The sequence below is a fragment of the Bombina bombina genome, chromosome 5, assembly GCF_027579735.1.
Source record: "Bombina bombina isolate aBomBom1 chromosome 5, aBomBom1.pri, whole genome shotgun sequence".
Classification (NCBI taxonomy): Eukaryota; Metazoa; Chordata; class Amphibia; order Anura; family Bombinatoridae; genus Bombina; species Bombina bombina.
In genome coordinates this window covers 22,603,961-22,676,049 of record NC_069503.1, presented here as the reverse complement: position 1 = coordinate 22,676,049, position 72,089 = coordinate 22,603,961, and the positions used below count along the sequence as shown (strand labels likewise).

The window sequence follows — 72,089 nt, the reverse complement described above, 5'->3', positions numbered from 1 at the left end:
GACACCAGCAAAAGTAGAATTTTGTGACGTAAGCGTCGATCCGCCGGACTCAGTCCGACACAGATCGATTCTTACTTCACTCCAGATGTTCCGCACACAAGTTCGCATACAAGTTCGGCACAATCTGACTACTTTTGCTAGTTATAGAAAAACTAGCAGGTACGCTCGGCACTTTTCCGGCCCAGCGTACCTAGTTTTCAACCCGCCGCCTCCAGGGGAATCAATGGGAATCAATAGGAATCAATGGGAGTCTGACCATAGCGAAAGTTCATGTTCGCTGCTGCCCGACATCCCATTGATTCCTATGGGAGAAGTCTGCAACTAACACCCTAACATGTACCCCGAGTCTAAACACCCCTAATCTGTCCCCCCCTACACCGCCACAACTAAATAAATGTATTACCCCCTAAACCGCCACCCCCGGAGCCCACCGCCACGATAATAAACTGATTAACCCCTAAACCGCCAATCCTGGACCCCGCCGCCACTATAATCTTCAGCCAGCCGACCACCGATGGAACAGAAGAGGAGATCCGCAGCGGCAGAAGTCATCATCCAAGGGGCGCTGAAGAAGTCTTCCATCCGATTGAAGTCATCATTCAAGGAGCACTGAAGAAGTCTTCCATCCGATTGAAGTCTTCATCCAAGCGGCGTCTTCAATCTTCATCCATCCGGAGTGGAGCGGAGCCATCTTCAGACGAACCGACGCGGAGCTATCCTCTTCTTCCCGACGACTAACGACGAATGACGGTACCTTTAAGTGACGTCATCCAAGATGGCGTCCCTTCAATTCCAATTGGCTGATAGGATTCTATCAGCCAATCGGAATTAAGGTAGGAAAAATTTGATTAGCTGATTTAATCAGCCAATCAGATTGAAGTTCAATCCGATTGGCTGATCCAATCAGCCAATCAGATTGAGCTCGTATTCTATTGGCTGTTCCGATCAGCCAATACAACGCAAGCTCAATCTGATTGGCTGATTGGATCAGCCAATCGGATTGAACTTCAATCTGAATTGGCTGATTAAATCAGCAAATCAGATTTTTCCTACCTTAATTCCGATTGGCTGATAGAATCCTATCAGCCAATCGGAATTGAAGGGACGCCATCTTGGATGACATCACTTAAAGGTACCGTCATTCGTCGTTAGTCGTCGGGAAGAAGAGGATGGCTCCGCGTCGGCTCGTCTGAAGATGGCTCCGCTCCGGATGGATGAAGATTGAAGACGCCGCTTGGATGAAGACTTCAATCGGATGGAAGACCTCTTCAGCGCCCCTTGGATGATGACTTCAATCGGATGGAAGACTTCTTCAGCGCCCCTTGGATGATGACTTCTGCCGCTGCGGATCTCCTCTTCTGTTCCATCGGTGGTCGGCTGGCTGAAGACGACTCAAGGTAGGGAGATCTTCAGGGGGGTAGTGTTAGGTTTATTTTAAGGGGGGTTTGGGTTAGAGTAGGGGTGTGTGGGTGGTGGGTTTTAATGTTGGGGGGTTGTATTTTTTTTTTTACAGGCAAAAGAGCTGTTTTCTTTGGGGCATGCCCCGCAAAAGGCACTTTTAAGGCTGGTAAGGTAATAGAGCTGTTAACTTTTTAATGTAGAATAGGGTAGGGCATTTTTTTATTTTGGGGGGCTTTGTTATTTTATCAGGGGGCTTAGATTAGGTGTAAGTAGTTTAAAATTGTTGTAATATTTTTGAAATGTTTGTAACTTATTTTTTTTATTTTTTTGTAACTTAGCTTTTTTTATTTTTTGTACTTTAGTTAGTTTATTTAATTGAATTTAATTGTAGTTATTTGTAGGTAATTTATTTAATTAATTTAATGATAGTGTAGTGTTAGGTTTAATTGTAACTTAGGTTAGGATTTATTTTACAGGTAATTTTGTATTTCTTTTAGCTAGGTAGTTATTAAATAGTTAATAACTATTTAATAACTCTTCTACCTAGCTAAAATAAATACAAAGTTACCTGTAAAATAAATATAAATCCTAAAATAGCTACAATGTAATTATTAAATCTTAGGGTTTATTTTACAGGTAAGTATTTAGTTTTAAATAGGAATAATTTATTAAAGTATAGTGTAGTGTTAGGTGTAATTGTAACTTAGGTTAGTTTTTATTTTACAGGTAAATTTCTCTTTATTTTAACTAGGTAGCTATTAAATAGTTAATAACTATTTAATAGCTATTGTACCTAGTTAAAATAAATTGAAAGTTGCCTGTAAAATAAAAATAAATCCTAAGATAACTACAATATAATTATTATTTATATTGTAGCTATATTAGGGTTTATTTTAAAGGTAAGTATTTAGTTTTAAATAGGATTAATTTAGTTAATAAGAGAAATATTATTTAGATTTATTTAATTAATATTTAAGTTAGGGGGGTGTTAGGGTTAGGGTTAGACTTAGGTTTAGGAGTTAATAATTTTATTATAGTGGCGGCGGTGTAGGGGGCAGGATAGGAGTTAATAAATGTATTATAGGTTGCGGCGGTGTAGGGGGGGCAGGATAGGGGTTAATAAATTTATTATAGGTGGCGACGGTGTAGGGGGGGCAGATTAGGGGTTAATAAATTTAATATAGGTGGCGGCAGGGTCCGGGAGCGGCGGTTTAGGGGTTAAACATTTTATTTAGTTGCGGCGGGGTACGGGATCGGCAGGATAGGGGTTAATAAATTTATTATAGGTGGCGACGGTGTAGGGGGGCAGGATAGGGGTTAATAAGTTTAATATAGGTGGCGGCGGGGTCCGGGAGCGGCGGTTTAGGGGTTAAACATTTTATTTAGTTGCGGCAGGGTACGGGATCAGCAGGATAGGGGTTAATAAATTTATTATATGTGGCGGTGATATAGGGGGGGCAGGATAGGGGTTACTAGGTATAATGTAGGTGGCGGTGGGCTCCGGGAGTGGCGGTTTAGGGGTTAATACATTTATTATAGTTGCGGCGGTGTCCGGGAGCGGTGGTTTAGGGGTTACTAACTTTATTTAGTTGCGGGGGGCTCCGGGGGCGCCGGTATAGGGGGTAGAACAGTGTAGTTTAGTGTGGGTGCTTAGTGACAGGCTAGCAATAAAGCTGTAAAAAAGCCGAAGAGCAGCGATGGTAGGCGAGCTTAGGCGGGCGTATTGGGCCGGCAAAGGCAGGTAAAGTAGACACGTTGATAACTAGAGGCCAATGTCTCAAAGAGGACATAGGCCCAGAAAATCAAGGTGCCAAATTTCCATATAAATGGGCAGACCCAGAAAAACTGTACATGGGGGTATTGTTTTACTCATGGGACATTGATGAACACAAATATGGGTGTTTTATTGCAGGGACTATACCCATTATTCGCACCCACATAAAACCTACTCCCGGTTGGACCATATTTTTTGCCAAGCGGAGACCCTTGACTCGATATCCCATACTGACCATGGGTCATAGCCGACTTACGCCCTTCTGACAGCCCACCATTTAGAACTAATTGGTGCCTCCCAAGGCATATTTTGGCAGACATCCCTTTTCGGGATGACCTCAGACAGGACATAATTGAACTCATTCGGCAAAATGACAATCTATAGACCTCAGATGACATTTTTTGGGGAGTTATTAAAGCTGAGGTTAGAGGATTTATTATCCGAAAGCAGGCCCACTTGAGAAAGCTGGCTGGACTCACTTTGGCTCAGGCACATACTAAACTCATAACTCTAGAGTCCATCAATCTATCACTGCAGACACCACAGTGCAAATTTGCAAATTACTGCTATTAAGGACCATATAAATCAGCTAGAATACCCAACATAACCTTACAAAGCTTAAGCAATTATTTTATCACAAAGGCAACAGGGCCGACACTATGCTGGCTAACAAATTGCGACATAAACATAGTGCTTCCCGTATACACCAAATTCAGTATACTCATCAAACGCTCAGAACACCATCTCTGATAGGGGAAAGCTTTGTAGATTATTACTCCAAGCTATACAACATTGGGAACACAGAAAATACACATCCTGCTCCCACACATAGCACCAGACAGTTTCTAACCACTTTGAACCTCCCAACACTGACAACCTTCCAACAGGACTCATTAACAACCCCATTTACATTGATGGAACTCAAACAAACAATTTGGGTGTGGAAGTGCAGAGCGCCTCATAGAGGGCTTAGGTATTTGTAATAAATTTAAAATTGGATGATTAAAAATGGTTTTAATACAAAATATTCATTCATTTAAAATGCTGAATCATATAAAAACTCTTGTTAGATATACAGTTTAAAAAATTGTGGATCCACAATGTACAATTTGCCACTTGATGCAAATGATTGAACAGACCTCTAATGAATTGGGAAATGTCCCTCTCAAAATTGGGCAATAAAAAATGCCTCCAGGGGTCTAAGGGTGGTGTGATGCTGTTTGGGTATATTTTGTTATATACCCTTTGATGTGTGCCTATGTATACCCTTCTAAACAGAAGGTATTGTCTGGAAAAAAATTTAAGTGTCCTTTGATGTGTGCCTATGTATATCCTTCTAAACAGTAGGTATTGCCTGGAATTTTTTTTAAGTGTCCTTTGATGTGTGCCTATGTATACCCTTCTAAACAGAAGGTATTGTCTGGAAAAAATTTTAAGTGTCCTTTGATGTGTGCCTATGTATATCCTTCTAAACAGTAGGTATTGTCTGGAATTTTTTTAAGTGTCCTTTGATGTGTGCCTATGTATACCCTTCTAAACAGAAGGTATTGTCTGGAAAAAAATTTAAGTGTCCTTTGATGTGTGCCTATGTATACCCTTCTAAACAGTAGGTATTGTCTGGAATTTTTTTTAAGTGTCCTTTGATGTGTGCCTATGTATACCTTTCTAAACAGAAGGTATTGTCTGGAAAAAATTTTAAGTGTCCTTTGATGTGTGCCTATGTATACCCTTCTAAACAGTAGATATTGTCTGGAATTTTTTTTAAGTGTCCTTTGATGTGTGCCTATGTATACCCTTCTAAACAGTAGGTATTGCCTGGAGATGAGTAAAAATAGATAAAAATGAGAAATATATGAATAGAATTTGTATCTTCTAAAACTTAGAAAACCTTATTTTGGGTATGTGTCCCCTTTGTGAACTAGTGTAATATTAACGTAAATTGTGAATGTATCACTTACCCTGCTCAGTTCACATGATCAGGTGATAATGGTGTGCAATCAATCTGAGAAATATAAACACATATCCAAATGATAATAACAATCATGACAGAAATAAATGAACAATTGCGTGCACTAATGGAACTTGTGTACACAAGATAAAAAATAAAAAAAGGTAAGTGAAAAATAAGTAAAAAATGAGTGAAAAAAATATATTTTGGCAAAAATCTTTGGTGCTTTTTAAAAAATAAGAAAAATAATAATGTTCCAAAAAGCTGTGATGAAAAAAAGTGTGTAAAACATATATTGTAATCCAATAGTTGTATGTTGAAATATGCGGTTACAGATAAAACGTTAGTAAAATGTGACCTTGTTTCTTGATGGTGAGAATCTCTTTCAAATCCTGATGGTGAGAATCGTTATTTATATATCCAGGATCCCTTGCAATATATCTGATCTGTCTTTATAAAAGTGTATACCCTTTGCAAAGGGAATAGGAATTCTTCCTGAAGAGGAACCTCAAATCCTCAAATGCTGTCAGTGTCTATCTTTTTGTAATAAAGTCCTAAAAACAGTCTTGAAAAAGGCCTAACCAAGGCCGAAACGCGTTGACCCAAGCTGGTAAGAATATTTTCAGGTTTTATATTTGTTTTAAAACGTATCACACTATTGCCATTTTATGTTTTTAGGACTTTATTACATAAAGATAGAGACTCACAGCATTTGAGGATTTGAGGTTCCTCTTCAGGAAGAATTCCTATTCCCTTTGCAAAGGGTATACACTTTTATAAAGACAGATCAGATATATTGCGAGGGATCCTGTTCATTTATTTCTGTCAGGATTGTTATTATCATTTGGATATGTGTTTATATTTCTCAGATTGATTGCACACCATTATCACCTGATCACGTGAACCAAGCAGGTTAAAGGGACATTATACACTCATTTTTTCTTTGCATAAATGTTTTGTAGATAATCTATTTATATAGCCCATAAAGTTTTTTTTTTAAATTAATGTATAGTTTTTCTTATTTTTAAATAACATTGCTCTGATTTTCAGACTCCTAACCAAGCCCCAAAGTTTTATGTGAATACGCTCGACTACCTACTCCAGCTTGCTCCTGTTTGTGTAAAGGGTCTTTTCATATGCAAAAGAAGGGGGAGGGGCGGAGTGTCTTATTTGCCACTTGCAGTGGGCTTTCCAGCTACCTTTTCAACAGAGCCAAACTGACAGCTTCTAAGTAAGTTTTTAAACAGTTTTATACTGGATTTTTATATCAGTATCTGTGCATATTATTCTTTATAGTAGTGTCTATTACATGCAGTTATATGAAAATGAGTGTATACTGTCCCTTTAAGTGATAGATTCACAATTTACTTTAATATTACACTAATTCACGAAGGACACACACACCCAAAATAAGGTTTTCACTTATTTATTTATTCAAGAACCATTTAGGAAACTATTTGTATTTAGAAGATACAAATTCTATTAATTTATTTCTCATTTTTATCTATTTTTACTCATCTCCAGGCAATACCTACTGTTTAGAAGGGTATACATAGGCACACATCAAAGGGTATATAACAAAATATACCCAAACAGCATCACACCACCCTTAGACCCCTGGAGGCATTTTTTATTGCCCAATTTTGAGAGGGACATTTCCCAATTCATTAGAGGTCTGTTCAATCATTTGCATCAAGTGGCAAATTGTACATTGTGGATCTACAATTTTTTAAACTGTATATCTAACAAGAGTTTTTATATGATTCAGCATTTTAAATGAATGAATATTTTGTATTAAAACCATTTTTAATCATCCAATTTTAAATTTATTACAAATACCTAAGCCCTCATTGAGGCGCTCTGCACTTCCACACCCAAATTGTTTAAACCCTTAGGCTAGCTAGAGAGCCTCTAGTCAGAGCTAAAGGTATATCATTCCTTGGCACGATATCTAAACCTACCAGAACTCAAACAAACAGTCAAACACCTAAAACCTTTCAAGTACCCTGGGCCGGATGGATTCCCTGACCAATTTTATAAGACTTACAGTATATCCAGGAATGATCCCCCCTATTGCCAGTGGCGTAGCGTGGGGGGGGCCACAGGGGCGGTTGCCCCGGGCGCATAATTCTTAGGGGCGCAAAATTTGCGCTCTTACTGTCTCACATCATACCTCCTCCACTGCAGGCAGATGCAGCACTAAGGGAGGAAACTTTAAAAAATATTTTTTTTATATATATATAAATGTTTTTTATTGCAGTCCTCCCAACTTTCACTATTTGTGAATTTAAGGGTCTGTCCCGCACTGACATGGTCACCCTACAGTCCTGCATTGCCCCCGACCCCTGAGCCACTCTGCGCTGTATTAGAAATAAAAAAAAATTGCCTTTCTATTGGCTCCTACGTTGCCATGTGATGCACATTCTTCTCCAATAACATATACCTGCTGCTGCACGTGCCAAAGTAACTGAGACATCGTGTATCAGCGTGTATATGTTATTGGATCACAGCAGCCAATGCAGGCATGAGGCTCCTTGCTCTTTGAGTGCTGCTGCTATTACTGCCACCTACCCCGTAGAAGAACTTTAACTGGTAACACCAGCATGGTATGCTTATCCACTAACATGCTTAGATTACACACAGACAATGGTAAATAAACAGATTCACTGTTCAGCCCGGAGTGCTGAGGAGGAGTAAGGGAGGGAGGGAGCTGGACTGAGGACTCCAGACGATCATTTGTACACAAAGCTTCCAGGTCAAGCAAAGGTGAGGGAAATAAAGAGTGAGAATGAGAAGGACAATGCAGTGTGTGTAACGGTGAGAAACAGCCAGGTCACAGAGTGAGAGAAATACGGACATGTAGGGATCAAAGTGAAAGAGACAGAAGAAATAGAAGGTTTTATGTAGAGAGTACAAAGTAACTGAAAGATTTCTGCATTTGTCTCAATTATTCTCATGGTACATTACTTGTTGTTTGACAGGGTTATTAGGCCTGTGACTAACCTTTTTTTTGTTGCAATCTGTAGTTTACAAATATATAGAGAAACACACATTTTCCCTTTTTTTTCTGTGTATTTGTATATGTGTGTGTAGTGGTGTGCATTTGAGACTGTGTACATGTGTGAGTATGTTGTGTGTGTGTATATTTGTATACTCGGCAGCATATGTGTGTTGCTGAGTATTTGAGACTGTGCACATGTGTCTACTGTATAAGATCTGTAATTTATGTGTGTATGCTGTAGTGTGTGTTTCTGTATATGCATGCTTATGAAAAAGGAAACTGAAGGCTGATTAGCTGTCAGGGAAGCTACATAACACAGCACAGATCTCACCCTGCAGGTTGCTAGTAATACATGTGCTTTATATTCAGCAGTTGAAAGTCTCACTCCTGATACAGACATCTATTACAATTTTTGCAGGCTGTAGCTAGAGCCCTTAAACTTTGAGAAAAGGTTTGCTGGGTTTTTACACATAAATACATATGCATGTAATGTTCATTGTAAGCAGAGCAATGGTTTTCCCTCACTCAATAACTGTAACTACCTTGCTTACTGCCAGCCAGACATGACATGCCTAGCTTTGTTATGCATGGTCTGCACAGAGTAATGTGCTGAGCTAAGAAACCTGCATTTTGTATTTAAATCAGAACAGCTGCAGCAGCAAAGCTACAAGCTAAAATCCAGCAGCCCTGTCTTGGGTTAGGGGGCGCAATACTTGCCTTGCCCTGGGCGCTGACAACCCACGCTACGCCACTGCCTATTGCTCAGGTTTTTTGGTTTTATGGGTGGTGAGGGACACTTTAGAGAAGAGGTTTTGGAGGCCATCATCGTCAAGCTTTCAAAACCGGACAAGGACCCCTCCCTCTGTTCTAGTTACAGACCGATTTCCTTGATTAATGTAGATAGAAAATCTATTATAAATTGCTAGCTAACCGAATTTGTTGAATTTTGCCAAGTCTAATTAACCCAGATCAGGTGGGTTTTATCCATAATTGTGAGGGACCTGATAATACTAGGTGTCTTATTAACATTCGCCTAGATTTAGAGTTTGGCGTTAGCCATCAAAAGCAGCATTAAGGGGTCCTAACGCTGCTTTTTACTGCCCGCTGGTATTTAGAGTCAGCCAGGAAAGGGTCTACCGCTCACTTCCCTACCGCGATTCCAGGCTACCGCAGATCCCCTTACGCCAATTGCATATCCTATCTTTTCAATGGGATCTGCCTAACACTGTTATTTGGAGTCTTGGGAGAAGTGAGCGGTAGACCCTCTACCGACAAGACTCCTAACGCCAAAAAAAGTCAGTAATTAAGAGCTTTATGGGCTAACGCCGGAATATAAAGCTCTTAACTACTGTGCTCTAAAGTACAATAACACCCATAAACTACCTATGTACCCCTAAACCGAGGCCCCCCCACATCGCCGCCACTCTAATAAAAATTTTTAACCCCCTAATCTGCCGACCGGACACCGCCGCCACCTACATTATCCCTATGAACCCCTAATCTGCTGCCCCTAACATTGCCGACCCCTATATTATATTTATTAACCCCAATCTGCCCCCCCAACATTGCTGCTACCTTACCTACACTTATTAACCCCTAATCTGCCGACCGGACCTCGCCGCCACTATAATAAATGTATTAACCCCTAAACCGCCGCACTCCCGTCTCGCAAACACTAGAATAAATTTTATTAACCCCTAATCTGCCCTCCCTAACATCACCGCCACCTACCTACAATTATTAACCCCTAATCTCCTGCCCGCACCGTCGCCGCTACTATAATAAAGTTATTAACCCCTAAACCTAACTCTAACCCTAACCCTAACACCCCCCAACATAAATATAATTTAGATTAAACGAAATAATATTCCTAAAATTAACTAAATTATTCTTATTTAAAACTAAATACTTACCTATCAAATAAACCCTAATATAGCTACAATATAACTAATAATTACATTGTAGCTATTTTAGGATTTATATTTATTTTACAGGCAACTTTGTATTTATTTTAACTAGGTACAATAGCTATTAAATAGTTAATAACTATTTAATAGCTACCTAGTTAAAATAAATACAAAATTACCTGTAAAATAAATCCTAACCTAAGTTACAAATACACCTAACACTACACTATCATTAAATTAATTTAAAAAATTACCTACAATTACATAAAATAAAATACAATAAAATAAACTATTCTATAATACAAAAAAACCCACTAAATTACAAAAAATAAAAAAGAATTACAAGCAGTTTAAACTAATTACGCCTAATCTAAGCCTCCTAATAAAATAAAAAAGCCCCCAAAATAAAAAATTCCCTACCCTATTCTAAACTACCAAGTAATCAGCTCTTTTACCAGCCCTTAAAAGGGCTTTTTGCGGGGCATTACCCCAAAGTAATCAGCTCTTTTACCTGAAAATAAAAATACAATACCCCCCCAACATTACAACCCACCACCCACATACCCCTACTCTAACCCACCCAAACCCCCCTTAAATAAACCTATCGCTAACCCCCTGAAGATCATCCTACCTTGAGTCGTCTTCACTCAGCCGAGCCGAATTCTTCATCCAAGGTGCGCAGAGGAGGTCCTTCATCCGGTAGAAGTCTTTATCCAAGCGGGGCAAGAAGAGGTCCTCCATCCGGTAGAAGTGTTCATCCAGACGGAGTCTTCAATCTTCATCCATCCGGAGTGGAGCCATCTTCAAAGGAGCCGACGCGGAGCCATCCTCTTCTACCAACGGACTAACGACGAATGAAGGTTCCTTTAAGGGACATCATCCAAGATGGCGTCCCTTCAATTCCGATTGGCTGATAGAATTCTATCAGCCAATCGGAATTAAGGTAGAAAAAATCTGATTGGCTGATGCAATCAGCCAATCAGATTGAAGTTCAATCCGATTGGCTGATCCAATCAGCCAATCTTATTGAACTCACATTCTATTGGCTGTCCGATCAGTGGATGGATGAAGATTGAAGACACCGCCTGGATGAACACTTCTACCGGATGGAGTACCTCTTCTTGCCCCGCTTGGATGAAGACTTCTACCGAATGAAGGACCTCCTCTACGCACCTTGGATGAAGAATTCAGCTTGGCTGAGTGAAGACGACTCAAGGTAGGATGATCTTCAGGGGGTTAGTTGGGGGGGTATTGTATTTTTATTTTCAGGAAAAAGAGCTGATTACTTTGGGGCAATGCCCCGCAAAAAGCCCTTTTAATGGCTGGTAAAAGAGCTGATTACTTGGTAGTTTAGAATAGGGTAGGGAATTTTTTATTTTGGGGGGGGCTTTTTTATTTTATTAGGGGGCTTAGATTAGGTGTAATTAGTTTAAACTGCTTGTAATTCTTTTTTATTTTTTGTAATTTAGTGTGTTTTTTGTATTATAGAATAGTTTATTTTATTGTATTGTATTTTAGGTAATTGTAGGTAATTTTTTAAATTAATTTAATGATAGTGTAGTGTTAGGTGTATTTGTAACTTAGGTTAGGATTTATTTTACAGGTAATTTTGTATTTATTTTAACTAGGTAGCCATTAAATAGTTATTAGCTATTTAATAGCTATTGTACCTAGTTAAAATAAATACAAAGTTGCCTGTAAAATAAATATAAATCCTAAAATAGCTGCAATGTAATTATTAGTTATATTGTAGCTATATTAGGGTTTATTTGATAGGTATTTAGTTTTAAATAGGATTAATTTAGTTAATTTTAGGAATATTTTTTCGTTTAATTTAAATTATATTTATGTTAGGGGGTGTTAGGGTTAGGGTTAGAGTTAGGTTTAGGGGTTAATAACTTTATGATAGTAGCGGCGACGGTGCGGGCAGGAGATTAGGGGTTAATAATTGTAGGTAGGTGGCGGCGATGTTAGGGAGGGCAGATTAGGGGTTAATAAAATTTATTATAGTGTTTGCGAGGCGGGAGTGCGGCGGTTTAGGGGTTAATACATTTATTATAGTGGCGGCGAGGTCCGGTCGGCAGATTAGGGGTTAATAAGTGTAGGTAAGGTAGTGGCGATGTTGGGGGGGCAGATTAGGGGTTAATAAATATAATATAGGGGTCCGCGGTGTTAGGGGCAGCAGATTAGGGGTTCATAGGGATAATGTAGGTTGCGGCGGTGTACGGAGCGGCAGATTAGGGGGTTAATAATATAATGCTGTTTTCAGCGATAGCGGGGGCGGCAGATTAGGGGTTAATAAGTGTAAGGTTAGGAGTGTTTAGACTCAGGGTTCATGTTAGGGTGTTAGGTGTAGACTTAGAGAGTGTTTCCCCATAGGAAACAATGGGGCTGCGTTAGGAGCTGAACGCTGCTTTTTTTTCAGCCCAAAATGCCCCATTGTTTCCTATGGGGATATCGTGCACGAGCACGTTTTCCCAGCTTACCGCTATCATAAGCAACGCTGGTATTGAGGGTTGAAGTGGAGCTAAATTAGGCTCAACGCACCCTTTTTTGAGCCTAACGCAGCCCCTCAGACAACTCTAAATACCAGCGTTGTTGGAAGGGTGCGTTGGCAAAAAAAGCAGCGTTAGCTACGCGGGTTTTTACCGACAAAACTCTAAATCTAGGCCATTGTGTGTGAGTCCACAATAATGAATAATCCGTTCTCGGTCATCCCTATAGATGCCGTTAAGGCTTTTGATCGAGTTTGATGGGGCTACCTATGGGAAACTCTCAATGTTTTCAAATTCCCCCTACTACCTATCTGGCCATCCAGGCTCTTTACTCCACTCTGATGGCCAAGGGCTTGGGCTTCCAATCTCCTCCCTTCCGCATCTTGAATGGTACCAGACAGGGGTACCTGTTATCCTCACTGTTGTTTGCCCTAGCGGTAGAACCTCTGGCCGAGCAAATCCATTTAGACAAGGAAATGCAGGGGATTCTGTTATCGGGTACTAAACACAAAATTGCTTTATTCGTGGACAACATCACCATATTTACGGCGGACCCGGCTGACTCTTGGATATCCTAAAAGCATTTGGGGACCTCTCCTTTTATAAACTCAATGTTTATAAAACTGAGATATATTGGTGGGGATACCCACAGGATTACATCCTCATATTAAAGGATGAATTAAATTTCAAGTGGACAAGTGAGCAGATTACTCACCTAGGTGTGAGGATATCCAATAGTGTAGCACAAATGGTTAAGGACAATTTCCTCCCACTCCTGATAGTATTACGCACCCTAAAACATACGTGGGACCACAAGTCCATTTCCTGGATGGGGCAAATAGCTTCCCTCAAAGTGTCCTTTCTCCCGCAACTTACCTATCTCTTTCAATGTCTTCAGCTTAGAATCCCTATGCACCTTTTGCTGCAATTTCAGAGTAAGGTATTGTTACAAACTGCTATTTGTAACTGGCCCTTTAAATGGAAAATTGCCCTGCTTCCCTGGATTTTGGAGAAGCCTATTTGCCAGCCTCCTTCCACATGACTATGGCCCCTGGAAGATTGTGCCCCTGAGAACATATTAACTTTTATTGGGTGTGTATGGTCCTTTAAGAACCGTCTGGGGACATATTGTGACTTTGGTGAACAATGCCCCTTTAAGACTATGTCCCCAGACCTGTAAAATAACTTGTCCCTGGCTTTCTCCCACTTGGTTCAGTAAATAGGGCTTACTGAACCAAGTACCACACAGGCAGAGTGTTCCACAGAAAGGGAGCACTATTACAAAAGCATTAGTTTTCATTGTGTGCCATTAAGAGTTAATTTTGTTCAATTCTAAATACAAGTTTGCTGGGATCAGCTCTAATTAAGTTTAGTGATAAAACCTCCCCATTGTCTAATCAGACTGCTAGTGATAAGGTGGACTGCATTGTTTTCTTGTGTGTAAATTGTTATCTGCTGAAGAAATGTAATTCTACTATGGCCTGTAAAAGGGCGTTCTCTCTATCTAATATCAAATGTGTGATGGGGGATTTTATGCCTCCCCCTGAGAGTGTCCTGTTTGCATGTAACCTCAATAAAAAGCAGGCTGTGTGTTCCAGCACATCAGACCTATTCTGACCCTCTAACTTGCAGCTTTGACTCATGTTTGTAGGGGACAGCTGTAATCACTACAGGGATTGCTATGCTCTTCATACTCCCTTAGCTACTGAGCTTTTGTAAGAGCTCTTGTTCCTGATCCTGCTTCGCTCTACAGAAGGAAGAGGTTCACCTGCTGGAGCCTGGTCGTAGGTCCAGGGCGCAGAGCAGACGGCGAGATACCAGCCCAGCAGCGGTGGTTAATAGAGTCTGCATTACTTATGGTGGCTACGCAGCAGTTATAGTGTCTACGGTGCTGATGATCCTTTGGGGAGCGCTAGGAGCATCCTTTTCTAATGTCCAACTTCCAGCCAGCCTGGAGGCAACCGTAACATTTGGCGGCAGCGGTGGGATGGCGTCCTAGCGCAAGGAGCAGCACCCCAACAGCACTGGTATCGTAGGAGAGTTATTGAGGGCAACGCTAGCCACTGCGCAGCGTCCCTACCTACAGCAGCATGGAGCTGACAAGATACTGGTCAGAACCCTGTGAAGAGCACCTCAACCGGATCCGTCGCTATGAGGGCGCGGATTTCGTTCCAGAGGTAAAGAGGCGGCTAGTCCGATATGGTCCAGACCCTGCGCAGGAGGTAGTCAGTCGCATCATCCGGGAATTGGATACGGAGAACAAAGCGGCACGAGCCTTTGAGCGCCAACTGTGGAGTTTGAGGGTATGGACACCTGGCCTCTCTCCCCAGCTGCAGCATGTTCCACAGGGAGAGGAGAGCAGCGACCTCCCTCCCCAACGGCAGTATACTGTGCAGAGGGAAGAGACAACCAGTCTCCTTCACCAACCAGAGATACCAGAGGCAGCAGGCCTCATAGACTGGTCCTGGGAGGACCCCCAGCAGGCAGGTGGAGATGGGACCGCAGTCTCTCTACCGGCCCTACAGGGATGCTGGGCAGGCGGCCCAGATCCCCAGCGACAGACCCAGCTACAGGGAGGGGAGAGCATCGACCTCCCTCCCCAGCTGGAGTGTGCCTTCCAGGGAGAGGAGACAACCGGTCTCTCTCCCCAGCCGCAGCATGTTCCACAGGAAGCGGAGAGCATCGACCTCCCGTCCCAACGGCCGCCGGAGTATCAGGAGGAGGAGGTAAGCCAATCTCCCCCTCCCCAGCTAACTCCTAACTTGGGCCCAGGGTTAACAGTGGAGATGTTAACCCCAACTGACCCCCACGTTCCCTTTGCCACCGGGCAGGACTATGCCCCAATTCCCCCAGCAGAAGAGCTGGCATCAGGACAGAGTGCTGCTGGCCTCTGCCCTACAGACCCCCTTGTTACAGGACTGGCCTGCAAACCCCTCACCCCAGCAGACGCGCTGGCACCAGGGCAGAGTGCCGCTGGTCTCTGCCCCCCAAGTACCACCAGCTATTTGCCCAGCTGCGCCAGGAAGGCAGAGGATGCTACACTTTCATCCTACAACCTGGAACCTACAGGCCACTACTACTTATTGTGGGGGGGCTACTTTGCTGCTAATGTTTATTTGTGGGTGGGTTGCGAGACTAACTTAGGCACTGACCGACAGAAGGTCAGGTGCCTGGTTAGTCTCCCTCCAAAAGGGGAGATATGTTACAAACTGCTATTTGTAACTGGCCCTTTAAATGGAAAATTGCCCTGCTTCCCTGGATTTTGGAGAAGCCTATTTGCCAGCCTCCTTCCACATGACTATGGCCCCTGGAAGATTGTGCCCCTGAGAACATATTAACTTTTATTGGGTGTGTATGGTCCTTTAAGAACCGTCTGGGGACATATTGTGACTTTGGTGAACAATGCCCCTTTAAGACTATGTCCCCAGACCTGTAAAATAACTTGTCCCTGGCTTTCTCCCACTTGGTTCAGTAAATAGGGCTTACTGAACCAAGTACCACACAGGCAGAGTGTTCCACAGAAAGGGAGCACTATTACAAAAGCATTAGTTTTCATTGTGTGCCATTAAGAGTTAATTTTGTTCAATTCTAAATACAAGTTTGCTGGGATCAGCTCTAATTAAGTTTAGTGATAAACCTTCCCTTTGTCTAATCAGCCTGCTAGTGATAAGGTGGACTGCATTGTTTTATTGTGTGTAAATTGTTATCTGCTGAAGAAATGTAATTCTACTATGGCCTGTAAAAGGGCGTTGCCTCTCTATCTAAATGTATCAAATGTGTGATTGGGGATTTTATGCCTCCCCCTGAGAGTGTCTTTTTTGCATGTAACCTCAATAAAAAGCAGGCTGTGTGTTCCAGCACATCAGACCTATTCTGACCCTCTAACTTGCAGCTTTGACTCATGTTTGTAGGGGACAGCTGTAATCACTACAGGGATTGCTATGCTCTTCATACTCCCTTAGCTACTGAGCTTTTGTAAGAGCTCTTGTTCCTGATCCTGCTTTGCTCTACAGAAGGAAGAGGTTCACCTGCTGGAGCCTGGTCGTAGGTCCAGGGCGCAGAGCAGACGGCGAGATACCAGCCCAGCAGCGGTGGTTAATAGAGTCTGCATTACTTATGGTGGCTATACAGCAGTTATAGTGTCTACGGTGCTGATGATCCTTTGGGGAGCGCTAGGAGCATCCTTTTCTACGGTCCAACTTCCAGCCAGCCTGGAGGCAACCGTAACAGGTATCATAGTTTATCTGACACGGCAGGACTCCCAGAATTGACCCATAAAACCCTTCAGTTCCCCATTCACCTGGGAGGACTGGCTTCCCCCTCTATCGTGAAATACTATGAGGGAGCTATGCTCACGCACATTTCCCAGTGGGGAGTACTCCAATCGTGACAGGTGGAGAGAAATTGAGCAAGCCTCGCTGTTCTCCAACATTCTTCTTAAAGACTTGATTTGGACCCCACCGCATAGTCGCAGGTCTCTGGATATCCACAATCCAGTCATCATATAATCTCTTTTTGTTTTGGATAAGATTCAATATTGTCAATTGATTGCACCTCACCCTTTACAGGTCTGGTGGAGACTCACCCTAATACTTGGGCCTGTTTGGGCATCAGACAGGTCTCGGACTTTTGATCCCCAACAAAATGGCTTTATTGAATTATCCCATTTGGAGTTCCGTGCAAATATTTCCCCCTTCCTCCATTTTTCAGTCCTTAGGGTCAAAAGATTTTTGATAAGTTGGGGCTTTTTCCCCTCATCTTCCCGCCCTTTAACTCCATGGGAATCCATCAAGCCCCTGAGAATACACTATAATCTGTTGAAGGGATCCTTGCCGCTGGAGCCAGCTCCACATTTACTTAGGTGGGATACTCTCCTACACACTCAAATTTCAGTTAACACCTGGCAAAGGTCCATCTTACTGACCAAGAAAACATTACACTGCATAACGATGTTTGAGACATATAAAGTCATATCTCATTGGTATCTTGTCACCACGCGGCTATCCAAAATGTTCCCGGGAACTTCCCCCCTATGTTGGAGAGGTTGTGGTCTCACTGGAGACATGTTACACATTTGGTGGGAATGCCCTAAAATCAAACCCCTTTCGGATAGAGATTTTCACGCCCTAACTAACATTGGCAGTATGATATCTAGTCCTCCACTTGGACTTACACACCTTGACTAAAAATCATAGCTTAATGAGTGTACTCCTCTTGTCCCCTATTAAAACAAATATGGTGAGGGCATGGAAAAAAAGAAACACCCCCTAAATGGGGAGAAATTGTGGGTACAATGGCCTTTCTCTACACTATGGAAAAGGCCATATACCACCTGAATAAATCTGACCTGTTTGAAATTGTGTAGGCTGATTGGAAAGACAAGCATGAGACCCTTTGGCGCCCATATGCCATGACACAAGACGTCTCCCCCACTACCTGATATGTAGCCTGGGACTCCTGCCTTATGGACTATCTCATTTGCAGAGACAATCAGGATCTGTTTCCTGCCCCCCTCCCCCTATTCCCTTTCTATGCTCCCTCCTTTTTCCTGCATCACTAGTAAAAAATGCATGGTTATGGTATTGTATTGAGCATTCACTTGTTCTCTCATGTTTTAATGGTTTGACCCTCATACCTCATCTTTGTATATGAGGAGAACTACTAATATAGCAATGTACTGCTGTACTGTAAAAGACGGTTAGAGAAAGGCCGCTTTGTGACTTTGATCTTTCTGGCAAAATTGAAACTGCAAACTTCTCAAGGACCAAAGTTTTTCAACTCACCTAAACACTTGCAAATATATCTTGATAAAGAATAAGCAGAAAATAGAAGTACATCCTCAGAAACGACCAACGCAACCTGATCAGGAAGATGTAATATTGTCCAAAAAGCAAAAAATGGGACCTCGAAAACTCCTGTTTTACAGAGGAACTGTATACTTCCAGTTTACTCCAAGTATCCAAGAACTCCTTCTGCTCCTATGGAAAGGGACCTGTAGAGTATAATGAAACACCTATATGAATCCTCCATAAGAGGCTTCTTCGGTGAACACTGTTTTAATGTTTTATTTTGTATATTTAAACTTAATAATGTGGGTACCTTAGCATGGATTCCTGTAATACACAGGCCAAAGCATATCTCTAAATTCCTAATAACCACAGAAACACTCTCAGAATGGGATAAAACACTAGCAACAAACACTCACATCTCGTCCAGAATCTCCCCTCTCACGCCGATTATTGAAAACCCTGAGCTACCATACTGGAAGCTGGGACATCAAAACAAACATCCATGCAGTCTCAGAGTAGGGTCAATGCATTTCCTTAAAGAAAATAACTCACTTAAAACTCAAGTTCAAATAGCAGAGACCCACGCAGAGATTTTCACCTCATGGCTCAATTTTAACAGACTGCTTCACTACATATCACACCACAAATGCAGGAAAGATCTGGGGAGGGATCCCACAACCTTTGAGGGTCTTTGCATCCTTCCAAAACTACGAGACACCTCATATCCATTCTATATAAAATCTCTACCACTGATAATGAAGCACCACTTCCCACCTACACCTTAGCCTGGAATACAGAGTTGTCCCAAGATTTGGATGCAGATATCTGGTCGAAGGCCTTTGGGCTCACAAAGCGCTCATCGGTCTCCGCCAACATACAAGAGACACATTTTAAACTCCTGAGCCGATGGTACCTCACACCGGTTAGGCTTCACAGAATCTTCCCCTCATTGAGCAGCTCCTGTTGGAGAGGTTGTGGGGGAGAGGGCTCTCTATCGCATATATGGTGGTCATGCACCAAATTGAGAGGATACTGGGAAACCATCTTCTCCACCATATCAGGAGTACTAAACATACACATACCAAATGCTCTGGAAAGCATACTGTTCTGCTCCCTTCCAAATGTCAAGGATCTGGCCAACTTGGCTCTCTTGTTAATAATGATTACGGGCGCTAAGAAACTTATACCCAAAAGATGGAAATCCCAAACGATTCCCACAGTAGAAGAGTGGAGACGGGAGGTCTCAGATCTTATTTCCCTAGAAAGATATCACTACCTCAAGATAAATAAGCTGGACACACATGAGATGATCCAGGCAATATGGAATGGTACTATATAATCCGGGAATCCGGGAGGTTAAGGGTGTTTCTGGTACTTTCCCCTCCCCCCCCCCCTTTTTTTTTTTTTTCCTCTTCTCCTCCTTCCTCCCCCCTCTTCCTCCTCTTGTCCCTTCTCATCTTCCTCCTTCCCTTTCTATCCTTTCCAGCTCTTGCTGATCTAACTTATTATATTTAAAGCTCTATGTAAACAGCAGAAGAGCTTGTGGCAGTGGTAACGATACTAGTCCTACCAAACATGTTATATATATCATACACAGAAAAATCAGATGGTTTTCAAAGACTGATGTTTATTTTATTTGAAGCCAAGAACTTAAAGACAATGGTTTCAAATTATACAGACAAAGAGAAAGGCTTCTTATTGTATTAGCAGGATCGCATCACGATATGTTACCTTTGTGTGTAATGTAAATTTTGTTGTGAATTGTGTAAACCTGTAAAATACATAATAAAGCTTCTTTGAAAACTAAAAAAAAAACAAAAAAGCAAAAACAAATAACCCTTAATCCGCCATTAACCCACAACGCAAACTACCTATCAATGTATTAACCCCTAAACCGCCATAGCCCACAACACAATAAACCTATTCAAGTATTAACCCCTAAACCGCCATAGCCCACAATGCAAACTACCTTTTCAAGTATTAACCCCTAAACCGCCAAAGCCCACAACGCAATAAACCAATTAAAGTATTAATCTTTAAACCGCCATAGCCCACAACGCAATAAACCTAACCTAACCCCCCTAACCTAACACCCCCTAAATGAACCCAAATTACCTAATTAATCAAATACTAAAGTTACTATTAAATTTTAAAAAAAATAACACTACTTTAAAAATACAAATAAACTAAGTATAAATTAAAGGAACAGTCTAATCAAAATTCTGGAGTAAACTGTCCCTTTAAACTAGAATTACAGAAAATAAAAAAATCTAAGAATACAAAAAAATAATAAAGAAAATTACAAAATTTTAAAAAATGTATGTCTAATCCCTTTGAAAATAAAAAATCACACCCAAAATAAAAACAACCCCTAATTTAATAAACTACCAGTAGCCCTTAAAAGGGCTTTTTGCAGGGCATTTCCCCAAGATAATCAGCTCTTTTTCCAAAAAATACACAAAGCCCCCCTAAAAGTAAAACCCCCCACCCACCAAACCCCCCCCAAAAAATAACCTAACACTAAAAACCCTAAACTACCCATTGCCCTGAAAAAAGCATTTGTTGGGCATTGCCCTTAAAGGGGCATTCAGCTCTTTTTCTGCCCACCCTATCTAAATGAAATAAACCCCCTCCAAAAACCCCTTAAAAAACCCTAAGTCTAACCCCCAAGTTGTCCTCACCTGTCCTGAAGTCCGGCGGAGAAGGTCCTGCTCCAGGCGTTGAAGTCTTCTTTCTTCTTCCAGGAACCAGCTGGTGAGGAGCGGAGTTGAAGACCGATGACCGCAGAGCTGAAGACCGGCGACTCTGTAACTGAAGACTGGCGAGCCTGGAAGTGAAGACCGGCGACCTCCACGCCCTCCGCTCCACGCCGGCTGGTTCCTGGAAGAAGAAAGAAGAGATCGCCGCTTGGAAGAAGACTTCACCGCCTGGAACAGGACCTTCTCTGCCGGACTTCAGGACAGGTTAGGACCACTTGGGGGTTAGACTTTTTTAATGGGTTTTTGAGGGGGTTTATTTTATTTAGATAGGGTGGGCAGAAAAAGAGCTTAATGCCCTTTTAAGGGGAATGCCCAACAAATGCCCTTTTCAGGGCAATGGGTAGTTTAGGGTTTTTAGTGTTAGGTTATTTTTTTCGGGGGTTTGGTGGGTGGGGGGTTTTACTGTTAGGGGGGCTTTGTGTATTTTTTGGAAAAAGAGCTGATTATCTAGGGACAATGCCCTGCAAAAAGCCCTTTTTAGGGCTACTGGTAGTTTATTAGATTTGGGGGTGTTTTTATTTTGGGGGGGCATTTTTATTTTCATAGGGATTAGGTATAATTTTTTTTTAAATTTGGTAATTTTCTTTAAAATTTTCTGTAATCTTAGATTTTTTTATTTTCTGTAATACTATCTTAAAGGGACAGTCTACTCCAGAATTTTGATTAGACTGTCCCTTTAATTTATACTTAGTTTATTTGTATATTTAAAGTAGTGTTAGCTTTTTTTTAATTCAATAGTAACTTTAGTATTTGATTAATTAGGTAATTTGGGTTCATTTAGGGGGTGTTAGGTTAGGGGGTGTTAGGTTAGGGGTTAGGTTTATTGCGTTGTGGGCTATGGCGGTTTAGAGGTTAATACTTTAATAGGTTTATTGCGTTGTGGGTTAATGGCGGATTAAGGGTTAATAGTTTTATTAGGTATTATTGCGTTGTGGGGGGGTTGTCGGTTAAGTGGCTAATACATTTATTAGTTCCAAAGTGGGTTTGATGGCGGATATAGGGGTTAATAGACTTTATTAGTTATTGCGGTGGGGGTTTGCGGTTGACAGGTAGATAGACATTGCGCATGCGTTAGGTGTTAGTTTATTTTTTAAGGCATTTTCGGGAGTTACGGTGCTCCCATACTCAGAGCAAGGCCTGCTACGGCTGCCTTTTATCGCGAGGTAAAAATGGAGTAAGATTTATCCATTTTCGCCACGTAAGTCCTTGCGCTGGATATTGGATACCGATTTACGTTGCGGTCCCATGTTAGCTTATGGGAGTAAAAAAATGCGTGCGATGGGGAAATATACGTGCCGCATTTATATGCGGCGCTGTATATGTAATACCAAACTTGCGCAAAAAACAGTGTCGCCGGCTTTTGCGGGTGACGTTGCATATGTAATGGAGCCCATAGTGTGAAGGGAATATACTTAAATAATTTAAAATATTTGCTACTAAGTTACTATTCCTTGCTTTATACATATCTTATCAGGTATTATGTTCTTAACCCTAATTGATAACTCCTTCACAGGAAAAGTAACCTGTAACACTTAAAGGGATAATCAAGTCCAAACTTTTTTTTCATCAAATAGGGCATGTATTTTTAAACAACTTTCAAATTTACTTTTTCACCAATTTTGATTTGTTCTCTTGGTATTCTTAGTTGAAAGCTAAACCTAGGAGGTTCATATGCTAATTTCTTAGACCTTGAAGGCCACCTATAATCTAAATGCATTTTGACAGTTTTTCACCACTAGAGGACATTAATTCATGTGTTTCATATAGAAGATATTGAGCTCAGGCACATGAATTTACAGAGGAGTGAGCACTGATTAGCTAAAATGTAAGTCTGTCAAAAGTCCTGAAATAAGGGTGCAGTCTGCAGAGGCTTAGATACAATGTAATTACAGAGCTAAAATGTGTATTATATAACTGTGTTGGTTATGCAAAACAAAATAAATCTGGTATTGACTGTCCCTTTAACCCCTTCAATTTTTCACCATTGCTCAAGTCAGTGAATTATATTTACCACATATATTTACAGAGTTATCTCCAGAAATGAATTATATCCGCCTCTGTGTTAAATCCCAGAGGTAATCTGGTCTGTAACGTAAAGATCCATAAAGCTTCCCTTCTGGATAAAAGGGTATCGATATTATCCCCCTCTCTGGGGTTTTTATTTTGTCTATCTCTAACCATTTAAGTGAATTCACTAAACAGCCATGTTTATATATAAAATGGGCTGCCAAGGCTGAGCAAGGTGTAGAAATGGAAATGTCACTCAGATGCTCCCTGATCCATACCCCTACCTCCCTGGTGGTCATCCCTTCATATGGCATATTACATATCTTGCCCTTTGGGAACATTTATAATAACTATACAATGTTGTTGAGTGCTATCTAAGTACACACTTATTTTCTATGTACCTTTTCTTTTCCAAATTACATTTAGTGTACAGCACCATTGTCCAAATGTATTATTGTTACAGCTTACAAGTGACACTTTCGGCTAGATTTAGAGTTCTGCGGCCAAAGGGGTGCGTTAGCTACGCATGCTTTTTCCCCCCCCGCACCTTTTAAATACCGCTGGTATTTAGAGTTCACAGAATGGCTGCGTTAGGCTCCAAAAAGGGAGCGTAGAGCATATTTACCGCCACTGCAACTCTAAATACCAGCGTTGCTTACGGACGCGGCCAGCTTCAAAAACGTGCTTGTGCACAATTCCCCCATAGGAAACAATGGGGCTGTTTGAGCTGAAAAAAAAACTAACACCTGCAAAAAAAGCAGCGTTCAGCTCCTAACGCAGCTACATTGTTTCCTATGGGGAAACACTTCCTAAGTCTGCACCTAACACCCTAACATGTACCCCGAGTCTAAACACCCCTAACCTTACACTTATTAACCCCTAATCTGCCGCCCCCGCTATCGTTGACCCCTGCACTTTATTATTAACCCCTAATCTGCCGCTCCGTACACCACCGCAAGCTACATTATAGCTATGTACTCCTAATCTGCTGCCCCTAACACCGCCGACCCCTATATTATATTTATTAACCCCTAATATGCCGCCCCCAACGTCGCCGCTACCTACCTACACTTATTAACCCCTAATCTGCCGACCGGACCGCGCCGCTATAATAATAAAGTTATTAACCCCTTATCCGCCTCACTCCCGCCTCAATAACCCTATAATAAATAGTATTAACCCCTAATCTGCCCTCCCTAACATCGCCGACACCTAACTTCAAGTATTAACCCCTAATCTGCCGATCGTAGCTCACCGCTACTCTAATAAATTTTTTAACCCCTAAAGCTAATTCTATCCCTAACCCTAACACCCCCCTAAATTAAATATAATTTTATTCTAACAAAATAAATTATTATTAAATAAATTATTCCTATTTAAAGCTAAATACTTACCTGTAAAATAAACCCTAATATAGCTACAATATAAATTATAATTATATTGTACCACGAAGCTAGAACACAGAGAAACACAGAGATTCAATAAATTCTACCAATGCACTGTATTACACTTTAGAGAGAGCCGGGACCAGCCGCCCATCCGATCAATCGGCCGGGTGGTGACGGATGACTTTATTATACCTTCCTATGGGTAGACCTTGATTCTGTTGATCCTGTTAATATTTAACATTTACTTAAAAATTTCAGATCCTTTTACGAAATAAGATGTTACATATTGGTATAATAAGCTATACAGTGATCTCAAATCAACATGGGTAAGGGATTGACGCCATTAATATCCTGCTGAATGTTTACTTTATGTCTAATTAATCTGATTGTACATGCCGAAATTTGTTATGTATAACCTGTTATGAAAAACCTAATAAAACTTTTTTCAAAATAATTATATTGTAGCTATTTTAGGATTAATATTTATTTTACAGGCAACTTTGTATTTATTTTAACCAGGTACAATAGCTATTAAATAGTTAATAACTATTTTATAGTTACCTAGTTAAAATAATTACAAAATTACCTGTAAAATAAATCCTAACCTAAGTTACAATTAAACCTAACACTACACTATCAATAAATTAATTAAATAAAATACCTACAATTATCTACAATTAAACCTAACACTACACTATCAATAAATTACTTAAATAAAATACCTACAATTATCTACAATTAAACCTAACACTACACTATCAATAAATTAATTAAATACAATACCTACAAATAAATACAATTAAATAAACTAACAGATTGAGCTCGCATTCTATTGGCTGATCGGAACAGCCAATAAAATGCGAGCTCAATCTGATTGGCTGATCGGATCAGCCAATCGGATTGAACTTGAATCTGATTGACTGATTCCATCAGCCAATCAGAATTTTCCTACCTTAATTCCGATTGGCTGATAGAATCCTATCAGCCATTCGGAATTCGACGGACACCATCTTGGATGACGTCATTTAAAGGAACCGTCATTCGGCGAGTAGGCGTCGGTAGAAGAGGATGTTCCGCGTCGGCTGGAAGATGATGGCTCCGGAAGAAAGAAGATTGAAGATGCTGCTTCATAGAAGACTTCATCCCGATGATGGACTTCTTCAGTGCCCGCTTGGATCAAGACTTCAGCCTGATGATGGATTTCTTCAGCCGCCGCTTGGATCCAGACTTCAGCCCGAGGATGGACGTCACTCTTCAGCCCCCCGCTTGGGCTTGGATCAAGACATCGGAGGCTCTTCTGGACAGATCGGGACCCGGTGTGGTGAAGATAAGGTAGGGAGATCTTCAGGGGCTTAGTGTTAGGTTTATTTAAGGGGGGTTTGGGTTAGATTAGGGGTATGTGGGTGGTGGGTTGTAATGTTGGGGGGTGGGTATTGTATGTTTTTTTTTTACAGGCAAAAGAGCTGAATTCTTTGGGGCATGCCCCGCAAAGGGCCCTTTTCAGGGCTGGTAAGGTAAATGAGCTTTTCTATTTTAATTTTATAATAGGGTAGGGCATTTTTTTATTTTGGGGGGCTTTGTTATTTTATTAGGGGGCTTAAAGCAGGTGTAATTAGTTTAAAATTGTTGTAATATTTTTCTAATGTTTGTAAATATTTTTTTATTTTTTGTAACTTAGTTCTTTTTTATTTTTTGTACTTTAGTTAGTTTATTTAATTGTATTTATTTGTAGGTATTGTATTTAATAAATTTATTGATAGTGTAGTGTTAGGTTTAATTGTAAATAATTGTAGGTATTTTATTTAATTAATTTATTGATAGTGTAGTGTTAGGTTTAATTGTAACTTAGGTTAGGATTTATTTTACAGGTAATTTTGTAATTATTTTAACTAGGTAACTATTAAATAGTTATTAACTATTTAATAGCTATTGTACCTGGTTAAAAAAAATACAAAGTTGCCTGTAAAATAAATATTAATCCTAAAATTGCTACAATATAATTATAATTTGTATTGTAGCTATATTAGGGTTTATTTTACAGGTAAGTATTTAGCTTTAAATAGGAATAATTTATTTAATAAGAGTTAATTTATGTCGTTAGAATAAAATTATATTTAACTTAGGGGGGTGTTAGGGTTAGGGTTAGAATTAGCTTTAGGGGTTAAAAAATTTATTAGAGTAGCGGTGAGCTCCGATCGGCAGATTAGGGGTTAATACTTGAAGTTAGGTGTCGGCGATGTTAGGGAGGGCAGATTAGGGGTTAATACTATTTATTATAGGGTTATTGAGGCCGGAGTGAGGCGGATTAGGGGTTAATAACTTTATTATAATAGCGGCGCGGTCCGGTCGGCAGATTAGGGGTTAATAAGTGTAGGTAGGTAGCGGCGACGTTGGGGGCGGCATATTAGGGGTTAATAAATATAATATAGGGGTCGGCGGTGTTAGGGGCAGCAGATTAGGGGTTCATAGGAATAACGTAGCTGGCAGTGGTGTGCGGTCGGCAGATTAGGGGTTAAACATTTTTAATAGAGTGGCGGCGATGTGGGGGGACCTCGGTTTAGGGGTACATAGGTAGTTTATGGGTGTTAGTGTACTTTAGAGCACAGTAGTTAAGAGCTTTATAAACCGGCGTTAGCCCAGAAAGCTCTTAACTACTGACTTTTTTCTGCGGCTGGAGTTTTGTCGTTAGATTTCTAACGCTCACTTCAGCCACGACTCTAAATACCGGCGTTAGGAAGATCCCATTGAAAAGATAGGATACGAAAATGGTGTAGGGGGATCTGCGGTATGGAAAAGTCGCGGCTGCAAAGTGAGCGTTAGACCCTTTCCTGACTGACTCCAAATACCAGAGGGCGGTAAAAACCAGCGTTAGGAGCCTCTAACGCTGGTTTTGACGGCTACCGCCCAACTCTAAATCTAGCCGTTTGTGAATAATAATAATATATAAGGAAACAGTGCCATTGTTTTTTCTCTCTAAATATATATATATATATACTAAGCTTGCAGTAGCAATAACAAGCCAATTGTAAAAGCTAGTTATTTATCGTGCTCCCGCAAACGGGCAAATTTGAGATTAATTAGTGCTCCACTTGTAATTTGCAGTTAAACACCTTGTCATGTACCATAAATCTTTGAATCCTTATAACTTTGTTTTTATTATTTATATGAATATGTTTTATCAGGTATATTGTTAATGTATTTATGTTGTTGTGTTTAGTGCAACTTTTTTATTTCACTACTCCCTAATCCCTATGTGAGCTTGAAATTCGTACTAACTCAATGAGCGTAAATAAAGATTGTGCTCTTGCATTTGTATTTACTTTCAACTTGTAATACAAGTGCTTTCTCTGTCACAAGCAAAAAGCCAAAAAAATGCCAGATATATAACAAACGTTACTGTGCCACCTGTAATCTAACCCAATGTATTTTGTAAAATCAGTTAATATAAATATTATCATATTGCTTTATTAATCTTAATTAACTCCTGAATAACTCAGTGACACCTTTTGTTTCCTGAGATCCTTATTAGCAGAGACATCACAGAGCTAAAGACAAGCAGTTCTTACCTGAGTCGTTGCTGCTGATGTTTCAGCTACCAGAGGTTCTGACTTTATTGTTCCTCCTTCTGAAGCATCAGGACGATTACTCTCAATACAACAGGTAGATTCAGCAGGTTCCTCAGGTACTGGTTTCATTTCCTGAGGCAAAGTTTTTGGAGTAAACAGATATGTTATTAAAGTTAGCACATTACTTCTTCATTTAAGAGAGAAAACATCTGAATTTGCACCATTATAAGTTGTAATATAGATCTAAACACACATTGCACCTTATCATCTAAGACTGTTAAAAGTTTAACACAATGTATTTTGCAAAATAAGTTAATAGAAATATCACATTGCTCTATTAACCCTTTGGCTACTGGGCCATTTCACACCCTGTGCTAGAGGTGTTTTAAGTTGTTTGGCCTCAATGCATTTACTTTTCTTTCTACTGGTAGTGAAAGCCACAATTCTTTACTCTTTGGAATTACTTCACCTGTCCAGCAAGAGGAGGCTGTCAGGGTTTTTTCCCTGTTCTGTTTGCCATGTGCTGCTGGCAGCCATTTTACTCACCTCTCTTGCTGACTCTTGTGCACTGTGTGATGCTGCTCATTTCCTGCACTTCCTTTTATGACCAGACTGGTGTACATCATCAGTGTGAGACAGGATGCAGTCTCAGAATTGTGATGTCATCACTTATTATTAACAGGGCCTCTGTTCAGTATGCTTTGCCCTTTCATTGTTTCAGACCTGTTTGTGAGAGGTCCTGTGTTTTACCTGGCTGTCTGATGTCCCTCCTGGTTCATGATCCCTGGCTTGTTCCTGACTCTGATGTTCTCCTTGTTCCTGATTCCGGCTCGTCTGACTATTCACTTTGGCTTCTGACTCGGCTCATCTGACTACCATCTCTGGTTTTGATTCCTGGCTTGTTATTTGACTTGTGGACTTTTTATTATTTTTTGCTAGTAATAAAGGTGCGATTATTTTTGCACTTCTCGTCTCCTGGCACCCTGACATTACACAAGGGCCATGAATCCTGATGGTGCTAATAATCCACCTTTGATAATCAAAATAGATTTAGAAAACAGCACACTGATTCATGTGGGGCACGGAATATAGGACCTGCCAAGTCCAGAAATACAGTCCAAGCAACAAAAGGTATTCCAGCCTCCAAAAATTGAAAAAGAACATTTATTTTTTTACATGGGGTCCTCAGAAATAGAACATACAATGTATACATGATTAAGAGCCAATAGCAGGCTTGAAACATTGTATGTTCTATTTCTGAGGACCCCATGTAAGAAAATAAAGGTTCTTTTTAAATTTTTGGAGGCTGGAATACCTTTTGTTGCTTGGACAATAATCCACCTTTACCTGCCATAATTTCCAGGATGGATGAACAGGATCACCGCTTGAATCAATTTGCACTAGCCCTGCAAACCCTGCTGACTCGCACTGCACATTTGGACCAAAGTGTTCCGCAAGTTATGGCTGCTCCTGTTTCCCCTGCTGAACCTAGTCCTACCAGGAGCATATCCGGTTTTGCACCTCTACCTCAGCGATATGGAGGCGATCTTAATCAGTGCAGAAGGTTTTTGAACCAGGTGGGCATTTACTTTGCAATGTTACCTCAGGTGTTTCCCTCTGACAGAGCTAAGGTGGGATTTCTCATCTCATTACTCTCTGACACAGCTCTTGCCTGGGCTAATCCCTTGTGGGAGACTAATAAACCTGTGATTTTAAATTACCCTGAATTTGTGGTCTCCTTTCAAAGGGTATTTGATGTTCTGGCCCCGCTCCTCCTCTGCTGCGAAACGACTCATGTCCATTCAGCAAGGTACAAGATCTGTTGCTCAGTATGCCATTGAGTTCCGTACGCTTGCCGCAGCGGTAGGTTGGAAAAATGAAGCCCTTGTTGCAGCCTTCTTTCATGGCTCTCTGATGCGATTAAAGAAGAAGTTGCTGCCAGAGTTTTACCAGAAAATCTCGAGGCATTGATGTCTTTTTTGATCCTAATTGACATCAGACTAAGTGAGAGGCCCTCTTTCAAGGAGCGCTTGCGGAAGCCTCCTGTTCCGTTGTCTCCTATGTGTTCATTCCTTCCCATGCCTTCCTCTCCTCCCATGCCTCCTGGTCCTGAGTCACTAGGTACTGCTGAGCCGATGCAGTTGGGATTCACGTGTCTCTCCACGGCGGAGAGGGCCTTTAGGAGGAGGGAGGGGCTCTGCCTCTATTGTGGGTTACAGGGCCACCTTTTGAAGTCTTGTCCTACACGGCCAGGAAACGCTCACACCTAAGGTCCTGTCGGGAGCAGACCTTGGGTGGTTTATCCTCATTCCCAGAACCACTAAAGGAGAATCCTTTGGTCATGGTTGTCCTGTCCTGGGTGGACACCTCCATAGTCACCCAGGCTCTTGTTGACTCCGGTGCTGCGGGCTATTTCCTTGACAGTGCTTTTTGTATCAAAGCACTCAATTCCTGTTTTGCCTCGGTCCATGCCACTTGCTATTTAGCCATTGATGGTAGGCCCCTTCAGCCCGCACTCGTTACTCACGAAACTGCTCCAATATCCATGGCTGTTGGGGCTCTCCATTTTGAAACCCTCCAGTTCCAGGTGATAAACTCTCTGCATTTTCCAGTTGTTCTGGGTTATCCCTGGCTCCAAAAGCACAATCCCAGTCTCGACTAGGGCAGGTCCGACATTTTGTCGTGGTCTCCGCAATATATTTTCACTTGTCTTGTGCACTTCTTCGGTATCTCAATTGCCAGAGGAGTACCACGAGTTTCTAGACAAGGTGCGTGCCGGTACGTTGCCTCCTCACCGGTCTTACAATTGTTCCATAGACCTGCAACCCAGAGCCATTCCTCCTCGGGCCGGGTTTACCCTTTGTCTGTTGCGGAGAATTGTGCTGTGGAGGAGTATGTTGCTGATGCTCTGTCATGGCGGATCATCCGCAAATCCTGCTCTCCTGCAGGGGCTAGCTTCTTCTTTGTGAAGCAAAAAGGTGGCGAGTTAAGACCATGCATCGATTATAGGGGTCTTAATCGTCTTACCATTAAGAATGCTTACCCTATTCCGCTCATTACGGAACTCTTTGACCGCCTCAAGGGAGCTACGGTCTTAACTAAACTTGATTTCAGAGGAGCATACAATCTCGTTAGGATCAAGGAGGGCCACGAATGGAAAACAGCATATAACACCAGGAGCGGGCATTATGAGTATCTTGTAATGTCCTTTGGCCTATGTAATGCTCCTGCTGTTTTCCAGGAATTAATTAATTATGTCCTACGAGATATGTTGCAACAGTGTGTTGTGGTGTACTTAGACGACATCCTCATACACTCACCCACACTTGAGGCTCATCGTTCTGATGTTACATGGGTTCTTCAGAGACTATGTGAGAACGGCCTGTTTTGTAAACTCAAGAAATGTGAGTTCCATCAGACTCAAGTAACCTTCCTAGGTTGTGTTATCTCTGTTGCAGGGTTCTCCATGGATCCTGACAAGTTATCTGCAGTTCTGCAGTGGCCTTGTCCAGTTGGTCTTCGGTCTATTCAATGTTTTTGGGGTTCGCCAATTACTATAGAAAGTTTATTAAAAACGTTTCTTCCTTGGTCAAACCTATCACTGATATGACCGTTAAAGAGAATGATCCACTCCATTGGTCACCTACTGCCATTAAGGCCTTAGATAGTCTTAAGACTGCCTTTGCTGCTGCTCCAGTTCTGGCTCATCCTAACCCTGTCCTGCCTTTTGTTCTTGAGGTCGATGCATCTGAGACTGGAGTAGGTGCCCTCTTGTCTCAACGTCCTACGCCTGATGGTTCCTTGCATCCGTGTGGTGTCTTCTCTAAGAAATTGTCTCCAGAGGAGTGCAATTATGACATTGGCGACAGGGAATTACTGGCCATAATTTTGGCACTCAAGGAATGGAGGCATCTTCTCAAGGGTACTAGTGTGCCAGTGCTCATTCTTACTGACCACAAGAATTATCTATTTGAAGCAAAACGTTTGTCGCCCGACAGACAAGATGGGCGCTATTTTTGTCTCGGTTAAATGATGTTGTCTCCTACCAGCCTGGTAGTAAGAATGTTAGGGCTGATGCCCTCTCTCAACAATTTTTGCCTCTGTCCAAGGAGGAGTCTGTACCTACTCCAGTTTTACCTTCTGACCATATTTTGACTACCATACGTACTAATTTGACTTCTCCCTTGGGGCAGGAGATCCTGGCTGCACAAACCAATGCACCTCCTGAGAAACCTAGTGGTAAGTGTTTTGTTCCTGAGAATCTTTGAACTAAACTTTTGCACACATACCACTATCCTAAAGCCGCAGGTCACCCAGACAAGAACCAAATGATTTGGTCTGTCACTCAACAATTCTGGTGGCCAGGTCTTCGTTCTGATGTTGCTGCGTATGTTGCCTTCTGCTCAGTTTGTGCACAGAATAAGACTCCTCAACGTCTTCCTGTGGGTCTTCTTCAACCTATTGCTAATGGTGAGCGTCCTTGGACACATCTTTCCATAGACTTAATTGTCGAACATCCTGTTTCCAATGGCAATACTGTTATCCTTATGGTGGTTGACCGTTTTTTCTAAAATGTCACATTGCATTCCCTTGAAGAAGTTGCCTACCGCTCAGGAGCTTGCTTCAATTTTTGCCCAGGAGGTCTTCCATTTACATGGGTTACCCAAGGAGATAGTGTCAGACCTGGGTAGCCAGTTTGTCTCCAGATTTTGGCATTCCTTTTGTGCTCAAATGGGGATCCAGCTTTCCTTCTCCTCTGCATATCACCCTCAATCCAATGGGGCTGCGGGATGGTCAAATCAAGCTCTGGAACAGTTCCTCCATTGCTATGTCTCAGATCACCACAATAATTGGTCTGAACTGTTACCTTGGGCAGAGTTTGCTCGTAATAGTGCTATTAATGCTTCCTCCAACTTATCCCTGTTCATGGCGAATTATGGGTTTCAACTATCCTTGTTGCCCGATTCATTCATGTCTCAGGGTATTCCGGCTTTGGAGGAACATCTCTGGCAACTCTGTTCCACGTGGGTGCAGATTCAGGATTGCCTTCATCGTTCTATGCAGCGCCAAAAGTTCCAGGCTGATCGTAGGCGTCTGCCTGCGCCTTCCTACCAGGTTGGTGAGAGAGTTTGGCTGTCCTCCCGCAACTTAAACCTTTGTGTGCCTTCCAATAAACTGGCTCCCCGTTATGTTGGTCCTTTTCGAATACTCCGATGGGTCAATCCTGTGGCCTACACTCTTGACCTTCCTCCTGCAATGCGCATCTCCAATGTTTTTCATGTCTCCCTCTTGAAACCATTGGTTTGTAATCGGTTTACCACTGTGTTGCCTCGTCCCCATCCTATCTTTGTTGACAACCATGAGGAGTATGAGGTCAGCAGCATTATTGACTCTCATATGTCCAGGGGTCACGTACAGTATTTGGATCACTGGAGGGGCTACGGTCCGGAGGAACGTTCATGGGTTCCCTCCTCTTATGTTCATGCTCCCACCCTCCTCCGTGCCTTGCATGCCACGTTTCTCCAATAAGCCTTTTGTCCTCTTGCGGGGGAGGGGTCGTTGAGGGGAGGGTACTGTCAGGGTTTTTTCCCTGTTCTGTTTGCCATGTGCTGCTGGCAGCCATTTTACTCACCTCTCTTGCTGACTCTTGTGCATACTATGTGATGCTGCTCATTTCCTGCACTTCCTTTAATGACCAGACTGGTGTACATCATCAGTGTGAGACAGGATGCAGTCTCAGAATTATGATGTTATCACTTATTATTTAAAGGGCTTCTGTTCAGTATGCTTTGCCTTTGTGTTGTCTCAGACCTGTTTGTGAGAGCTCCTGTGTATTACCTGGCTGTCTGACGCCCCTCCTGGTTCCTGATCCCTGGCTTGTTCCTGACTCTGATGTTCTCCTTGTTCCTGATTCCGGCTAGTCTGACTATTCGCTTTGGCTCCTGACTCGGCTTGTCTGACTACCAGCTCTGGTTTTGTTTCCTGGCTTGTTATTTGACTTGTGGACTTTTTATTATTTTTTGCTAGTAATAAAGGTGTGATTATTGTTATGGTATAACCCTGATATCGAGGGTTAATACCAGATGAAAGATGCCCTTAATACGGGAATAGCAACCCACGAACCCAGTTAATACACTGAACAGGGAAAATACACTAAATCCTTCTCTCCTGGAACAGGCAAAAGAACAATTCAAAGCAGCAATTCCCCCCAAACATGAGACCAAGCTCCATCTTGAGGGTAAAAGAGGAATCTACTTTATTGAAGGCTATATGCCCAGTATTTATGCAGAACTCCCCTAGGAGACCAGATGGGGGGTTGGAAGAAGATAGTACATTAGATAGAGGGAAGACACCCTTTTACAGGATACAATAGATTTACATTACTTAACCAAATAAACAATTAAACACAAGAAAACAAGGGAGTCCTTCTTGAAACCTGGCATTCTGATTAAACAATGTGAACGCTTATCACTTAAACTTAATTACAGTAAACAATAGCTGATGTCAGGTAACCTGTTTTCAGAAAATAGTTTCTCAAAGCTGAACAAAGTTAACCCTTCCAGTACTGACAGAGGGGTCTGTCAGAATTATTTTTGCGCTTCTCGTCTCAGTCTGATTCCTGGCACCCTGTCAGAGGCAAAGACACCATACCAGAGTATAAATATCCCTCCTACTTCCCATTCCCTCACAGTATTTATTTACTTCGTCATGGAGAGGGCAAGGAGAGAGGTGTTTAGCATAAGAATATTTTTAATGTGTTTATTCTTGCTGTTTTGTACCCTCAGTGAATAGTTCCCTGAAGAGAGGGTATGGAATAGCCAGCTGGTGCTATATAAATCTTTTCAAGTAAAGCATTTTGTACTTCAGCAGCCAAGGGTTTTGCTGAGAAGTTCCCAAGCCTCCTCCTTTTATGACCATATAGATTTACTTCTCTGTTAGGATCCTACTGCTGTCATTTACAGTCTGGGATTTCAAGGTCCACTATTTATTTTGTGTTCCAGAAAGACTTTTGTGGACTGGGGGAAGCAATGCAGAAGACCATGCTTCAGTTTTCCTTACAGGTATTTAGTAAGTACTCTGGTAGTGCAAATCCTAGCCCCTATTTCTGCCTTTGTAAATTATTGGAGTTGGCAGTTTGTGCACAACAGGGGCTTTTGCATATGTTGGAAATGTCTTTATGTTTAAAGGGACAGTCTACACCAACATTTTTCTTATTTAAAAAGATAGATAATCCCTTTATTACCCATTCCCCATTTTTGCATAACCAACACAGTTATAAAAATATACTTTTTACCTCTGTGATTACCCTGTATCTAAGCCTTTGCAGACAGCCTCCTTATCTAAGTGCCCTTGACAGACATTCGGTGTAGTCAATCAGTGAAGACTCCTAAATAACTTCACGGGAGTGAGCACAATGTTATCTATATGACACACATGAACTAACACTGTCTTACTGTGAAAAACTTTCAAAATGCTCTGAGCTAGGAGGCGGTTTTAAACGGTTTAGAAATCAGTTTGAGCCTAGCTAGGTTTAGCTTTTCAAAAATACCACCAAGGGAACAAAGCAAATTTGATGATAAAAGTAAATTGGAAATTAAAATTGCATGCCCTATCTGAATCATGAAAGTTTAGTTTTGACTTTACTGTCCCTTTAAGGGCTGGGATGTTCACTTACTGACTGGAAGAGTGTTTCTACTCCTGTAGAATACTTGTTTTTACACGGACAAGTCCAGATTGGAGACTTGGTAATATTTGGGCTCTGTCTCTTTAAGTCTTACCGGCTCCGGTACCTCTGCATCATATGATATGATACAGAGGCCGGTGACCAGAGTAACATCGTTAGCTACACCTGGACTGGCTGTGGATGCCTCTGCGGGGCAGTGGTGGTTATTTCGTTTTTTCTCGCCACAACTGATCTATTTGCCTGCATTCACACCCCCTTCCTCTTTCTCTCTGTATATGGAGGAGGCTAACAGGCAGTGGCCATTACGGTCAGCACCGCACTTATTGGGAGGGGGCAAGGCACCTTACCAGATCACTAGGGGGACATATTCGCTCAATTCTGTGACTGTACAAAGCATATTATATTTTATTTGTGGATCATATTTTCGGCTTAGATTTTTTGGAAATATTGTTATTTGCTATTGCTCAAAATATACACATTTTTTTTCTACATAGGAATCTGTGAGATACATAAAGGAGCGTATTATAGGGTTTTCCCTAAATATCATTGCTGGCCCCATATACGTGGTTTACAGCTGTGGCCACAAACTTATTACAACTGTGGGAAGTTTTGAGAACTTTTTAAAGTTTAACATACATATCATATAGCAAACTGGGCATGCTGGAACTAGCACTTTATTATCTGAGGATACTTCATTGGATCCTATTTTACCAACCAACATGTTTTTGCTATGTAAAACTGTGTTTATTTGTCCACCAACTCAGCTTTGTGGTAACTGTCTAGGATCTGTTCTATAGATGCATTCTCAAGCCCCTAGTTCTACTGTAACACATGCTGTGGTATCAGTTAATCAGGGGGTATCTTGAGTTTGCACCTGTATTTAAGGATATTTTACTATCAGCAGTTTCTGAGGCTCTTTAGTCTTTACCGCTTCCAAGTTTGCGCAAGCATAAACTAAAGCACTTCTCTTCAGACTCTAACAGTACGATTCTAAGACAAGCTCAGATTTCTGATTTAGACAAACCATCTTCCTCCTCTGAGGGGGAAGTTTCTGCAAATGATTCTTCCTCAAAGTCTGAAATAGAAACTGAGGATGTCACCTTTCAATATAAGATGGAGCACCTACCTTACTTACTTAAAGAGGTTCTTAGACCCCTTACAAAATTGGATATAATTTTCAGGCCCAGATCCAGGGCACTTGAATTTTTTTTTCTTTATCCGACAGAGAAACCGGGGTTATCATTTATGCAATCTCAAACTTTTAAATAACTTTTCCCTGTAGCTGATTCACATTTGGATCATTGGGGAACAATTCTTAAGGTAGATGGAGCTATTTCTACTCTGGCAAACAGAACAACTATTGCTCTGGAGGATAGTATGTGCTTTAAGGACCCAGTGGACAGGAAATTTGATGGTTTTCTTAGCAAGTTCTTTTTGCAGGGAGGGTAACTCTTTCAATCTGCAGAAAGTATTGTGGCTGTTGCAGGAGCCGAAGTGTTTTGATGTGACTCCTTATATGATCTGGTGTCTAAGGAGTCTCCATTGGAGGAAATTCAGAATTGCATTCAGGCATTGAATACCGCAAATTCCTTAATTTGCAGTGTGATTATACAAATTGTGCGTATTAATGCCAAGAACACAGCTTTGGCTGTACTGGCCAGGAGGGCACTTTAGTATAAGTCATGTCCAATGGATATGGTATCCAAATCTTGGCTTTTGATGCTAGATTTTAAAGGGTAAGACTCTGTTCGGTCCTGGCTTGGACTCTATTATTTCCAAAGTTACAGATTGCAAGGGAGCTTATTCCCAGGATAAAAAGTCTAGACCAAAGGGTAAATCAGGAGTGCGTTTTGATCTCTTTCATCAGAACAAGAATCAAAGATTTTCTTCCTCTCAAAATAATGAGTCTTCCAAATCTACTAGGAGACTAAATCCCATCTGGTCCAAAACCAAGCAGACAAAAGGAGTCATTCTCTGATTCAAAAACCGCATGAGGTCTCCATTCAGGGGAATGTTCTCTGAATCATGATGTTTTCGGTCTCCTTCTGTCCAAGTGGGACTTTCCAGAGATAGATCTCATGATGTCCCAGCTATATCACAATTTTTTTAAGATATGGTTCGAGATTGCGAGATCCTCGGGCGGAAGTTATAAATGCCATGACTGCTTTGCCGCTGTATTCTCTGGTTAATCTGTTTCTTCGGATTGTCGTGCTCCCACGAGTAGTCATGTGGATGAAGCAGGAAAAAGTATCATAGAATTTCCCTAGCTCCATCATGGCCTCCAGAACCTGGTATGCTGACCTGGTAAGAATGTCCAGTGCTCCTCCCTGGTGGCTTCCTCGAGACCAGATCTTCTCAGTCAAGGCCCATTCTTTTATCAAATTCTCTCAGAGATTGAACAGTTAATCCTATCACAGAGACAGTTTCTCTGACTCAGGTTTTGACACTTTGATCCATTAGGAAAATTTACCATAAGGTATGGAATGTTAATTTTTCCTGGTGTTTAGAACTGAGTTTTTCTTGGCATTCGGTGATAATTACTCTGATTCTTCAAATCCTTCAGGAGGGTCTGAAAAAGGACTTATTGTCCACCTCCTTAAAGGGTCAGGTCTCTGCTCTATCGGTTCTGTTACACAGGAAGTTAGCTCGTTTGCCAGATATTTAATCTTTTGTACAGGCGTTGAGAAGGATCAAGCCAGTAGTCAAGTCTATTGCTCCTACTTGAAGCCTTTATTTGGTTCTTAGAGCTTTACAACATCCTCCTTATCAGCCAATGCATTCTTTGGACATCAAGATGCTGACATGGAAGATGTTTTTTTACTAGAAATCTCTTCTGTTAGTAGAGATTCAGAATTATAAGCTCTTTCCAGCGAACATCCTTATCTTGTATTCCTTTAGGATAAGGCTGTCTTATGGACTAGGTCAGGTTTTCTACCAAAGTTATTATCAGCAGAAAATATTAACCAGGACATTGTTGTTCCTTCTTTTTGTCCAAACCCCAGTAATTCTAAGGAAAGGCTGTTGCATAATTTAGATGTGGTTAGGGCACTAAAATTTTATCTCAAAGCGACTATGAATTATCTTCAGTCTTCCATTTTGTTTGTAGTTTTCTCTGGTAAACATAAGGGCCAGAAGGCTAAAGCAGTGTCTTTATCTTTTTTGGTTATGAAGCTTACTTGGTGGGGGTCAACAACCTCCTTCAAGAACTACTGCTCATTTTACTCGCTTAGTGTCCACTTGCTGGGTTTTAAAAAAAATGAGGCTTCTGTAGAACAAATCTGCAAAGCTGCAACTTGGTGTTCATTGCATACATTTACTAAATGTTATCATTTTGATGTCTTTGCCTCAGCAGAGGCTGTATTTTGGAAAAAAAGGTTCTTTATCTTCAGCTGGTGATTCCTAGTAAATCGGAACCTTCCTTACCGTTATCCCAGTTTTCGTGGGCTTTACAGCTTGGCTATTGTTTTACCAAGAGTAAAGAAATCATGGACTCTCATTACCATTAGAAAGAAAACATAATTTATTCTTACCTGATAAATTCCTTTCTTTCTTGGTAGTGAGAGTCCACAAACCCACCCAATTTTTTCTGGTGGCAGCAGTTTGTACTGCTTTACCCTACTATCTTTCTTACATTCTTTATTTATTGGCTATAAGCAATACTGGGAGGGAAGGGGAAGTAGGTGGGATATTTAGAACTCTTGTAGGGTGTGTTTGCCTCCTCCTGGTGGACAGGTGAAGTAATTCCCAAGAGTAAAGAATTGTGGACTCTCACTACCAAGAAAGAAATTAATTTATCGGGTAAAAATAAATAATTTATTTTCTTTTTCTTTTCCTATGAGGTACCCACTCAAATTATACCTAATTTTTATCAGCAGAAGAAGCATGTTTAGAAAATAAATTAAGTTTGCAGAAATATAATAATATAAGAAAATGCCAACATATTTTATGCAAAACAAAGAACATGTTGGTGTCATTTGATGGGGTGTACATAGTAAATAGCAGCATGGAAGTCAGTATTTCCTAAATATTTCAAACATACATTTAATTGTCCCACATTTAGTATCAGTTCACCTTCCCAAAACAGCAAAATTTATGGGGGGTTTTAATTTATGGTTTAATTTAGCTTAACAAATTAAAATCTATCGCCTAGATTACGAGTTTTGCAGTAAGGTGAAAAAGCAGCGTTAACAGGTTCTAACACTGCTTTTTTACGCCCGCTGGTATTACGAGTCTTGCAGGTATAGGTGTACCGCACACTTTTTTGGCCTTACCGCAAACCGACTTATGTAAAGTTCGTAAACCCTTTTATCTATGGGACTTCCATAGCGCTTGTATTACGAGTTTGTCCTGGGAGGCCAAAAAGTGAGCGGTACAGCCTTTACCGACAAGATTCCTAATGCATTTTAAAGTCAGTAGCTATGAGTTTTACACTACAACGCTGTAGCATAAAACTCATAACTAAAGTGCTAAAAAGTACACTAATACCCATAAACTACCTATTAATCCCTTAACCAAGAACCTCCCGCATCGCAAACACTATAATAAAATTTTTAACCCCTAATCTGCCACTACGGACATCTCCCCCACTAGAATAAACATATTAACCTCTAAACCGCCGCACTCCCGCATCACAAACACTAGTTAAATATTATTAACCCCTAATCTGCCGCCCCTAACATCGCCGCCACCTACATTATACTTATTAACCCCTAATCTTCCACTCCGGACATCACCGCAACCTACATTATATTTATTAACCCCTAATCTGCTGCCCCCAACATCACCACCACCTACCTACATTGATTAACCCCTAATCTGCCGTCCCCAACGTCACCACCACTATTCTAAATTTATTAACCCTTTAAACCTAAGTCTAACCCTAACACCCCCTAACTTAAATATAATTTAAATAAATCTAAATAAAACTTACTTTTAATAACTAAATAATTCCTATTTAAAACTAAATACTTACCTATAAAATAAACCCTAAGCTAGCTACAATATAACTAATAGTTACATTGTATCTATCTTAGGGTTTATTTGTATTTTACAGGCAAGTTTGTATTTATTTTAGCTAGGTAGAATAGTTATTAAATAGTTATTAACTATTTAATAACTACCTAGCTAAAATAAATACAAATTGACCTGTAAAATAAAACCTAACCTATGTTACAACATCTAACACTACACTACAATTAAATAAATTAAATTAAATCAGCTAAATCACAAAACCCCCCCACTAAATTATAGAAAATAAAAAACAAATTACAAGATCTTTAAACTAATTACACCTAATCTAATAGCCCTATCAAAATAAAAAAAGCCCCCCAAAATAAAAATAAACCCTAGCCTAAACTAAACTACCAATAGCCCTTAAAAGGGCCTTTTGCAGGGCATTGCCCCAAAGAAATCAGCTCTTTTACCTGTAAAAGAAAATACAAACAACCCCCCAAAAAGTAAAAACCCACCACCCACACAACCAACCCCCCAAATACAAGCCTAACTAAAAAAACTAAGCTCCCCATTTCCCTGAAAAGGGCATTTGGATGGACATTGCCCTTAAAAGGGAATTTAGCTCTATTGCTGCCCAAAGCTCTAACTTAAAAAATAAACCCACCCAATACACCCTTAAAAAATCCTAACACTAACCCCCGAAGATTCACTTACCCAAGCGAGATGTCCTCAACGAAGCCAGCAGAAGTGGTCCTCCAGATGGGCAGAAGTGGTCCTCCAGACGGGCAGAAGTCTTCATCCAGACGGCATCTTCTATCTTCATCCTTCTGATGCGGAGCGGCTCCATCTTCAAGACATCCGGCATGGAGCATCCTCTTCAATCAACGTCTTCTTCGGAATGAATATCTCTTTAAGTGACATCATCCAAGATGGCGCCTCTTAGATTCCGATTGGCTGATGGCATTCTATCATCCAATCGGAATTAAGGTAGAAAAATCCTATTGGTTGATGCAATCAGCCAATAGGATTGAACTTCAATCCTATTGGCTGATCCAATCAGCCAATAGGATTGAGCTTGCATTCTATTGGCTGATTGGAACAGCCAATAGAATGCCAGCTCAATCCTATTGGCTGATTGCATCAGCCAATAGGAGATTTTCTACCTTAATTCCGATTGGCTGATAGAATTCTATCAGCCAATCGGAATCTAAGGGACGCCATCTTGGATGACGTCACTTAAAGGTATAAAATATCTAACCTTCCATATATTACACAAATATAAAATCACACAAAATTATCAGTTAAAAAAGGGGTGATTTAACCTATTTTGAAAATGTATGCATGTTCCTATCCCTGTCCAAAATCACTCAGCATAGCAAAAATATTTATAAAGCTAAATAATAAAACATAAAGGGACAGTGGAGCACTAATTTCTCATTTGCCTGCAAACTTGCAAATTCACGATAAATAACCAGCCGTTACAAGTGGCTGGTTATTGCGACCGCAAGCTTGTGGTAGCAATTAATGTTCAGAAACTTAACTGGAGATCAAATCTCTGGTTATTTTTCTAAAAGTGCCCCAAATCCCACCAAAATAGAAGGTCTTATTTTTATGTGAAAAAAAGTATTATTTAAAAAATAAAAATAAAGCACTAGGTAGTTTTAAGGGGTTAAAAGTTGGTGGGTGTGGGGTGTTAAAAAAAGAACAAGGTTTCCATTAAAGCCTATGGAAGAGTGCTCTTTTTAGCAAAATGCTTCCATACAATGTAAACGTGAGGCTACATTTGTATTGCTCATAACTCGTAATACCAGTGCACATTAGCTTAAGTGATATTTTGCGCTCAACTTGTACGCTGGCCCCTGAAGATCGACTTACCGGGAGACGTCTTCATCCAAGCCGGGTGAAGTGGTCCTCCAGACCAATAGGATTGAGCTCACATTCTATTGGCTGATTGGATCAGCCAATAGGATTGAACTTCAATCCTATTGGCTGATTGCATCAGCCAATAGGATTTTTTCTACCTTAATTCCGATTGGCTGATAGAATTCTATCAGCCAATCAGAATCTAAGGGACGCCATCTTGGATGACGTCACTTAAAGGTACCTTCATTCTGTTTTAGTCGTTGAATGAAGAGGATGCTCTGCGTCGGATGTCTTGAAGATGGACCCGCTCCGCGCCGGATGGATGAAGATAGAAGATGCCATCTGGATGAAGACTTCTGCCCGTCTGGAGGACCACTTCTGCCCGTCTTGGATGAAGACTTCTGCCCGTCTAGAGGATCACTTCTGCACGGCTTGGATGAAGACTTCTGCCCGTCTGGAGGACCACTTCACCCGGCTTGGATGAAGACGTCTCACGGTAAGTCGATCTTCCGGGGGTTAGTGTTAGGTTTTATTAAGGGTATATTGGGTGGGTTTTATTTTTAGGTTAGGGACTTTGGGCGGCAAAAGAGCTAGCTATTGGTAGTTTAGTTTAGGCTAGGTTTTTTTTTTATTTTGGGGGGCTTTTTTTATTTTAATAGGGCTATTAGATTAGGTGCAATTAGTTTAAAGATCTGTAATTTGTTTATTATTTTCTGTAATTTAGTGTTTGTTTGTTTTTGTTCTTTAGCTAATTTAATTTAGCTAATTGTATGTAATTTATTTAATTGTATTTAATTTAGTTAATTTATTTAATTATAGTGTAGTGTTAGATGTTAGTGTAACTTAGGTTAGGTTTTATATTACAGGTACTTTTGTATTTATTTTAGCTAGGTAGTTACTAAATAGTTAATAACTATTTAATAACTATTCTACCTAGTTAAAATAATTACAAACTTGCCTGTAAAATACAAATAAACCCTAAGCTAGATACAATGTAACTATTAGTTATATTGTAGCTAGCTTAGGGTTTATTTTATAGTTAAGTATTTAGTTTTAAATAGGAATAATTTAGTTAATGATAGGAATTTTTAGATAGTTAGATTATTAATATTTAATAATATTTAACTAGTGTTTACGAGGCGGGAGTGCGGCGGTTTAGGGGTTAATATATTTATTATAGTGGCGGCGATGTCCGGTTAGGCAGATTAGGGGTTAAAAATTTTCTTTTAGTGTTTGCGATGTGGGAGGGCCTCGGTTTAGGGGTTAATAGGTAGTTTATGGGTGTTTGTGTACTTTTTAGCACTTTAGTTAAGAGTTTTATGCAACGACTTTGTAGTGTAAAACTCTTAACTACTGACTTTAAAATGCGGTACCAGTCTTGACAGGAGAGGGCCTACCGCTCACTTTTTGGCAGACTCGTAATACCGGCGCTATGCAAGTCCCATTGAAAAAAGAGGATACACAATTTACGTAAGTGGATTTGCGGTATTGCCAAGTCTGGCCAAAAAAGTGAGCGGTACACCTGTACCTGCAAGACTCGTAATACCAGCGGGCGTTAAAAAGCAGTGTTAGGACCGGCTAACGCTGCTTTTTAAGCTTACCGCAAAACTCGTAATCTAGGTGATTGTTCTGTGAGCCATAATATTAATAGTACAAATCAATAGGGCAAGTGGTTACTACTAGGTCATCAGTCTTACTATAACCATCAGTTCATAGCTATGAGGACATGAAGCCCCTTATTTGAATATTTAAACCTCATGACTACTAATGCGGGGTATTATAAAATGTTGTTATGGTGAGGGGGTAATAAAGACCTCTTTAAAAACACCTGAACCCCAAAAATATAACCAAAGATGAGAGGTATTTGTCATTGTTGTGAGAATCAGCTGGCAGTGTGTGGAAACCGGACCATGATTGCTACTTTCAAATACGGAGTGTCAGGTTTGTGTATGTATTGTTTGGGGGGCAACATTGGGAATACCCCACCCCCCTAATGTTGTTCCATATACTTATGGTACTGACAGGTGATCATTGTTAACACAGTGGACAGTGGGTAACCAACGGACATGTGACCTCCTCCTTAAAAAGAGCAACCTAACCTATTTAAAAAGAGGGGTCACTTGCCTTGTAGTTGTGCATAGTTTAGGGTGCAAGGGTCCCTTTCATAGCACAGATGACTGTAAAAGGCACCAAGTATACCAGTGCTTTCTATTTCTTGGCAATCACCTGCTATTTAAAGGGGTATGATACCACTCAATTTAATATAGGTAATCTCCTCTTTTATGTGAGTATGTGGGTTTTGGGTGTATGTGCATTGTATGCTGTCTTTAAGGGACAGGGGCACAACAATCACATTAAGTAGATGATTGCCATTTTATGCCACTCCCCTACTAATGACAGGGTATGAGACCCAGTACTGGAAAGAGGGGTTCCCTTTTTTTAAACTGGTGCCTCATACAACCTTGATTTTGTATAGGAGGGAATGGTGGCTCTAAAAGTGCCGAACCCCTCCTCAAACACCTTATGGCTGTCTACTTGGGCAGATGATGACCATTACTGTGGTGATCAACTGAAAATTAGAGGGGGTGTGACCCCTTATTTGAAAGAGAGGGATTCCCTCTTTCACTTCAGGGTTCTCATATCCATTTAGTTAAAACAGACAGGGAGATATGAGGTTCTTTAGTAGACCTCCTCCTCCACCTCTAGAATTCACTTTGTTTCTAGTGGGGCGGGTGACCACGATTTGTACTGGTGATCACATGCGTCCTGGGTCATTTGAAAGAAGGGGGTATATATTTAAAATGAGGGGTCTCTTGTCGATTTAGCACAAACAAAAGGGGAGATAGGACATCGGTTGGAGCCCCCTTGCCATCTGTTAAACAGCATTTTAAATGCTGCTGTATTTATTGACCATTTTTATAACGGTCACCTACAACCCTCATTTTAAAGGGCAGACTCATCTCTTTCAAATTATTACTTGTTCCGCTAGCTTATATGGGGTGTGGGTGGATAGGGTTCCGTTACAGCCCTCCTACCCCTCTAATTTTTAAATGCATTTCAATGCTATTTCAGGTAATTGCCATTTTTACGGTAATCACCTACAAGTTACAGGGACAAGTTACCCCTCAAGGGCAGACACCCCTCTTTCAAATAAGGGGTCACTTGTACCAATAGCCTAAATAGGGATGTAGAAAGGGGCTCTGTTAGAGCCCCCTACATTTTTAATAAATTTTCAATGCTTCCGCAGATAATTGTAACTAAACAGTTAACCTTAATTAATTAACTCCTGAATAACTCAGTGACACCTTTTGTTTCCTGAGATCCTTATTAGCAGAGACATCACAGAGCTAGACAAGCAGTTCTTACCTGAGTCGTCGCTGCTGATGTTTCAGCTACCAGAGGTTCTGACTTTATTGTTCCTCCTTCTGAAGCGTCAGGACGATTACTCTCAATACAACAGGTAGATTCAGCAGGTTCCTCAGGTACTGGTTTCATTTCCTGAGGCAACTTTTTTGGAGTAAACAGATATGTTATTAAAGTTAGCACATTACTTCTTCCTTTAAGAGAGAAAACATCTGAATTTGCACCATTATAAGTTGTAATATAGATCTAACCACACATTGCACTGTATCATCTAAGACTGTTAAATGTTTAACACAATGTATTTTGCAAAATAAGTTAATAGAAATATCACATTGCTCTATTAACCCTTTGGCTACTGGGCCATTTCACACCCTGTGATGGAGCTGTTTTTAGTTGTTTGGCCTCAATGCATTTACTTTTCTTTCTACTGGTAGTGACAGTCCCCAATTCTTTACTCTTGGGAATTACTTGGCCTGTCCACCAGGAGGAGGCAAAAACACCCTACCAGAGTATAAATATCCCTCTTACTTCCCCTTCCCTCACAGTATTTATTCACCTCGTCATGGAGAGGGCAAGGAGAGAGGTGTTTAGCATTAGAATATTTTTAATGTGTTTATTCTTGCTGTTTTGTACGCTCAGTGAATAGTTCCCTGAAGAGAGGGTATGGAATAGCCAGCTGGTGCTATATAAATCTTTTCAAGTAAAGCATTTTGTACTTCAGCAGCCAAGGGTTTTGCTGAGAAGTTCCCAAGCCTCCTCCTTTTATGACCATATAGATTTACTTCTCTGTTAGGATCCTACTGCTGTCATTTACAGTCTGGGATTTCAAGGTCCACTATTTATTTTGTGTTCCAGAAAGACTTTTGTGGACTGGGGGAAGCAATGCAGAAGACCATGCTTCAGTTTTCCTTACAGGTATTTAGTAAGTACTCTGGTAGTGCAAATCCTAGCCCCTATTTCTGCCATTGAAAATTATTGGAGTTGGCAGTTTGTGCACAACAGGGGTTTCTGCATATGTTGGAAATATCTTTATGTTTAAGGGCTGGGATGTTCACATACTGACTGGAAGAGTCTTTCTATTCCTGTAGAATACTTGTTTTTAGAGGGACAATTCCAGAACGGAGACTTGGTAATATTTGGGCTCTGTCTATTTAAGTCTTACCGGCTCTGGTACCTCTGCATCATATGATGCGATACATAGGCCGGTGACCAGAGTAACATCGTTAGCTATACCTGTACTGTCTATGGATACCTCTGCAGGGCAGTGGTCCCGGCACAACTGAGCTATTTGCGTGCATTCACACCCCCTTCATCTTTCTCTTGGTATACGGAGGAGGCTAACAGGCAGTGGCCATTACGGTCTGCACCGTACTCAGTAAGGCACCTTACCGGATCACAAGGGGGACAAATTTGCTCTATTGTGTGACTGTACAGAGCATATTATTTTATTTTGTCCTGTACGGTGTATATTTTCAGCTCTAAATTGTTGGAAAAATTGTTGTGCTATTGCTCAACATATTCACTTATTTTTTTCTACATAAGGATCTGTGAGATACATAAAGGTGCGTATTATACGGTTTTCCCTAAATATCATTGCTGGCCCTATATATGTGGTTTACAGCTGTAGCCACAAACTTATTACAACTGTGGGAAGTTTTGAGAACTTTTTAAAGTTTAACATACATATCATATAGCAAACTGGGCATGCTGGAACTAGCACTTTATTATCTGAGGATACTTCATTGGATCCTGCTTTACCAACCATCATGTGTTTGCTATGTAAAACTGTGTTTATTTGTCAACCAGCTCAGCTTTGTGGTAACTGTCTAGGACCTATAGATGCATTCTCAGGCCCCTAGTTCTACTGTAACACATGCTGTGGTATCAGTTAATCAGGGAGTGTCTTGAGTTTGCACCTGTATTGAAGGATATTTTACTATCAGCAGTTTCTGGGGCTCTTGAGGTTTTACTACCTCCAAGTAACCAAAGGCGTAAACTAAATAACTTCTCTTCAGACTCTAAAGGTAGTGTTGATGCTAGCACTATGCTTCTAAGAAAATCTGATGTTTCTCATTTAGACAAACTATATTCCACCTCTCAGGGGGAGGTTTCTGCAAATGATTCTTTCTCAAAATCTGAAATAGAAACTTAGGATAACACATTTCAATATAAGATAGAGCACCTACCTTACTTAAAGAGGTTCTTAGACCCTGTCCAAAATTGGATATAATTTTCAGGCTCAGATCCAGGGCACCTGAAAATTTGTCTTTAGTCTCTTTAGTCCCTAAGATCTTTTCACAAGAATGAGAGAAACCGGGGGTACCATTTACGCTATGTCAAACGTTTAACTTTTCCCTGTAGCTGATTCGCATTTGGATCTCTTGGGTACTATTCCTAAGGTAGATCAAGCTATTTTTACCCTGGCCAAGAAAATAACCATTCCTCTGGAGGATAGTATGTGTTTTAAGGATACTGTGGACAGGAAACTTGAAGGTTTTCTTTGGAAGGTGCAGGGTGGTTACTTTTTCAATGTGCAGAAATTATTGTGGCTGTCGCAGGAGCGAAAGCGTTTGGGTGTGACTCCTTATACGATCTGGTTTCTAAGGAGTCTACTTTGGAGGAAATTCAGAATTGCATTCAGGCGTTGAAGACAGCAAATTCCTTCATTTGCAATGCAATTATAGAAATTGTGCACTGACTGTATTGGCCAGGAGGGCACTTTGGCTTAAGTCATGTTCAACGTATATGGTATCCAAATCTGAGCTTTTGATGCTAGCTTTTAAAGGGTAAGACTCTTTTGTTGGTTTCCTCCAATTGTTCTGCTCCCGCGAGTAGTCATGTGGATTAAACAGGAAAAGTTATTATCGATTTTCCTAGCTCCGGCATGGCCTTGCAGAACCTGGTATGCTGACCTGTTAAGAATGTCCAGTACTAATCCCTAGCGGCTTCCTCAGAGACCAGCTCTTCTCAGCCAAGGCCCATTTTTATCAAAATCTGCAGTCTCTCAGAGAGGTTGAACGGTTAGTTGTATCACAGAGAAGGTTTCTCTGACTCAGTTATTAAAATTTTATTCCACTAGGAAAATTTAAAATAAGGTGTGGAATTTTAAGTTTTCCTGGTGTTCTTAATTGTGTTTCTCTTGGAATTCGGTGACAAGTACTAAGTTTCTTCAAATCCTACAGGAGGGTCTGAAAGAGAACTTATTGTCCACCTCCTTAAAGGGTCAGATCTCTGCTCTGTTGGTTCTGTTACACAGGAAGTTAGGTCTTTTGGCAAATATTCAATCTTTTGTACATGCATTGAGAAGGATCAAGCCAGCAGTCAAGCCCATTTCTCCTCCATGAAGCCTTTATTTGGTACGTAGAGTTTTACAAAATCCTCATTTTCAACCAATACATTCTTTGGACATGAAGATGCTGACAGGGAGGATGTTTTTTTTACTAGCAATTTATTCTGCTCATAGAGTTTAAGCATTATCAGCTCCTTCCTGCAAACATCCTTATTTGGTTTTACTTCAGGATTAAGGCGGTCCTATGGACTAGGTCATTTGCCTCCTCCTGTTTACCTGATAAATTAATTTCTTTCTTGATAGTGAGAGTACACAATTCTTTAATTTTGGGAATTACTTCACCTGTCCACCAGAAGGAGGCAAAGACACCCTAGCCAAAGGCTTAAATACTTCCCCCACTTTCCTTATCCCCCAGTCATTCTGCCGAGGGAACAAGGAACAGTAGGAGAAATATCAGGGTGAAAAAGGTGCCAAAAGAACAAATTAAAATTTAGGGCCACCCATCGGAGAACACAGGCAGGAGCCGTGGAATCCCCTTATACAGAAGGAAAGGAAATTATCTGGTAAGCGTAATTTATGTTTTCCTTCTTAATATAAGGGGAGTCCACGGCTTTATTCCTAATTTGTTGGAAATTGTACCCAAGCTCCAGAGGACACTGAATGATAACAGGAGTCCATCAAGACTATTCCTGGTATCCTGAAAAGGATTGACTGCTGAGAAAACCCACTACCCAGCTTCCCCCACCCAGAATGTGGATCACTGATAGCGAACAAATGTGAGCCTCCGCCCATTCTAGGAACTGAGATACTTCCCTTGCTCGGGAGCTTCTCATCCTCCCCAATGGTTGATGTAAGCCACTGAGGTAAAAAGTCTGTTTAGAAAACAGATAAATTGGGACAAACTCAGTAGGAGCCAAGCCTTCACATCATTGAAGAATGCCCAGAGTTCTAGAATGTCTATAAGTAGGGAACATATCTCCTAAGTCTGGCACCCCCAAACATCTCCCCATCTTGACTTGCGTCTCACCCAGGATGGTCTTAAGGAAGATGTCCCTCGGGACAGGGGATCCAGACAAAGCCACAAAAAGAACGATTCTCTTGACCGATCGTCCAGAGAAATCTGTTGAGACAGATCCGACTGATCGCTGTTCCACTTCCTAAGTATGTACAGATGCAACAGTCTGAGATGGAACCTGTCAAAGGGAATGATGTCCATGCTGGACACCATGAAACCAATCACCTCCATACCCTAAGCCACAGATGGCCTTAAAGGGACATTATACACTCATTTTTTTCTTTGCATAAATGTTTTGTAAATGATCTATTTATATAGCCCATAAAGTTTTTTTTTTTTTTAAATGTATAGTATTGCTTATTTTTAAAAGCATTGCTCTGATTGTCATACTTCTAACCAAGCCACAAAGTTTTATGAGAATACCGTCATATACCAACTCCAGCTTGCTCCTGTTTGTGTAAAGAGTTTTTTCATATGCAAAAGAAGGGGGAGAGGGGAGTGTCTTATTTGCCACTTGCAGTGGGCTTTCCAGCTACCTTTTCAACAGAGCTAAACTGAGAGCTTCTAAGTAAGTTTTTTAAACAGTTTTATACTGGATTTTTATATCAGTATCTGTGCATCTTAATCTTTATAGTAGTGTCTATTACATGCAGATATATGAAAATGAGTGTATACTGTCCCTTTAAGGAGGTCTGGAGGGCACGACATGTTGAAGGTAGCTTGCAACATCTCTAGTCAGATAGATACTCAAGTCTATTTAAACTAACACAGTACCCAGGATTTTACCCTGTTGCTTGTTATAAGAGAACTCTGTTCTAGATTTAAGAAGACAGAAAGATCCTGAATGGTCTTCTGCTGGATGAAACAATGGTGCTTAAACTAGAACATTGTCCAAGTAGGGAGCAACTGCTATACCCCTGATTCTGGCTACAGCCAGAAGTGCCCCAGAACCTTCGGAAAAAGTCTTGGAGCAGTAGCTAGACCAAATGGAGATGCAATAAACTGGAAGTGCTGATCCATGAGCGCAACTATAGGAACCAGAAAAGTCCTATGAGGATTGGAACATGAAGGTAGGTATCCTTCAGATCTATAAAGGTCATGTACTGCCCTGAACCCAGGGTAGAATGGACCATATTATCTCCATGTTGAACGAGGACTAAAAAAAAGTTTGAATATTTTCACAAATCTTACTTTGCAATAGGTGTTGGGAAAATGACCCCTAAGGAGGACAGATCCCGCACACACCCAAGAAAGGCTTCCCTCCTTTCTGGTCTGGAAGACTGGTTTGACAGAAGGAATCTGTCTTGTAACTCAGATCTATGACCTCTAGGACCATGGATCCCGATTGTCCCAGAACCAAGCTACAGAAAAGAGCGACAAACTGCCCCCTACATAATGCAGGATAGGATCAGGGGTCACCCCATCATGCCGACTTGGAATCGTAGGGCTTCTTGCTCTGCTTGGACTATATTCCAGGACTAAGCCGGCTTCCAAGAACTATTTGATTACTCTGGCTTAGCGGAGGTTACTGATGCTGGCTTCATCAGCACTAAAGGAACAAAAATAAGACTTTTGTCCATCAGAAAAGTTCTCTAATGGTAAAACGACTGTAACCATGGGGATAGTGTAACCAAAGCAAATTGTTCCTGAAAGGGAAGGAAAGCATTAGACTCAAAAGTCATATCTGTACAGAAAAAAAATGAAGCCTTAGCTTTGGGTTACAATCTGCGTAATTGTCTCACAGATAAGGGAATTATAAAATTCAAGGCCATAATTCTTTTTCTAGAATTTTTAAGGGAACCATCACCTCAATCGAAACCTAGAAGGAGATGCTCCGATAGGTAGCCACTCCAGCAACTGCGTCAACAGAAGACGTCAGTAAAATAAATATCCCTTATTTCTAAACATCTAATTAAAAAGAGTTTCCATCCTTATATCCAGGAGCTCTAAAAACATGAACTATCTGCAAACGGGATAGTAAGACTTTTGGAAAACATACAAATAGTGTCAGCCAAGGAGGGATGGGAAAAAAAGAACCAATCCCCCTATAGAGCCTGGAACCTGGAATCTTAAAATGTAGACGGAGGGGAAGAGGATCTTTTATCGTCCTGCCCCACCCATCCTTAATCAAGTTTGCCATTTAATTTAGGACTCAGAGGACTGACTGGCAGCTCGGGCCTAGGAACCTCTAATATAGTTAAAACTTCCTTCAGTAGAAAGCGTAGACAATCTACTCTAAAATCTGTATCCTCCGCCGATGGAGGATTAGAGGCAGTAGACTCCGACGAGGAAAGTTCATGCCTTGAATCCTCCGAAAGAAACGCATCCTCTGAAAGCTGATTGGATACAACCAACCATCTACATGATGCCCACTGGGCCAGAATGCAAGATTTAACCTTTGGTTTGCGTTTAGCAGTGCGAGGTAAAGCACTAAAGGCCGAAGACACTACTGTATGAAACTTTGCAGTAACAGGTGAAAAAGGCCCCCTCCAGATGGAGGATCAGCAGTGCAAGGGGAAGCTGCATTTGTAAACAAAGATGAATGTAGGGTACGCACCTCACGGGGCGAGGACTCCTCAGTGGTAGATGGCTCAGTGGTATTAAACATGTCAACATTATTTGATATGAACACCTTATCATTGCATATGGAACATAATTGAGCGGTCGGATGTACCAAAGCCTCCTCACAATAAACACAGGTATCACTCTCTGTAACAGAGGAATTATCCTCTGAAATATCAGAATCCTCCATAACTAAAGTACAATAACTAGATGACTCAGAAAAGAAAACAATCATTATTTTTCAAGAAAAACCAGCACCTTAAACCCCCAATGGCTGGGGCACTCACCACCTCCTAGGACCCAGACAGTACAGAGAAACCGCACCTCTCCAGTAGACACTCGGTCATGAAGAATAAATGGAAGCCGTGACCACACCCGGTCACATACAGGACCACCCCTGCTCTAAGAAAAAGTATGCCAAGCTGTAAACTGCGCAGCTCTCAAAGTGAAAGTGAAACCTGTATGTTACATATCAGTCTATGAGCCCAATAACATCTCACACATCAAGCAGCACACAATCAAATAAACATATATGATTATATCCCACTGTTCCAAAATCCCCCCCCCCCAGGTGATATTAACCCTTGATTCCATAAAGATAAAAGAAGCCACACTGAGACCCTGTCTTCTAGCCTTTGCAATATGTGTAAAATTGTAAACGATCTTACCGGAATCCATGCTGTAGAACAGAAACACAGACTCTAACTTTCGTCAATGCTCTCACTGAGAGGCTGACAAGACTACTTAAAACTCCAGTCCCATATCGAAGGGCAGATACCCTTCCTAGGAACTACTCCAAAATCTTCTGACACTTTTCTGCCAACCTCCTGTGACGACAGGCAAAGAATGACTGGGGGATGAGGGAAGTGGGGGGAGGTATTTAAGCCTTTGGCTGGGGTGTCTTTGCCTCCTCCTGGTGGCCAGGTTCAGTATTTCCCACAAGGACTCCCCTTATATTAAGAAGGAAATGATTATTATTTTGTCACTATGCACATCTTACAATTTATGCAGATGAGTAGGTATAAAATATAAAACCTTCCAAATATTACACAAATATAAAATTACACAAAATTCTCAGTTAAAAGAGAGGCGATTTAACCTATTTTGAAACTTTATGCATGTTCCTATCCCTGTCCAAAATCACTCAGCATAGCAAAATATTTAAAAAGCTAAATAATAAAACATAAAGGGCCGGCACACACTGAGTCCTGACTCCCACTGGAGGAAGGGAGGAAACAACGCAGGGATTTACGGCCCGAGCGATGAGCCACAAGAGCAAGGAGGATCTGGTGGAGATTGGGTTACTGAGAGGTGTCCCAATGAGTGGATCATGTGGATCACACATTTGGGGTGATTCATAGCATTACTGCTTTTCGATCGACTTGTGTCACAAGATCTATAGTAAGATTTAATGGCTTGGATGAAACCTTTTGTTGGCAAACTTTAAGAAATCGTAGCATTGCTCATCCGGAAGAGGTTTTTCCCCAATCACTACTGAGATATAGATTGCCAAAGAAAAGGCCAGAACCAATACAAATTTAAAAGGGGAACATTTCAAAGAACAGTGAGTTAAAGCAAACAGGACCACGTGAATTGTGGGTAAGCCCAAGAAAAAGAGGGCTGTTTGTTTCAGAAAAGGAGAGAGAAAGACAGTGAAGAAAATAGTGAGAAAAGTTTGACTGAACAATTGTTACCTGTTCTAAATAAAATCAAACTATTGCATTCACAGGATTCAATTGGTTTAGACAAAGAAATACCAAGTCAATTTCCCAAGGATTCAATGGAAAACAGAAAGTCTGGTTCCGACAATGAAACAGATACTACCCCAACTATACGATCCAATCAATGTCTTTTATTGGATTATAGTAACAAAAGGGAAGTAAAAAAAGAAACTGAGCCAGAGGAACTTTCCAATTCAGTAACAGAAGACATTTTTAACCATCAAACAGTAAATGGTGTTGATGGGATAAACACTGCTGCTTTAACGTGCAATGACTGCCCTTTTGATGGTAGCATAAAGCGGAACAATAATATTGTGTTAGATCCGTCAAATGATCTAACAGACTCTGAAAATGGGAGCTCATTAGACCCTTGTTCAGTGGTAACCAACAACAAAAAGGATACACTTTCAGACCACTATAACTTGCACACACTCAAAGGAGCAGGGAGAATCACAGGACCATAAACTAATAAGTAATTGCCTGCCTAGAGAACTTGTTAATCAGACCAGCAAACTAGTAACAAGCTCTTGTATAGACATACTATCAACTGTAAGGGATTTTGAAGAGGAAATTGATGTTGTAGGAGATAGTGCCTCAAAGGAGCATATTGTTGAGAATTCAGACAGCTTACTTAGAAGTGATCATGAAGATTCAACAAGGGAGACTGAATTGAGACAATCCCTTAATAAACTTGACAGTGATTGCTCTGAAGTGGTGTGCTTTTCAGACACGCAAGGACATCAGTATACTTTAAGGACATCCCCAAGAAGGCCAGGTTCTTGCAAAGATAGCCCATGCAAAAGTGAATCTTTAGGTGTGGGACAGGAACACGTGGAAGAGAATAATATTTCCAATCAAAATAGTGAAACAAATAATGTTAATGGCTGTTTAGAACTTGATGATGTGATTAAAGATGACAAAAAGCAGGTCTGTAAGTCTGAAAAATGCTCCATAGATGAAGAAACCAGGCCATCCTCAGACATAGCCACAGTTACTCAGACATGCCAGCTGTCAAGGAAGGTGTCAGTGTGCAGGTTGTAGAGGAGGTGGAAGATCCTTATGTCTACTACTTTGAATCTGATCATGTGGCACTGAAACACAACAAAGATTATCAGAGACTATTATAGACAATCTTTGTTCTCGAGGCTCAGCGCTCTCAAGCCTTTCAAGACTTAGAAAGTTTAGGCAGATAACAGATAAAAGCGTTGGTTGATCCCATTGGATTTGTGGAAAAGCTTCAGAAGAAAATGGATATTGGCATAGCTCATCCATAGAGGATTGTTCAAGTACCGGACATTACATGGGATCAGTACACTACCAGTCTTGGAAATTTTGAAAGAGAATTGAAAAACCAAAAGCAAAATTCTTGGAGAGCAAGATTGATCTTTGATAAAGTAGGGTTAACTGCAAGCACCCAAAACTCTGTGGAATGTATGAAGGTTGGTGAATCTGCTTCATTTTCTGTTCTACCCAAAAGTGATGGTCAAGAAGGATCTACAAGTAGTCATTTACAGATAATAGGTAGACTGTGTGCAGAGACCAAGACTGGAACGTTTAATAACTGGAGATGCTACTTTTAAAGTTTCCCCCAGAAGAGGTTAAGCCAGAAGATGGCAATAGATAGCTGATGAGCTAGGAAACAAAACAGCAAAGCAGGTGGCTAGTTGTGTTCAGAAGTAATTTATAATGCTCACAAAAGCTGGTATTCCTGTGCCAGGAAGAACATCAAATTTATACATGTATTCTAAAAAGTCTTCAGGCAAACAGCAGCATGTTCTCAACAAGCATCTCTTCTGACAATCTACCTTCATGACATCCTATGAACCACTTTTCTTCATGGATGAGGATGACCGCTCCAGTTTTACTAGCAGGGATCTTGATGCAGCTGGTGATGATGAAATATCGGATGAAGAAACTATCCCCCTTGCTTGCCATGACCTAGCAGTGTATAAAGAACTGCTTGAATGGAAGAAGTTAAAGGAAGAGAAGCTTCTGGAAATGAAAGCAGAAAGAGGCTTTGTGCAACATATAGGTTTCAAATGGGACAAATGTAAAACAGAGCCCATTCAAGGCATTCAGTGGCACTGTCACGTTTGTTCCCAGCTGATGTCTGTGGATTTCTGTGATTCTTGCTCAGATTGTTTATATGAAACAGAAACACAAAGAGAATCACAACTTCTAGCCCATTTATGGAGCAGAGACATTCCTAGATAGAGACTACTGCATATCCCAGAGAACCAGATACAATTAACTTGATCCAAATTATTTCCCAGAAAACAGATGACGTTACTGGGCAAACAAATTGTGCTTGGTATTATCTCCAGAAACAAAGGGTGGCAGACTTGTCAAATTCAGTTTTTAATGTGGGATAATACTCAACTTTCCTTGAAATATTGCTCACAACATGATACCTTCATCATCTGCAACACTGCACAGCAGACCAACATTCCGAATGTACAGGAAGAGGACTTTGCTGGAAATGTTCCTTTCACCACGTAAGTTATTTCAAATGATCAGTGTCAAGAATGACCATAACAAAATCATAGAGCATGAATATACTGTTCCAAAGGCTTCCAGAAAATTGGTTATAATGTGAACTATTTCTATTAAAACCAGTTTACTAGCTTGCAGTTTGGTTGTGATATATATAGATTTGCACAGATAACTGACATTTTGAGAAGGTTTTAACCAGTCAGTGTTTGCTTAGGAAAAATCACCCTTACTATGGACCATTGCAGGTCTCTGCTTCAATATGAGCTGCTTTAATCGCATTTGACTAAAACTATTTATGTACAATGAAGCACTACAGTGGTAGTTCTGCTGCATCTGTAGCCAGCTCATGGTGTGTGACTGTCAAAATAGTCACTCAGGTCTATTTTTTTAATAGTAATGTTCCAATGATCAGGTGACTTGTACAAAAAATGGTGGAAAAAAAGTGCCAGTTGTAGTTACTGTGTAAAGTCTCTCAATCTTCCTTTGTAAATCATATCTAATATACAATACAGTCTTCTGCCTCTCTCAGTTTGGGGTTTCTCACAACAACTCATCAAAGAAAACTGCCTAATATAAAAGCATATACAGTATGTAAGGTTTATTCCATATTTTGTAGTCTGCACAAAATCCATGAAAGATTGTATTATTATTAATATTTAAGATGCTTACATAGAATTTAAGCGGGTGACCTAAGTGGTTCATCTGCTTTCTTTTATACTGCTGGATTTTTGTTCTGCATAAATTTACTTTTCTCACAGTCACACATTACAGTACATCGTTGTTCCTAACCTCTGCATAAAAAAACTTTTAACAACCCTTTGTACGTTGTTATTTTCCTCATGTATGTTCTTAATACGTTGTCAGGAGAACGGTGAGAAATAAAACTGTTTGGGTACCATTTGTTTAATCATCAAAACCCTATAGTCCTTTTGGTGTTTTTTTTTTAATACATTTTTATTCATTTTCATTTCTGTGAGATAAATTAAAAAGAAGGAGGAACACCCTCCACATTGTCTGCAGATTGTACAAAAAAGTAAACATAAATAAATCTACATACATTATATCAGGCCGTAAACATTTTAGACTAAGCAGCAATAAAGGCGAAAAAAACATATTGGTCTCTTATGTTATAGGGACCTATTCATTATTCTTAATCTAATTTGTCTTCTGATATATACTATAATATCTAACAAAAAAAACTATCTCCCCCAACTCCTCAATGTGTATGTTCTTCTATCCAGTATTCGGGAAAATAGCCATCATTGACATTTTGTAATACATATTCTGTGTTACTGAAAGGTTTAACTATTTGATGCTGGGCATTTTCTGGGAGTGACTTAATAACTATTGTCCATTTGTTAAAAAAAAACATTTGATCTGTGAATTAGTTGGATACTGTATAGAGAGTTGTACATTGTGTTATTAAGGCCTTTTTGAACTCATTAAATTTTGAGGATCTATGAGACTTCCAGTTTGTAAGGATAAGATTCCTATTATAATTATATAATAATAATATAATAATAATATAATAATTATATTAATTATAATATAATTGTATTGAGTAAATTGTTGTTCTTATATTGATTGGAGAATTTAGTTAGAAAAATAACATGCTGTGGTGAGATCTCATTTCTTACTTTCAATAATCGTGTTAACCAATAATTGATTTGGGCCCAAAGTTGCTCAATTTTTGGGCATGACCAAAAGTATTGGAGAGTGTCTGCTGCCAGAGAACTGCATTTAGGACACAGTTGGTTCCTCTTATACCATTTCTGAAGATTGTAAGCAGTTATATATGCTTTATCTGTATCCCGGATTTTTTTATTATATTTATACTGTCTTCCACCATAGTGGCATTAAGGTCGGAGATGTCCTTTTGCCATTTATATTGTATCCCTTCAATTTGCTTAATATTCAGATTAGAGTTGATTAAATAATATATATACCCTTCTTATATAATTTGATTTGGGTGATCATTGGTACCAGTGACCAGTCAAGGGTGTATTTTGTTTGTAATCTATTTATTTAATTCCTAATTTGTAAGTAGGCGAAGAAGTCTTGTTTGGGAAGATTATATTGTAGGGAGATTTTTGGAATGAATGGATGGATAAATCTGGAGATAAGATTTGTTTGATTTGTGAAAGACCTTTGTCCTTCTATTGTGAAAAGATCCTATGTTAAAGACCTGGTTCAAAATTGGGATTTCCAGTGATTGTCAATAATTCTGTACAGAAGGGGTTAACTTTAATTTCCAGGCAGAATTTCTGCCACGCTAATATTATGCTTTTGAAAGAGACCAAATTACTAATTTTATTTGGTAGTTTAGAATGTAGAATGGCTTTAAGATCAAATGGAGCTATCATAGTGGTTTCAAGATGTGTGCATGAGACATAGGGGCCTATTTATCATATGTCTGTCGGACCTGATCCGACACTGCGGATCAGGTCGGACAGACATCGCTGAATGCGGAGAGCAATACGCTCTCCGTATTCAGCATTGCACAAGCAGCTCTTGTGAGCTGCTGGTGCAACGCTGCCCCCTGCAGACTTGTGGCCAATCAGCCACCAGCAGGGGGTGTCAATCAACCTGATTGTACTCGATCGGTTTGATTTCCGGCGATTCCTGTCCGCCTCATCAGAGCAGGCGGACAGGATTATGGAGCAGCGGTCTTTAGACCGCTGCTCCATAACTTGTGTTTCTGGTGAGTCTGAAGACTTGCCAGAAACACGGGCCCTCAAGCTCCGTTTGGAGCTTGATAGATAGGCCCCATATTCTTGTTGTGTGACCCGATCTAATGCAAATTTCTACAGACCGGCAAGATTATAACATTTTGCATTAGGAAAGGCTAGACCAGCGGCCTCCTTCAGCCGCATCAATTTACTTAACGCAATTTGTGGTCTTTGGCCATTCCATATGAATTTTGTGCAATTTTGGTTAAAACTCGTTACATCTATCTTACGTAAGAATAACGGGACATTTTGAAGGAGATATAGTAGTTTTGGGAACAATATGGTTTTAATTAGCATTACCCTAGCCATGATGGAGATAGGGAGATTCATCCAGTCTGCTGTCTTTTTCTTGCATTCTATAAAAAAAACTTTACAAAATTCTGGTCATGCCCTTTTGTTGTTAATGTAAAGCTTTGATTAGTAGTGGGTATGGTTTTAAGGCATTTCACCAAGGTTTAAGATATTTGTTTTCGATATCCATTCTGGGTATCACCTGTTACCCAATAAATAAGCATTCATAAAAACAAATAAAAAAACAAACAAAAGGCCCAGGTTATAAGTGGAGCGTTCATTTTTCAGGTGCCTGTGAACCGACAAATTCACCCGATTGCGGTTTCGAGGTAAATAACCAGCCGTTACAAGTGGATATTGCGACCGCAAACTTTGGTTAGCAATTAAAGGTCAAAAACTTAACCGGAGATCAGATCTCTGGTTAATTTTCTAAAAGTTATTATTATTATTTTTATCAGTTATTTGTAGAGCGCCAACAGGTTCTGCAGCACTAAAGACATCGGTCTAATATGCAAGGTGACAGTTATGGGAGACAAAGGGATATAGGGCCCTGCCAAGAGTTGTCACTGTTGTACATCATCTCTCATAAAGGTGATCTACAAAGCAGCTAGGCTCGTAGGCTAAGATGCTAAGAGGGGTTCAAGGAGATAGCTAAAGGAGGAGAGGAACTAAGATAGCTAAAGGAGGAGAGGAAAATGTTAGTGTATATTATATGTTTCCATAAACAGTAGAGTTTTAAAGGAGCTCTTGAAAGTTTGAAAACTAGGGAAGAGTTGTGTAGAGTGAGGCATATAGAGTTCCACAAAATAGGGACCGGTCTGGAAAAGTCTTGTAGACGGCAATGTGAGGAGGTAACAAGAGAACAGGAGAGAAGGAGGTCATGAGCAGAGCAAAAGGGACAGGAGGGCGAATATCTGGAGACTAGGTAGGAGATATAGGGTGGAACAGTGTTATTGAGAGCTTTAAAAGTTAGAGTCAGTATTTTATGTTTATGATAGAGGAAGCCAATGAAGGGACTTGCAGTGAGGTGCAGCAGATGAGGAACAATATGTAAGGAAGATTAGTCTGGCAGAAGCATTTATAATGGATTGTAAGAGAGATAGATGGCAGCTAGGAAGGCTGGAGAGGATGGAGTTGCAATAGTTAAGGCAGGAAATGATTAGATAGTGGATTAAAGACTTAGTAGTGTCTTGTGTGATGAAGTGGTGAATTTTGGAGATGTTTTAAGGTGGAGTTGGCAAAAAAAGAGGTCTGGGTCAAGTGCAACCCCAAAATTAGGAAATTATGTTATTATCATCAGTTGGGGGTAGGAGTTTTTGAAGAAGGCGGAAAATAAGGAGCTCAGTTAAAGTGAGATTTAGCAGCACCCCAATGTAGTTCAAAGCTTTATTGGAACTATAGGTCTGGTGCAAATATATTGATTTGGGTATCATCAGCATAGAAATGCTATTGAAACCCATGGGACTGTATTAACGAACCTACGGAGAATGTATTAATTGAGAAGAGAAGGGGACCGATGACAAAGCCTTGTGGTATATCAACAGAAAGTGGTAAAATGGTCAGAGGATGTGCCAGAGAAGGTAACAATAAATGTCCAGTTAGACAGTTAAGAGGAGAGCCACGAAGGAGCAGAGTCACAGATGCCAAAGGATTAGAGGTTTTGGAGCAAGAGAGTATGGTCAACTGTGTCAAAGGCTGCAGACAGGTCAAGGAGGATTAACAAAGAAAAGTGACCTTTAGATTTTGCTGTAATTAGGTCATTAGTAAACTTAATGATTGCAGTTTCTGTGGAGTGTTGTGAGTGAATCCAGATTGCAATGGGTCAAGGAAGGAGTTTAATGTGATGAGGAAATGAGATAAACTTGTATATACAAGCCTTTCCAAAAGTTTGGAGGTGAGGGGGAGTAGGGAGATATTAGTTGGATGGGGATGATGGATCAAGAGAAGATTTTGAGGATAGGTGTAATTAGTGTGTGTTTAAGGGGTGAGGGAACTGTATCAGTGCTGAGGGAGAGATTACAAATATGTTTGAGGATAGGAGTAAGAGTAGGAGAGAGGGAAGGCAGTAAATGTGAGGGGATGGATCAAGGGAACAGGTAGTGAGGTTAGAGGAGGATATAAGGGCAGAAACTTCTTCCTCAGTAGTGGGAGCAAATAAGCTGTGGCTTTGTAGGTTTTGGACAAAAGTGCCCAAATGCCCCCAAAATAGAGGTTCTTATTTTTATTAAAAAAAATACTGCACTTGGTAGTTTTAAGGGGTTAAAAGTTGGTGGGTTTAAACAAACTGCACTGAAAAGAACCTTTGCATTGCGGTCTATAGGAAATGTGTATTCCCTGTAATTATATATGTATATATTCATGTATGTGTATATATATATTAAATTGCTGCCCATTGCTGTGCTACCACAGAATCAGCAAATACACAGTTACCCCTGGGACACTACACTTACCTTCTTTGCTGCGCTTGGGTTCTGTGCTCTTATTAGCCCAATGCTTCCATGCAATATAAACGCAAGGTTACATTCGCATTGCGCCTATATTGTAAAACCAGCGCACGTTAGCATAAGCAATATTTTTCACTCAACTCGTCCTCTGGCCCATTATAGTTGTACAACAATTCCTATATAGAATTTCATAAAATAGCATCCGTTTTTACTTTCTCTCAGTTCTCCAATATAATTTGATTCTTACTTTTTTTTATTAGTTCAGACAAACATTGTTCTATGAGCCATAATAACAACAGTACAAATAAATAGGGGCCAGTGGTTACTGCCAGGTCATCAGTCTTACTTCTTACTTACTTTTTTAAACTGATGTCTCATTCAACTTTGTCTTGTATAGGGGGGATTGGGGGCTCTTTAAAGTGCCCCATCCCCTCCTAAAACACAGTATGGCGGTCAACTTGGAGAAAGTTATGACTATTACTGTGGTGATCACCTGAAAATTAGAGGGAGCGTGACCCCTCATTTGAAAGAGGGATTCCCTCTTTCACTTCAGGGTTCTGATGTCCATTTAGTTAAAGGGACAGTCTAGTAAAAATTAAACTTTCATGATTCAGAAAGGGAATGCAATTTTAAACAACTTTCCAATTCACTTTTATCATCAAATTTGCTTTGTTCTCTTGCTCTTGGTATTTTTTGTTGAAAGCTAAACCTAGGCAGGCTCATATGCTAATTTCTAAAACCTTGAAGGCTACCCCTTATTTCAATGCATTTGGCAGTATTTCAAAGATAGAGGGTGCAATTTAATGTGTTTCATATACATATAACACTGTGAACACACAATGGATTTACAAGTGAGAGGGCACTTATTGGCTAAATTCAGGTCTGTCAAAAAAGAACTGAAATAAGGGGACAGTCTGCAAAGACTTAAATACAAGTTAATCACAGAGGTAAAAAGTGTATTTATATAACTGTCAGCCAGATTACGAGTTGTGCGTTATGGCCCATAACGCTGCTTTTTCACTACCGCCGGTATTACAGGTGTTGTAGTTACAGGTGTACCGCACACTTTTTTGTCCGTCACGCAAAGTAACTGTCTCCTAGCGCCGTTATTATGAGTTTGCCTGTCCGGCCAAAAAGTGAGCGGTAGAGACTATAACTACAAGATCTGTTCCGCCACCTGAAAGTCAGTAGTTATGGGTTTTATGTTACAAAGCTGTATCATAAAACTCATAACTAATGTATTAAAAAGTACACTAACACCCATAAACTAACCAAGGCCCTCCCGCATCGCAAACACTATAATAAAATTATTAACCCCTAATCTGCCGCTCCGGACATCGCCACCAATATTAGCTCTTTTACTTTGCCCAAACCATAATCTAAAAATAAATCCCACCCAATAAACCCTTAAAAAAAAATCTAACACTAACCCCAGACGATCCACTTATAGTTTTGGAAGCCCGGACATCCATCCTAATCCAGCCGGCGAAGTCCTCATCCAAGCAGGAAGAAGTTCTCATCAAAGCCGGGAGAAGTCTTCATCCAAGCGGGAAGAAGTCCTCATCGAAGCCGAAAGAAGTCATCCTCCAAGTGGCAAGAAGTCTTCATCCAGACGGCAGCTTCTATCTTCATTCAGACGGCATCTTCTATCTTCATCCATCCGGCGCGGAGCGGGTCCATCTTGAAGACATCCGGTGTGGAGCATCCTCTTCATATGGTCGCCGCCGTACACTGCAGGGTCCCTTTCTATCAGCCAGTCGGAATTAAAGGAAAAAAAATCCTATTGGCTGATCCAATCAGCCAAAAGTATTGAGCTTCAATCCTATTGGCTGACCCAATCAACCAATGGGATTGAGCTCGCATTCTATTGGCTATTCAAATCAGCCAATATTTTGTTGATAATTTTGCTTTTTATTTTGTGTAATTTAGTGTTTAATTTTTTTTGTAATTTAGATCATTTTAATTCATTAATTTAATTTATTTTATTTTAGTGTAATGTAAGGTTTTACTGTAAGGCAGGTAAGGTTTTATTTCACAGGTAACTATATTTATTTTAACTAGGTAGTTAGTAAATAGTTAATAACTATTTAATAACTATTCTACCTAGTTAAAATAAATACAAGCACTATAAGGAGTGAAGTACCGCCGAAAAAGCTGCAGTCTTTATTTTCCCTAAAGCGCTCAAAACTTGTAATCTGGCCCTGTGTTAATTATGCAAAACAGGGGAATGGGTAATAAAGGGATTATCTATCTTTTAAACAATAGCAATTCTGGAGTAGACTGTCCCTTTAAAGCAGACAAAGATATGAGGCTCTTTAGTAGCCATCCTCCTCCTCTACATCTGGAAATAATTTTATTTCTAGTGGGGCAGGTGACCACTATTTTTAGTGGTGTTCACATGCGTCCTGGGGCATTTGAAAGAAGGGAGTAGGAATTGGGGATCTGTTAGAGCCCTCCTCAACTCTGTTAAAAAAACATTTTAAATGCTGCTGAATTTATTCCCCATTTTTACAACTGTCAACGTGCAGGAGCAAACGACCATTTTAAAGTGTAGACTTCTCTCTTTCAAACGATCACTTGTTCCACTGCCTAAATTGGGGGGAGAGGCGAGGTGTTCTGTTTAGAGAGCTCCTCCCCCTCAGTTTTAATTGCATTTCAAGTCTTCTGCAAGTAATTGCATCTAAGTGGTTCATCTTAATTAACTCCTGAATAACTCAGTGACACCTTTTGTTTCCTGAGATCCTTATTAGCGGAGACATCACAGAGCTAAAGACAAGCAGTTCTTACCTGAGTCGTCGCTGCTGATGTTTCAGCTACCAGAGGTTCCGACTTTATTGTTCCTCCTTCTGAAGCGTCAGGAAGATTAGTCTCAATACAACAGGTAGATTCAGCAGGTTCCTCAGGTACTGGTTTTATTTCATGAGGCCACTTTTTTGGAGTAAACAGATATGTTATTAAAGTTAGCACATTACTTCTTCCTTTAAGAAAGAAAACTGCAACAGACTAGAAAACATCTGAATTTGCACCATGTTAAGGTGTAATATCTAGACACACATTGCACTGCATTATCTAAGATTTTTTATCAGCCTTCCCTTATGTCTTAGCTGCTTAGACCTCCATCTACCCTCCTTTATCTCACTCAGTTCTATAGGTCGCTATATACACTTCCCCATGTCTCAGCTCCTTAGGTTTATCTCTGTCTAGCACATCTAATCTCTCAGTTACCTAGGCCTTTATCAAACCTCCCTAGTGTCTATTCTCCATAGGTCTCTATCTACCCTCCCTCAATTCTCAAAAAACTAGACCTCCCTGCACCCTCCCTAGTGTCTATGCTCCATAGGTCTCTATCTACCCTCCCTCAGTTCTCAACTAACTAGACCACCATGCACCCTACCTAGTGTCTATGCTCCATAGGTCTCTATCTACCCTCCCTCAGTTCTCAACTAACTAGACCACCCTGCACCCTCCCTAGTGTCTATGCTCCATAGATCTCTATCTACCCTCCCTCAGTTCTCACCTAACTAGACCACCCTGCACCCTCCCTACTGTCTATGCTCCATAGGTCTCTATCTACCCTCCCTCAGTTCTCAACTAACTAGACCTCCCTGCACCCTCCCTAGTGTCTATGCTCCATAGGTCTCTATCTACCCTCCCTATGTTCTCAACTAACTAGACCGTTCTACACTCTCCTTTGTGACTATGCTCCATAGGTTTCTATCTACCCTCCCTCAGTTCTCAACTAACTAGATCATTATGCACCCACCCTACTGTCTATGCCCCATAGGTCTCTATCTACGCTCCTTCAGTTCTCAACTAACTAGACCGCCCTGCATCCTCCCTAGTGTCTATGCTCCATAGGTCTCTATCTACCCTCTCCCATGACTCAGCTCCCTAAGACTTTATTAAACCCTTTCTCATGTCTCGGCTCCCTAGGGCCTTGAACATGTGCTTTGTGGTTGTGCATATTTCAGGGTGCAAGGGTACCTTTTATAGCTCAGATGACTGTAAAAGTCTCCAAGTATACCAGTGCTTTCTATTTCTATGGCAATCAGCTGCTATTTAAAGGGGTATGAGATCACTCATTTTATTATAAGGCAATTTCCTCTTTTTGTGAGTATGTGGGGTTTGGGTGTATGTGCGTTGTATGCTGTCTTTAGGGTACAGGGTCACCTTTGTGGCCACTATCCCCACACATCGAATACATTAGGTATATGATTGCCATTTTTATGCCACTCCCCTACTAATGATAGGGGAATGAGATCCAGTACTGGAAATAGGGGTTCCCCTTTTTTTAACTTATGTCACATTCAACTTTGTCTTGTATTGGGGGAAAGGGGGCTCTAAAAGTGCCCCATCCCCTCCTCAAACACAGTATGGCTGTCTACTTGGAGAAGTTTATGACCATTACTATGGTGATCACCTGAAACTTAAAGGGAGCACGACCCCTCATTTGAAAGAGAGGGATTCCCTCTTTCCCTTCAGGGTTCTCATATCCATTTAGTTAAAGCAGACAAAGATATGGGGCTCTTTAGTAGCCCTCGTCCTCCTCCACCTCTAGAAATAATGTTGTTTCTAGTGGGGCAGGTGACCACTATTTTTTATTGGTGTTCACATGGGTCCTAGGGCATTTGAGAGAAGGGAGTAGGAATTGGGGATCTGTTAGAGCCCCCCTCAACTCTGTGAAAACAACATTTTAAATGCTACTGCATTTATTCTCCATTTTTACAACTGTCAACTTGCAAGGGGCAAACCACCATTTTAAAGTGTAGACTTCTCTCTTTCAAACGATCACTTGTTCCACTGCCTAAATGGGGGGATGACGACGAGGTGTTCTGTTTAGAGAGCTCCTCCCCCTCAGTTTTAATTGTATTTCAATGCTTCTGCTGGTAATTGCATCTAAGTGGTTCATCTTAATTAACTCCTGAATAACTCAGTGACACATTGTGTTTCCTGAAATCCTTATTAGCGGAGACATCACAGAGCTAAAGACAAGCAGTTCTTACCTGAGTCGTCGCTGCTGATGTTTCAGCTACCAGAGGTTCTGACTTTATTGTTCCTCCTTCTGAAGCATCAGGAAGATTAGTCTCAATACAACAGGTAGATTCAGCAGGTTCCTCAGGTACTGGTTTCATTTCCTGAGGCAAATTTTTTGGAGTAAACAGATATGTTATTAAAGTTAGCACATTACTTCTTCCTTTAAGAGAGAAAACTGCAACAGACTAGAAAACATCTGAATTTGCACCATTTTAAGGTGTAATATCTAGACACACATTGCACTATATTATCTAAGATTTTTTTATCAGCCTTCCCTTATGTCTTAGCTGCTTAGACCTCCATCTACCCTCCTTTATCTCAGTTAAATAGGTCTCTATATACACTTCCCCATGTCTCAGCTCCTTAGGTTTATCTCTGTCTAGCACCTCTACTCTCTCAGTTACCTAGGCCTTTATCAAACTTCCCTAGTGTCTATGCTCCATAGGTCTCTATCTACCATCCCTCAGTTCTCAACTAACTAGACCACCATGCACCCTACCTAGTGTCTATGCTCCATAGGTCTCTATCTACCCTCCCTCAGTTCTCAACTAACTAGACCTCCCTGCACCCTCCCTAGTGTCTATGCTCCATAGGTCTCTATCTACCCTCCCTATGTTCTCAACTAACTAGACCGCCCTGCACTCTCCTTTGTGACTATGCTCCATAGGTCTCTATCTACCCTCCCTCAGTTCTCAACTAACTAGATCACTATGCACCCACCCTACTGTCTATGCCCCATAGGTCTCTATCTATGCTCCTTCAGTTCTCAACTAACTAGATCATTATGCACCCACCCTACTGTCTATGCCCCATAGGTCTCTATCTACGCTCCTTCAGTTCTCAACTAACTAGATCATTATGCACCCACCCTACTGTCTATGCCCCATAGGTCTCTATCTACGCTCCTTCAGTTCTCAACTAACTAGACCACCCTGCACCCTCCCTAGTGTCTATGCTCCATAGGTCTCTATCTACCCTCTCCCATGACTCAGCTCCCTAAGACTTTATTAAACCCTTTCTCATGTCTCTGCTCCCTAGGGCCTCAAACATGTGCCTTGTGGTTGTGCATATTTAAGGGTGCAAGGGTACCTTTTATAGCTCAGATGACTGTAAAAGTCTCCAAGTATACCAGTGCTTGCTATTTCTATGGCAATCAGCTGCTATTTAAAGGGGTATGAGATCACTAATTTTATTATAAGGCAATTTCCTCCTATATGTGAGTATGTGGGTTTTGGGTGTATGTGTGTTGTATGCTGTCTTTAGGGGACAGGGTCACCTTTGTGGCCACTACCCCCCACACATTGTCCCCCTCAGTTTTAATTGTATTTCAATTAAATAACTCCTGAATAACTCAGTGACATCTTTTATTTCCTGAGATCCTTATTAGCGGAGACATCACAGAGCTAAAGACAAGCAGTTCTTACCTGAGTCGTCGCTGCTGATGTTTCAGCTACCAGAGGTTCTGACTTTATTGTTCCTCCTTCTGAAGCGTCAGGACGATTACTCTCAATACAACAGGTAGATTCAGCAGGTTCCTCAGGTATTGGTTTCATTTCCTGAGGCAAATTTTTTGGAGTAAACAGATATGTTATTAAAGTTAGCACATTACTTCTTCCTTTAAGAGAGAAAACTGCAACAGACTAGAAAACATCTGAATTTGCACCATGTTAAGGTCCTTTATCTTAGTTAAATAGGTCTCTATATACACTTCACCATGTCTCAGCTCCTTTATCTCTGTCTAGCACCTCTAATCTCTCAGTTACCTAGGCCTTTATCAAACCTCCCTTATGACTCAATTGCTTGGGTCTCTATCCTCCCTCAGGTCTAAGCACCATAGGCCTCTATCTTCCATTCCTTTTCCTCATCTCCACAGGCCTCTACCTACATACACTAATTTCTCTGCTCCCTAGGCTTCTACCCCTCCCCATGTACCAGCTTACTTTTCAGCCATCTATATTTCCTCTTGTCTCAGCTGCCTAGGCTTCTATCTACCCTTCCTAATATCTCAGCTGCTTAGGCCTCATTCTAACCTCTCTCTTAGTTAAGATATACAGGCCTCTAATTGTGCCCCTCATCTCAATTCCATAAACCTCTTTCAACTCTCAATCATAAGTCAGCTCAGTAGCCCTCTACCTACCCTCCCTCACTTCTAAACTAACTAGACCTCCATGCACCCTCCCTATTGTCTAAGCTCCATAGGTCTCTATCTACCCTCTCCCATGACTCAGCTCCCTAAGACTTTATTAAACCCTTTCTCATGTCTCAGCTCCCTAGGGCCTCAATATTAAAATATTCTCCTGCTTGGAGAGAAATTGTAATTTATTCTTCACAGTGGCTGAGCTCACTGGATATTCAAAAGAAAAAATGTGGAACTCTCCAGCACAGCGAGATCTCTCATTTCTGTATGTGAAGGAGAGACAAGCCCAGTGCAATAAAGCACTGTGTAATATGAGAGGTTTGTTATACTTTCTGCATTTTATTTTATATATCTATACATTTCAAATTGTGTCCTTTCAGTATTATTGCTTTTAATGTATGCACTTTCTTATTTATATTTTAATACATTTAGATTTAGATCTAGCAGTGATTTTACAAATTCTGATTATGTTTTTAAAGTTACTGTGTTACTTTAACAAATTAGATCATACTTTGTATATTACTGTATATCTTTTACAAATTACATTGCACCTTATATTTGCTGCATTGCAAACTAAAACTGACAGTTTCAGAAAGTAAGAGGGGCAAGGCAGTTCCCTAGGCTGAACATGGGGGTTCCCAGGGTATGTCTAAAGCTCTCTCACAAGTCTTGTGAAACTTTCTAAGCATTTTAAACAAGCTGGTCTGGCTGATTTGTCTCACCAGCTGTACACAGGTTAAGTTTGCTCAAAATTCACAAAACAACTATTTTAGAAAAGTAACATTTTCCAAAGTAATATATACTGTAATATAGAGAAAAACAAATTAAATTATAGTGAAAACATTTCAGTTTAATTTGTATTTGATGCAGGCTGAGTGTTTATATCAGCCCCAGGGGTTCTCCAGTTACCTGCTCTCTCCTATGTGAAATTTTGTTTCTCAGAGAGGCTCTTTACTTCCTAACACCTAGATTACGAGTTTTGCGTTACTGTGCAGTATGGCTATACCGCTGAAAAGTTTACCATTGCATATGGAATGGCACATAATGCATATTACACGTCCCTGCAGTATAGCTATACCACAACCATTTTAGCCTGTAACGCAACCCTCTATTCTGCACTCCAAAAATTACAGTTGAGTGCAGGATTTTCCATAGCGCCGTATTACAGGTTGTGAGGTCAGGCTAAAATGCTTGCATTACAGCTTATACCGCCATGATCCATTCAACAAACTGAGACCAGTAGTTATGGATTTTGCAAAACAAAAATGTTTCACAAAACTCTTAACTATAATGTTACAAAGTACACTAAAACCCATAGACTACCTATTAACCACTAAACCGCCTTCCCATGGCAACACAAACACTATATTAAACATATTAACCCCTAAACCGCAGACCACCCACATCGCCAACACCAAAATAAATATATTAACCCCTAAACCGCCAGCCCCCACATCGTAACTAATAAACGAAACCTATTTAAATAATACCTAGGATTAAACTATGAATTAACCTAACATAACTAAACTAATAAAATTAACTACCAATTAAAAATCCTAAATTACATGATTAAAAAAAACTAACACGGTGGCCAAGCAGCAACTGCAGCAAAACGCATATTCAGCAGCTCGTAAAGAATGAACTAATAAATCGTTAAATCCTGGTATCTGAGGATTTCATTTACAGCAAGAACTCTTACTAAAAGGGGTATGAGCTCAGGGTGAGCTGAAGAAATCTATTTTAAGCCATATTAAAGCCGCAATATCTATATTTGGAGGGCTGCGGCCTACTTTCATGCATGGGGCGCTCCCCCCCCCTGGCTGCCTGGGTTATGGAGCCGCATACAGAGCATTGAGGGAAAGTGCCTGCCGCATACTTCAGTAACATCCTACCGCAGATCATTCCCCAACACTACTTAGCAAGAATGGACCGGGTCCCCAGAGTGACGTGGGGGACCCTAGAGAAATTATTTCAGGAGCACTATGGCAGGCTAGAGGAATGCATAGAGGCAATTATTCAGAGTAGCAGCCTCTCAGTAGCCATAAAAGACAAGGGCTCCGACACTTTAAAACCAACCCTATGTGCTGCAGGGATTACCTTGCCGGACACCGTAGGTGTCGCTGAGAGACGGGTCGCTCTGGCTAGGATGCGCGGGAAGATGACTCCCCTGTAACGTAGAGACATTGAAGCACCAGCAAGATGCGGGTCCACCAAGCAACTAGACCACCCCAGAATTACGCAACGAGCAGGCAGGGGGAAGCCCCGGTCACCTCTGAGCCAGAGAGGGTTTGGGGGACCGTCTACCTCTGCGCCTTCAGAGCGGTTGGACTCCCCGTGTAGGAGCTGGTTATTACATGGATCGGCATACAAGCTCTAGCTGCAAAAAGAGGTTTGACTGTCAAGCAGGTTGTGCAGATGGAGAAAGCTGGAGTGGGCTAGAAATGGGAATCTTGTGAGGGACTGCAAGATACACCCC

The 72,089-nt window shown here is 40.7% G+C and overlaps 1 pseudogene; it reads left to right on the top strand.

Annotated features, from left to right (window-relative positions):
- Window positions 1-53,120: 53,120 nt before the first annotated feature.
- Window positions 53,121-56,769, top strand: LOC128661245 (ZZ-type zinc finger-containing protein 3-like; annotated as a pseudogene).
- Window positions 56,770-72,089: the final 15,320 nt, after the last annotated feature.